Genomic DNA, 71,757 nt, shown 5'->3' with positions numbered 1-71,757 from the left:
ATGCAATGATATAAAAGGGCCACAACTTTTAAACGTTAACAAATGTTTATTAGATTCAAACCATTGTCAAGTGAGGTCAGCTGCACACAACTCTCTCTGTTTCTCAGGTATAGCACCTTTGCACAAAGGAAGGGATTAATTTGGTGTTAAAACAGACAAACGCAACAGCAACACTGCGCTAGTAAAGTGAGTCGACGGCAAACAGGTTGGAGTTTGACTGAAAATACAAGGACGTGCACAGGAAAAGTTCCAGTGAATTCTATGGCTCAAAAATAACACCTCTGTTTAGTAGGTTGATGGGGGGGGGGGAAGCTTCTTGTACTGCTGGTGTAACTGAGGGAATTAAACTGTGGGTAATTCCCTCAGTGAAAAGTCCTGCGGGTCAAACCTGAGCCATGAACGAACCTCAGAATCTGTGAGAGCCGACATTCAGACGGGATCTGGCACTTCTACGATCTAAGTCATACCTTCTATGTTTGGTGAGCCTCGTGAGCAGATTATCATTTGCTCACATGCTTGAGAAGCCGGTTCCATTCAGATTAGTATTCTGGTCATGCGTACTTTGTGTTTTCTACTTCCAATAAGTTTGGGGTACGCTGCTATTAGTCATTTCTATATGTGATAGAAAGTAGTTTTAGTCTAGTTTTAGTTAGAAGTATAGTCTTTTAACAAATGAATTTAGGTCAATAAGTATTGGAGATTGCTGTTGGGCAGAAGCCTTTTATCTCCATATTTCAACTTTTCAACTTTTTTTCCAACATATTTCAACAGTTTTTTTCCTGAATTGATGCCCGACTTCATCATACAAGTGTCACGATAACACATAAGTTGCGTTATCGTCATGGAAAAAAAGGGTTTTTCCTTCATCGTCATCCTCATCGTTGACGAAAACAACACTGGTCCGCAATTACATTTTAAAGTCTGAACCTTTCTCTCCAGAAGTTCGCCCTTATTTGTAGACTCAGGCTTGTGTGGGTACTGGCAGACATAACCTGACATAATCTCACTCAAGTGCCCATGTTTACCGTCTTCTTTGTTGTCTCTTGTGACCCAAACAAAAACGTGCCTCTAACTGGGCAGGAAAGTGTGCGCAGTTGGTGCAGGCAGTCCAATGTAGATTCAGCCTCATGATGAAGTTTACATCACAGTTGATCTCTGCAGACACGTGGATGTGGAAAGTACGACCTGGGCCTTACTGATATGGAGGTCGATTTGTGCTTCCTCTTGCTTCTCGTCAGTCTTTTGTTGTCCGTGTACTGAGAATACTCTCCTGTGACACCGTCTCTGAACAACACAAGCCAGTGGGCACTTTTAATCAGCACAGGAAACTTCACTTTCCTTCCAAATCCTGTGAACAGAGGAGCTGCTCACTGATCAGCACACTGAAAGATTAACCATCCGGCAGCGAGCAGAACTTTCCAAGAGCTACAGCAGCTGGACGGCGGTTACTACATATTTGAATGTTTTTGTAGAGCTCTGCGTGCGATGGTGACAGATATACGGATTACAGAAAACAGACGCGGCCTGAAAGGGGTTGAAAGACGGAGAACATTCAATGTCCTCGTTTACACTTTGGGGACATTTTAGCTCCCTGACATCTGTTTATAATGAGCTAAACCTACAAAAAACAGTGGGGATTTTCAAATTACTGGAATGAGGGTCTCCGTGGACCACAGGCCTCGGCTCCTCTGTTAGCACCTCTGCCATCATATCTGTTTCAGAGAAGCCTTCTCGCACCATCTGGCGTGCAATAAATGAGGAGCGAACCGGAGAGGAAAGTGGGAAGGAGTGAGAGACTACCGGACAGCAGACATGCTCGACGCTAAAACAGAAAGAACAAATTCTGAGAGCCTCCTTCTGTGTGTCTTTCTACACTCGTTTAATGCCTCGTGCCAGATGTTAAACAGCCAGAAGAAGTCATTTCAGTAGTTATGGCCCATTTTGAGACAAAACCTCTGGCATAATGACACGAACATGGCAACGTTTTGATGAAAGCAGCTGAAGATCAAGATGGGGGGAAAAAAAATGTTATTGACAGCGAAAGTCAATGTGGGAAACCTATAAATGTCCAGAAAAAAAGTTAACTCTACTCTTTATATAGGAATTCATAAATTGGACTTGGCTAATTGAAATACCTCTGTAGCAAATTCAACTGGAATTAGAAGCGTGTACATCTGTCTATATAAAATTACAGGGTTTATAGTGCGTATCAGAGCACAAGCCAAGGCATGACGTCCAACTAACCCTCCACGGAATCTGGAGAATAAAAACTGTTGAGAAACTGTATCAGAATCAATTAAGAGGCTCCATCAGTCAAAATGAAACTGTGTTGGATCAACAGGAACTATTTCATCATACTTACAGGCAACCTACCAAAATATAAAAGTGTCCACCTGTCAATGAAAAGCATTTAAACAAGAGTATTAATCTTGAATTCCTGCTGCACATCCCACCACAGCTACGGTATAAATGATACTGTTTGTCACACGGTGGTGCAGTGGTTAGTGTTAGTTCCTCACCACAAGAATGTCATCTTTTTGGATCCCGTTTGACCGAGGGCCAGTTTGTGTGGACCCTGTGTCAGGGGGGATTTGCTCCAGCAATCCCTGACCGACCCTCATGCGAAGGATAAAGTAGAAGAAAATGAATGAATGAGTGAATGGTCTGGTTTCATAATCTCAAATTGAGCCGGACAAAATAAGATGTCCAAGATTTAACGTCTGTGAAGACTTGTGGTTAAGCCTTTCCATGTTGGACGATGTCCTCTGGAGTGAAGAGCTATTTGAAATTTGAGAAACACAGATTTGGTTGATTTGATTTGGCAGTTTGTTTTCAAACCACACCACTGAGGCGTGGCCGTGGTCTCAGCAGCAAGTACTGAGTTAGCACTGAGACAACAGAGAGCAGTTCACTTCAAAGTCCAAATGCAAACCTCACAATAATGACATGTTCACATAAAAAAATGAAATGGAAACACAGAACATTTGAAAACTCTGAAAATGTTTATATAAAAGCAGGTGAAGAAGTTGTTGTACTGATAAAAGGTGAATGCAAATCAATGCAATCAACAGTAATTCAACTTTTAATCTCGTAAATATGCAATTTTTTTTGTAGATTTGCCACTTTTAATCTCATAAATCTGCTACTTTTTTCTCTTAGATTTGCCACTTTTAATCACATAAATCTGTGACTTTTTCTCGTAGATTTGCCACTTTTAATCTCATAAATCAGCGAAATTTTTCTCGTAGATTTGCCACTTTTAATGTCATAAATCTGCAACCTTATTTTCTTGTACATTTGCCACTTTTAATCTCATAAATCTGCGACTTCATTTTCTCGTACATTTGCCACTTTTAATCTCATAAATATGCGACTTTATTTTCTTATAGATATTCCACTTTTAATCTCATAAATATGCGACTTTTTTCTCGTAGATTTGTCACTTTTAATCTCATAAATCTGCGACTTTTTTCTCGTAGATTTGCCACTTTTAATCTCATAAATCTGCGACTTTTTTCTCGTAGATTTGCCACTTTTAATCTCATAAATCTGCAATTTTTTTCTCGTAGATTTGCCACTTTTAATCTCATAAATCTGCGACTTTTTTCTCGTAGATTTGCCACTTTTAATCTCATAAATCTGCAACTTTTTTCTCGTAGATTTGCCACTCTTAATTTTATAAATCAGCGATTTTTTTCTCTTATATTTGCCACTTTTAATCTCATAAATCTGCAACTTTATTTTCTCATAGATATTCCACTTTTAATCTCACAAATCTGCGACTTTTTTCTCGTAGATTTGCCACTTTTAATCTCATAAATCTGCAAAAATGTTCTCATAGATGTGCCACTTATTCTCATAAAAGCAACTTTATTTTCTCGTATATTTGCCACTTTTAATGTCATAAATCTACAACTTTTTTCTTAAAATATTACCTACCTCCCCCCCCTGGGTCCATATTTTATTTTATTTTTTTTACGATGTCATACGTACGTGACCAAAGCATTTTGTTTTTCAAATTCGTTCCAACAGCCAACATCCTTTGTTTACGTATTAACTTTCCACTTCTGGCTGGTTGGTCTGGTCTGCTGTAGAAACATGGCTGCCCAAGATGGCGGCCTCTGTAACGCAAGGCCCTTGCTTTGTAGAATTTGACATCATATCGGAAAGGATGTCATTCTTCTCTGTCTACGTACTAAGTTTCCGCTTCTGGCTGGTTTGTGTGTTTACGTTGCAAAGCTCTTCAGGTGATTTCACACTTACACAAACTCACTTATAGTTCTATATATTCCATTTCTGCCAGTGAAACACTCCTAAATGTGACGCGGGGGTAAGAGTTTAATGGAAACTCGATTACAGAAACACCAAAAATACAACCAACGCCAGTGTCAAGTATCAAACCACTGAAAATATCAATTTAACTACAGGAAGTGTGTAATAGTGGAACAGATATCCACAGCAAAGCTTTGCTTGCTTTACAGTAGTGAATAAAGGATCTGCATGCCACAGACATTCGATCACTGCTCCAGATGGATAGAATTTATACTTTAGATTAGTGTAAATTATGAAAGATAAATATCCCATTTTTTTCCCCTCCTCTTTCTTCCCCGCGTCTTCTCAGAGCAGTTAAGTCCAGCCTAAAGGGCCTCGACTGACCCGACCACTTCAATCACACACACCCATCCTCACACTGAGGCATGTGAGGGGGGGGCACATGGCGACAGAGTGAAGTTTAAACCCCCAGTGAAGATGTTTTTGGCCTTGATCACCGCGCCCATCGATCCCGGGCTGATTCCCACTCAGATACGTCTTATTTTATTAGTGGCTTCGGCCTTCTGCCGCCCCATTCCATGGTGATCAATACCATCATGGGGACGGCCCATATTTTTCTCACTTTTAGTGCCTTAACGCTGTTTAACCGTGTCACCTGATAAACGACAGGCCCTCCCCAAACACTGATTTCCTATTGATTTCTCCCTCATTCGGCCGTCCCTCCCTTCGTCACTCTCCCATTGTTTTTATCTCCAGTTATCTCCTCCCGCTGTACGTTCCACCCCCTCCCCCCACCTTAAAAGGAGGATCATTTCAACCACAAACACCCATTCTGGTACAGGTCGGCCGTAGTCGAGCTAAAGTGGATCAGGTTTTTAAATGAGGGGTTCGATGGCCTCACCTTATGATTAATAATACGAACACAAAATGACTATATTGAATTTTGGAAAAACACAATTGTATCATCTGGTATGATCCACAAACAGATTGTAAAAATGTGAGAATATGTTTTATATTAGAACATTATCTTTTGGTAAATGCATCAGCACAACTGTGTTGTTAACAATTTAGTTTAGAAGATTTAAAAATAACTTTATTGGCCTGGGGCCTCCTAGCAGTCAATGTCCGGCAGCTTTTGTATACATTGGCTGTTGTTGACAGGTTTTCCGTCGTTCTGCATATGTCATTTGGATCATTGGTCTGATTGGTTGTAGCTCTATCCAACCGCGTACAGGACCAGACATGTGGAGTTTAATCAAACTATTTCAGGGAGTAGATTCCAAGGATTTGGGATCTCACAGATTTAACGTGAAACAGACATGGAGGCACATACTTTTGGCGGCGTCAGTTAATAATAGCTGTTGTGTGCACAATGTTTTGTGCTGAGAAACGTACAAAAAGTGTGGATGAAGTCATCACTAAGAACTTGGCTTCTACAAGTTACGGTTTTAAACCAAAGGTTGGTCGTCCGATGTACGATGATGTTAAAATCACACCCGTTAACCCCCCACACTACAGAATTATTAGACCAGATAATCTGTTCAAATCGGTCCAAACTCACGACCGCAACCACGATTGTCGGAAGGACCAGATCGGGCTTGAAATCTGGTCAATTATCCTCGAGTGTTCAGCAGACTTACGATAAATTGAAGTCACTCAGAGCTCCCTCTGCTGGACCATGTGGTGATTACTTGGGATGGTCCAATGCACCTCTAGGCTGTAAATTGTGAAATGGAACAGGTTTAAATTTATTTTAACATTGTGTTTTTGAAATGACTGATAAGGCTCGGAGGCTTCTTTGTCTCTATCATTGTCTACAGCTTTATTCTCCACATGAGGGTCACTGCAGGGTTGCTGGAGCCAATCCCAGCTGATATAGAACACAAAGCAGGGTCACACCCTGGACAGGTCTTGTAAGTCCAAAGCGACTTACAAGAGAGGAACAGTGGACTGTTGGAGGGTGAGAGTGCCGAGGTGGATGCAAGTGCAGAAGGAGGGGGTAGGGGTAGGGTAAGTGCTAGGACAGAAGATGCTCTTGGAAGAGTTAGGTCTTCAAGAGCTTCGTGAAGACACACTGTTCTGGTCGCGCTCGGTAGGTCATTCCACCAGCGAGGAGCGACACACGTTGGCACCGCCAGACAACAATCCTTTGATGAACGGAGTAGTCGAGGGGTAACATAAGCCTCAGGAGAGCGGGAGTAGACCCATGAAGCACTTTGTAGGCTAGCATCAGTGATCTGAGGGTAGCCAATGGAGCTCCATGAACAGAGGGGTGACATGTGCCCTTTAAGGCTGATTGAAGACCAGGCGCACTGCCGCGTTCTGGACCATCTGTAGTGGTTTCACAGTTCGGTAGGCCTTGTTAGCAGGGCCTGTATTAGGAGCTGTGGAGCCTATTGAGTTAGGCACAGTCTGATTTTTCTTACATTGAATAGTGCAAAGCGACATGACCGGGCGACACAAGCAACACAATCCGTAAAGGTCAACTGGTCGTCCATCATGACACCCAAGTTTCTTGCTATCTTGATACAGAGATGAACAACCATTCACTCTCACATTCACACCTATGGGCGGGTGTGGCGTGCCCTATAGCCTTAGCATGCTTTTTGACTGTGGGAGAAGAACACATGGAGAACATGCATGGATCCAGCTTGTTTGTTAGGTTTAAAAATGGGCGATATCAGTATCGGTGGATGCTCAGAGTTGTAATACTGTGTCAGTAACATATCAGACAAGAAAAAGTCCAAATCCCAAACACTACCAAGTGTGCAATATCTCTACTCTCATTTGTTTTTTCCTTTTCTTTGATTTATATATTAATGCCTCTCTGATTCTTGGGAGAAGAGCAAAGTAAGAATTCCATAAAAAAAAAAAAAAAGGCATCAAGCCATCAAACCATAGAGGGACTGTGCATGAATGGCAGATTTATCTTTCTCCTTTTTCCGTCATTACACAACAAAAGCGAGCCATCTCCACACAAGCAGCAGCAACGACGACGTCAGTGTGCGTGTGTGAGCCTCCACAGAGCGGGATACTGCGACCACTGTGCAACAGATGCTACGACAACCTGGAGCGGGACAGCTCCATCCATCATCGGCTGACGTCCCGATGATTGAAGCAGGGTTTGGACTGTGGAGGAGGAGGAGGATGCGCGGCGAGTTCCAGCAGAGCCACATGCAATCCACTCACAGGGCTTCTGCTGGACTGTAAGTGTTTAAACAAATCTGTGCGATACGACAGCAGAGAACGCCAACATTTCAAATTATGAATGGAAAATGTGCTGGAGGTGAAATGAAATAAAGTGCATCGGAACAGAGGTGGTGTCTATAGCTGCTCTACCTCCATCCCCTTTCCTCCACTCACACTGTACATTATTTATGCAAAATTAAACCTGCTCCAATTCCTGCTTAGTCTGGCTCATCCACTCAGTTACCTCTTTATTGATCCCTCATCTAAGACACTCCTGTAAATCCAGTGCGCTCCTTCCCGCCTTGCTGCCATTAATGCTATTAAAGTGTGGGTCCCTTATCACCAGATACTTTCAAGAGCTCAGTCCGGACCCGTCTCTGCTCAATGATACCGGCTTTATTGTCGAATAATACAATTATCGCTTATCGCTGCCGAAGTTTATTTTCCATGTACTTGCAGTCGTCTGTGGTGACCTTTTTTTACGCATAGACGTTAAAAGTTTTAATCTGCGGTGAGAAAAAGAAGGTTGACGCTCGTTTTAAGGAGTCACAAGTCAAACAGTTGTGTTTGAAGAGAAAGGTTAAGGTTATGGGTATTTTAGAATTGGCGCCGTGGAAAGACTGGTGATCATACACATGTATATATATATATATATAACTATGGAACAGTGGACTGAAGACAGGTGGTATTTGATGGAAGAGCAGACCGCACTAAAACTACCTCCCTCTTCTTTAAAACTCTGTTGTGTCCCGCTGTTGTAATGTGACATTTATACAGAGTAAATCAGTCTAAAAGAGCCATTAACTCTTAACCCTTGGTGTTATGTTAACAATAAAGAAGTTACATTTAACATCAAATCCTAATTGTATCTTATCCTAAACAGAATTGGGATTAAAGTGTGCAGTCTGATAGAGAATAGACATAAACTATATCCTATATGGCCGGGCAATAAATTCATATTATATTGATATTGTAACATGAGACAAGATATTGTCTTAGATTCTGGATCTCGTCATATCATGATGTGACATCGGTGACGTCATTCCCTGGTTGTTGGTATTTTGGGGGATTTAAAAATAAATGTTCATAAATGACAATTTTACACCTTCACAGAATTTGATCATATTTAAAGCCAAATTCATAGTTTCACACTCATGTAAAATGCTCCTTTATTGAACACTGAACAAGCTAAGAAATTCAGCAGCTAGAATATAGAGATTATTTATATTTTATCTTATTCTAGAGTACAGTACAGTATTTAAAATGCATCGTCAGCGTTGGCAACACACAGAAATGAGCTCAGGGGAAACACAACTGTGTCCAGCTTTGTATCAAGATTAGAGCTGGGTCGATATGTAGATATTATATCTATATCATGACGTGAAACAAGATATAGGGTCTTTTGGATATCGTCACATCGTGTTAAAGTATCTCTGATGAATTGTCCTGCTTTTAAAGCCTGTTGCAATTTTTTGAAGTCACTTCATAACACTTCTTTAATTCTAAGACTAATTATTTGTGTTCTAGCCGAATTGGACCGTATTTATAGGCAATTTTGTTGTTTCTAACACACGTAAATATCCTTTATTTGACATTAGAAAGCCAAAGAACCAAAGCAGATATTATCTGAAACTAAAGGTAATAAGTGTATAAATATCCAGATATTATTTAGAAGCCAAATCACTCAGCTCTGCTACATCCCTTGAAAAGTTGATCCAAATCCAGCCTTTTACTTTTGTGCTGCTCACAAACAGACAAGGCAGAAAACAAGGAGAACGACGTCTTTCAAAGACAAATGGTTCACTCCTGGTGTAATTCCCGGTCTGAATAAGTAAAACGGCACCACAAGCGTGTGTTGAGAGACCCGCTAAGATGACCTGGCAACTTTTATTAGGCCTCTCACCCTCTTTAACGATGGGTTAAGTGTTAAATTGACATTTACAGCGCAGGCTGCCAAGTAGCACTGGGTACAGAGGATACCGAGAAACTGACCGTGAAGTAATAACGAGTGTGGTCAACAGCAGAGATTTTCTATTAACACAGGGGGGAAGAGGGAAAGATAAAAAAAAGAAAAAAGAAAAAAAAAAGGGGGTTGTGGGCTTTGATGAGAGCCACAGTTTCCTGAACAAAACTACAGTAACCGCCTGTGTGAAGTCACCACGCTGCACACGCGGAGGAGCTCGAGCACCAGCTAGTGGAGGCGGCGCTCCACTGCCGAGACGGCCTCACACCAAACACATTAATCATGACCAGGCGAGTGTAAAATTCAATCGGCTCCTTCCATCCATTTCATGTGAAGCAGACTGAAGGCCGGCCTTGTAGTGCCTGAGAAAGGAAGGATGGGGGGGGGGGGGGGGGAAGAAAGAGGAGCTCCCTACACTTCATCAGAACCCCTACTTCATAACAAATGGTGTGTCTCTCCGGCGGAGGAGTGCCATCAGAAACACGCGTTCTCTCTATCCATTTAATTCCGGCAGTGGAGGAAGGGTCAGGGAGGGAGCAGTGGGTGCGTGTTCTGCTCTCCGCTCGCCGCTTCCCCAGTCACACAGTAAACTACCTTTTAGGAATTGTTTCTCAATAAGAAATGATCAGTCCATTTATCTGCACCAGGCGGGCCTGTCTCCTCACCCAGACCTCCAATATTTTTCGTTTGACCTGATCAGGGCTATAAACTAGACCGAGACACTTTCAATTTGTCACCCGAGGAGGCCTCTGCGAGCGCCGCGTTACTGATTGCATTCTCCCTCCCAAATGTAAAAATTCCTTCCATGCTTGAAATCTCTTTTTTATATATATACTCATGCATATACGACTGTTTGAAGACACGGATTTTTATTTTTATTTTCTGTTGTTCCAGCAACAGAAAATGATTAAAAAAATATATATAAAAACAGAACCTAATGTTATCTCCTGTTAATGAATAAAGCAAGGAGACAATTTGTAATTGTAAAATAAATCATTCTTCACGATATAAAAGTAAACTTTTAAAGGATCCTCTTAAAGAAACTAGACCTGCAATCATTTTCTACGCTCCTTTATGTCAGTAAATATCTTTGATGCATGGACCTATAGATCAAACTAGTAATATATTCAAAATAATAATATAATAATATAAACACAATAAAGAAAGAAAGAAAGAAAGAAAGAAAATACTAGACAGAAAAGGAAGAACTACATAAAAAATAAAGACATAACTAGATAGATAGGTAGGTAGATAGATAGATAGATAGATAGATAGATAGATAGATGACTGAGCCAGAACTTCAATGAGCGGTTGGTCAGTGAGGGGGCGAAATATTAACCCCGCTGTTTTCTTTCCAAACATGTTGAAACTTTGAACAGGGGGTCATTACCATCCACACATGAGTTGTTTTCTTCCAAACAGTTAAACATTCCGTGAGTCGAGTGGAAAACATGTCAATGATCGTTTGCGATGGCGCCGAAATAGGCGAGAAACGCACGCGATTAATCACTAATACCTCCGGCTGTCGGCTGGCGTCCATGTCATTACACAACACTAATGGGCAACTGAGTGGAACTGAAAAACATATGTGGACACGGAGAGCGTCTCCTCTGACTGCTGCTGCTGTCAGGAGGTAGAGACGCCCGCTTCCTGTCAGATGACACGCTTCGGCGGCTTCACGCGCACCACAAATGTCTGCTAATCAGATCATTAACAAACATTGATTTGGTGTCTGATCAGGAACTCGAATCTTTCATCTTCATTTCATCTTAAATAGTCTTAATGACTATTTCACTGGTCTCACAATTCAATTTATCAACCTCTCAGTTCCGGTGCCAGTTCCTTCACTTCTGCTCAGTTGTCGATCGGAGGGGAGTCATCTTGTAGGTTCAATTCCCGCTAGACTACACGCCGACGTGTCCTTGGGCAAGGCACTTAACCCCACGTTGCTCCTGACAGCTGTGTGAATAGGTATTAAAGAGTGAGTGAATGGGTGAACGGAAAAACTGTAGCATCAAGCAGCTTTGCACGGTCATCAAAACGAGAAAAGCGCTAAATACAGAGCATTTACCTTATTTCTAGGGAAACTTGGACTTATTTAGGTAACATTAGCAAATAAAGTTTCCAATATTGATCAAAACGGTCGACTTTTAGAGGATTCAACATGTCCACGTTGACATTTTAACGGGTTTAGCGACCAATGATAAAACTTAGCGGAGGCTGTGCGCTATAATTTGTCCCTAAACACTCGCAGACACCGACTGACGTTTCTGCGTCGTTGGCCGGCGGCTTAGCGGAAGTTCTCAGGCTGGCTTCTTGAAAAGCAAGAAGAAATGAGTGAGTGAATATTAACTTAAACGTGACTTTAAAAGTCGGAACTTTCAAACAGGTTTCTGTTCGATTCAATCAGTGTCAAAAGAGTTCATGCAATGCTGACCAGAGGCAACAGGAATATTGCGCGAGTAAAGCAAGACGGCTGTGAGCAGGCTGGAGTATGAATGAAAGCACAAAGCAGCCCATGAAAAGTTTCCCTAAATCATTCAGATAAATGCTGCTCGTCTCCGCCCACCCCTGCTCTGCTGCTGTATACACACAAATGCTCCCTCAGTGACAGAGCCTGTTTTCAGATGAAGGACGCAGCGTACAAATAATGTTACATCGTTCCCGTTCATGAAGACCAGAATAACAACAGCAGCAATAAACTGCAACAAAAGTTACACACTGCAGCTTTATATGTATTATTTAAATATTTCATCGGCAAAAAAAAGTTACATCTTACGCTACGAAACCTCTTTCTGGTGGGCGGTCACTTCCCGAAGAATTAAATTGGCGACAGATTTGCCCGTGGACGTTCACTCTCTTCACTTTCTGAAAAATAAATGAACACAGAAGGAAAAACTTTCCTTTCCTGCCCAGATTACACACAGATTACACACACACACACACACACAGTAGACTACATACTTTATAGTTTTACATTTTATTTTGTCATCAGCTGTTCAATGAAGAAAAGAGTTTAATTAGGGTTTAATTAGTTTAACTAACGTTGTAAAAAATAGCTTTGTACTAGAGGTGGAGATCTTTGCCCTTTGCTTATTCCTCTTTTGTGAGTCACTTTGGATAAAAACATTTACATTTTAATGTATTTTCAGTGGAACTGCAAACCCAAGAGTTGGTCATTTTAATCAATTAGTAGATGAGAAAATGAATTTGTTAATTGAACGGTGCTTGGATTGCACTAACATTTCCGGAACTGCATTTCTTAGTAAATTAATTAATGTGGCTTTTTAGACAGTTGTTTGGATTGATTAATGATTAATGTTTTAAGTAACACACACAATCACCGAGATTGAAACAGTTTTAGTTTAATTTTAGTAGGTTTGGTTTATATATATATATATCAAATGAAGACATATACGTCTTCATTTGAAAGTCGTAAAACACCTGTAAACACACACACACACACACACTTATTTCAGCTGACCTGCAACTTCACCATCTACCATGAAGACCACGGTGGGACAGTACCTATACTGCCCTCCAGTGGACATCTACAGAACTCAACAACTCTAAAATAATCAGTCAATAATGTGAATTAGACGTCAAGTACAGCAGAGACTGTGCAACTCTGGACTGTTATTGCACATAGATATGGATTTATTTATGTTCCAAAACTCATAAAAAACATTTTTATTCCATGTCACATGACCTGAGGCAGCGGCGCTGACCAACGACTAAAATAAAATTCTTCAAACAATAAAAACAAAATTAAAGCCTCATAAAAAGTCTTATGTGCAAACAAATGAACAGTGATTTAATTGGTCTGTTTCATGGTGGACATGTTTTAAGTTCAGTCGGGACAGAGAGAGGCAGCATGCACCCTGAGACTCAGGCACTCTGTTCTTTTAATAGTCTGGATCCTCTAGATCAGAGGTGTCAAACTGACGGCCCGCGGGCCACATGTGGGCCCCATCATCGATTACATGCAACCCAACACTTAATATTATGTTATAATGAAAACATGTGGCTGAGGCACAGCTGACAGTGATATTATACAGTATACATAAATAATAGCAATCATTTTTATAATGGTAATAATAAGACATTCATTCCCTGCCAGAGAAAATATGACAAGCAGAGTCAGTAGCTTCCTTTAAATCAAAACTTTAAAAAATGAATAAATACACCTCAGCCAGTAGTTTAACAAAATACGTTACCAATTTTTAACAAAACCTAGGATTTAGTTTTATCATTTTATACCCGTGTCTCTACTCATTTGTGGTGCACTTTGTAACATTGTTTAGAGAAGTTCTATATAAATGAAGGTTATTATTATTATTGTTGTTATTGTTATTATTATTATTATTATTACTCTGACCCAAAATGACCATATCCTCTGTGCTTATGGATGGACAACAGTCACAGCCTCTAAAATAAATATAGACTCCTCAGCCACTTTATTAGGTACACCTGAGTCCTCAACAATACAAAACACATGTAAATATCCACATTGCTTTTGTCTTTTATTGAATCTTTACTCTTGCAGTCCATTATCTCTGGTTATGTCAGAACATGATGCAGGTCACAGCAAGTTTAGAGCTTGTGCCGCCCTCTAGTGGCGTCCTTTCACACTGCAGTCACTGGTTTTACTGTCATGGTGTTTCATTTATTTATATTATCTGATTATCTCACTCTGTTATGTGTTCCAATCGCACTTCCTGTGACAGCACCCGCGTCTGCTACACCAAAACAAAAAGACAGAGAGACTCGTGAGTGCATGACAATAAGGCTTTTATTTATTTGAGGGTGTGAGGAGGATGGGGATGGAGAGGTGAGGTGAACAATCACACAGTTTAATCTAGAGTTCACTGCAGTGGCTGCACAAGTTATCGGCACAAATGGGCGTCGACGAGTCTCCTCGCAGAAATAGCTTGGTATGCAATGAGTCGGTCAAGCGTAATACTGTATGTCTACATCAGTGTACTGGTTCACATGCAGAAGGTACTTGTGGTACATTTGTATATCCATCTAATTTGAGTTGGTTTATTTAATCTACGTGACGGCGCATGTCGGTGCGAGTGTGGATTACAGGTTCACGGAAATCTACACTGTGACCTCCACGAGTTCTACGGAAAAAGACCATGCAGGCAGAATCCAAAGGTCCGTCAATCAGTAGCAACTGGAGCCGTGGATTTCCTGAAGGTTTCACCTCAGGCTGGGAAATATGACGATATTATATCTACTCTATATCGTGACATGACAGAAAATACGGTCTTTTTGGATATCGTCATATTGTGATGAGATATCTGTGATTACCTTTCCTGGTTTTTAAAAGTTTGTTGCTAAAAAAAAAAAAAAAAAATCACTAAAACACTCATTATTTGTTATATTTAAACATATTTATAGGCAATTCCATTGTTTCTAACACATGAAAAACATCCTTCTTTAAAAATAAAAAGCCAAAGAAATGGAACTGTATTTTAAGCACAGATATTTTACAGTATCGACTCTGTTGAGAAGTGCAAACTGTGCAGGTTTTTATATCCCCATATATCTGGCCTAAAAATATTGAAATTATACAGTGCCACATCATTTTAACCAATTCCTTTTCAATTGAAGTAGTTTAACAAAGGAAAGCTGCTACAGTTACAATGACGCTCTCTCACTTTGACACACGAGCCCGATCACAGGCTTTGTAGCAAAAATACAACTTGTGGAATAAATCTTTGTAAACATCGAGTCGACAGATCGAGTATCTCGGAACGCAAATGAGTGACGTTCATGCAGTTTTAAATCCAGTATGTTTACGGATCGGACTGGGCCGTCCCGGATTAAGAACTTTTCCTAAACATTTACTTAAAGGAATACTTCACTGATTTGCATTTAGCTTTGTATGCGTCCTGTTAGCGTATCCTGTTAGCATAACTGTTAGCAAAGATGGTGGACACTGTTTACATTCTGGGAATGAGGTGCCGTCTAACAATTAGCGTTGCAGTTTCTAGCCTCGGACCAGGTGTCACTGGTGGGCACGTAACAAAGAAAAGAATGAAGATGATATTTTTCGACTCAGGGGAAACTGAAGCTAAATCGTTTCAAAAATACTACCCCTATTCTAGTAATACAAAGCTAAATGCAAATCTGGGAAGTATTCCTTTAATTTCAATCCTTTTATAGGCCCCTTTCTGAATACAAAACTTTCATGACCGGCACTGTTGCCTCGCAGGTTGCATGTTCTACCAGCATGTGTGTGTGTGTAGGTGGAGTGACCGTGGGTGTGAGTGGATGTTGTTTGTCTCTATATGTTGGCCCTATGATGGACTGGGGATTATGTCAGCTGGGATTGGCACCAGCAGCCCCGCGACCCTCATGTGGAGAATAAAGCAGTAGACGATGGATAGATAGATATAGATTGATGTCAAAAAGTAAACATTACGATAAGATTGTTTCCTCTCGAGAGGTGAAACGTCTTGAAGAATTCCACGAGACCAGCTGCTTCCTACTCTTTGGCTTTTGGATAATTATGACATGGATGAATGAGGATCTACACAGACGTCATGCAGGCAGAAGTACTACCGGGTGACAGTGTAACCCCTCACTGATTGTACCGTTAATACTGCTCTCTGATGCGTTCAGGGACAAACACCTCTGAAGACAAACAAAACAAAAAACGTGTAACGTACTCAACTAAACAACTGAAGACAAGTGTACGTGTGAGGAGTGAAGAGTGAAAACTGGCCATTTTTACCACAACACCAGCGTGAAGATGGCGTGGGTAAGAAGAAAAGTACAATATGGCTTTGCTCAGGACTGAGACCAACCTAAACTTTAAAAGGTAAAAAGGCAATTACTATGGCTGTATTTAGATAAATGCTACTGTTTCTTTGAGGCTCTGGACACGCTGAGCGCCTGAATGCACTTTTGTTGTCATCGCAGCTAGAAATGGCACTTTTTTTTCGTCTTTTTTTTGATTTCACAGCTTTTCACTTGTCGAATGCTCGGCTGTTATTTGCACATTCCATCCGGAAAAAAATGAAATGTGAAATATGCTGATTAAGCATTAACGGGCACAGAGTGGTGACAAGGCCACTACGTCTGAGCTTCACTGTAGATTTGTGTTTGATACAGACTGGAAAAATGAGGGTTGCAAAGTAAAAGCAGTCCTTACATATCATCATCATTATTAGTATTATTAGTATCGTTAAAGATCTGACTGGAAAAAATAAGAAAAAGCACTTCCTTTTGTCCATATCTGAAAATATATATACATTCTGCACAAATAAAGAGTTTAAAACTGAATAATCACAGTGAACTTATTCAAAACAAGAGCAAATTAAGGGACCGTTCACATGCAGCAACTGAGGGCGTATCCACATGGAAACTTTCCCTGTACGATTTTATTTTTCCCCTCTTAAGAAGTTTTCCAAATGAACCAAAATGAACCTTAACGGTGTAACAGCCCTTAAAAATGCTGGAAGAAGTTGTGAAAGAAGAAGTTGCTGCAACTCCACTAAATTAATGAATGTTGTATGTATTAAAACTTCAACTCAAAACAAAGATAAAAAAAAAAAAAAAAAAAAATGACCTGCACTAATTTTCCCAGAGTTTTATCTATTCTGGTGCAAATCGTCACAGTTTATTATGTAAAGTATTGAACTTTAAAAAGAAAAAAACATGTATCTACTGCCCTCTCTGGTCAAACACCAGCTACTGCATTCAAATTTTGCCATTGGCTTTCTTAGTCCACGCTCGCATCACTTGTACAACACTTTCGTCACCCCCTGAAGCTTGTTGTCCCAGACTCCTCCCCCTTTTATAAACACCTGAGGTGTGGCTTCTCTCCCTCTCCCTCTCCTCGTAGCGGGTGAGGTTTGTGGGTGATTGTGAGGGTCATCTCACTCGGGTGTCAGATTTCACTACCAGGCCACAGCCCCCTGCAGTCCAAAAATATCCCTAGCATCCCTAGTTTTAACAACATAATATTAGTTTTTCATTTCTTCAGATTTAGTCTAGACACTAAAGTTAGTGTAAAAGGAAAGATTTTATATCACGCTTTGTGCTACCGTGTCGATATCCTTGACATTCTATGACAAATTTGGCTGGGAACTGAGAGAGAGACGCGCCGTTTTGCTAACATGGGCACCGAAATGGAAACACAGCCATGACACTAGGGCCCTAATCACCTTCTCTGCCTGTGGCCCCCCCAGAGTCTAGGACTACCTCTGTCGTCACTCGTTATAAAAATAATGTATGTGTGTGCGCAAAACAACAAAAGAAAAAACCTAAATCATCATCATCAGACCCTCACTGGGGAACATCCTTTTTCCAACTTTCCACCACGGGAAAATTAAATCGGTAGTTTAAAAAAATAACGAAGCCTAGAAACCAAGTATGGCACAGGAGTGGCTCCCTGGACCTCAGGACACTCCGACTATGTACAAGAATGTTCATGAATGAACCCCATGACCATGCTCGAATGAAAAGCCTGGACTCAGCGCACAGTCGTCATCATTTACTCTCAAATAGAAACTACACATCTTTGCCAAAAAGAAACACTTTCAAAGGAAACATGTGTTAAGGTCAGTACTAAAAAATAGATCTGCGTGGTCCTATTCTAGCATGGCCACAAAGTGTGGGGGAGTGGGAGAGGGGGGGACGGACTTGTGCAGGTGAACGTTTATGGAAAATAAATATTTTACATCTTTATATACAGTGAGATGGAGACGGGCACACAGTGGCTATTTGAGAGAGATTTTCCCCGTTTAGTTCAATGAGTCTTGCTGTGGTGATGACATTTACAGGACCCGGGATCTCTTGCTGGCAAGTGAACCGTGCTGAAAATGAGAAGAGGCGACAGAGTTCAAAGTTCAAAGTTCACTCCAAGACGAAACACAGAGGATGTCATGAACGAATTATATATGCATATTATATCTGTGTCATGACATGAGACGTGTCGTGATCATCTGTGATGACTTTTCCCTGGCTGTGAAATACACACAATATTTTATACACACACATGTATGTGTACACACACATGTATGTATATATATATATATATATATATATATATATATATATACATATATATATATATATATATATACACATATATATATATATATATATACACACAGAGAGAGAGATTAAAAAATACATGGAATGGACAAAATATATATATTTTTTAAAAAGTCACTTAATAACTTCTTTAATTTTAAGCCTAATTATTTGTGTCATAGCTGAATTGACCATATTTATAGGCAATTTCCTTATTTCTAAACACACGCACATATTCTTATTTAACATTGTAAAGCCAAAGAAATAAAGCGGGTATTATCTGAAATGAAAGGTAATAAGTGGATTTTTTTAAGATCACATAAACATTCGATATTTACAGTATATTGTTACTCTCCTCAAATACCTCAAAAGAAAGCTTTTGGGATAGAGCCTAACAATATCAAGTTATTATTTAAAAACCATATTGTGACATTTATCGATATACAATTATATAAAAAAAAGGTGTAACGTGATAAGATTCTTTTCCCATACGGCCCAGCCCAGCACTATTAAGAATATGCTCACTGCTTTATCCAACTATCAGACAGATTATTTCATCATGAAACTGAAGGTTTTGTCACTTTGTAAACTGCTCCCTTCACCACAACAGATTCCATTGACAAAAACAGCAATTTCAGCTTACAGGACACAGGAGTCGCTGCCTCCACCACCGAGTTCCATCATGTGCTTTCATGACTTTGGTGTTTGGTGAGAGACTTTGTTCGGATACACTCAAGTTAAACTTAAACTTACCAATCGAGGCAGCGCTAGACAACTACCGCATTGCTGCGAGGTAAAAAAATCACGTTGTGTTTTTGTCAATGGACTTCAGTGCAAAGAAGTGAGCTAAGTTATGTGTACAGTCAATGTTTACGGCGTGTCAGAACCAGGGTTTAAGTTAGCCGGTATATGCCGGCTTTTGGTCGTTGTCATGTGAATTTCACCGGTAACAAACCCTTGATAAAGGTCAAAATGTCCAGTGGAAAAAATGCCAACTACTAAGTATTAAATATTCAGATACCTAAGAGATACGTTAACACGTGAACCTAACTATAAAAGAGTTTCTTTAAATTTTGTCTTGTCGAGGGTTTTCTGTTTTTGTGGTCATGTGACCGATTTCGTATCTCGGATGCCCAACTGATGACAGCTCTGTGTGGGTACGGAGGGCTGAATTTACAAACTGCTTGTGAAACAGTCATTAAGGGATTTTTGGGGAAATCTACCCTGACTGGGGCGAAGCTGGGGAAGATCGCCACCATAATTTACGTGTCCTGCGCGCCTGACGAACGCGGATTCTCGCTCCAAAGAAGCCGACTTCAATGAAACGCCGACAAAAACTGACATAAACGATGATCAATGACTTTACACTCCACGTTACAGAAGTTCATATTCGAGTCTGACACTGGAAATGTGTCGGTCACCCTGAATTTGTATAATCTGATCCCTGCATAAGTAAAAATAAATCCTCAACTCTCCCTTTAACAAAAGGGATATACAGTAACCGGGGTTTCAGCTTTGCTAACAGACCTTTTCAGCCAAATAATAACAGAAGTGGCGGGAGTTTCTTTGACCTACCTTCGCCTGCTTGTAAAAGTGAGGAGCCAACTCCACCAACCACGACGACTCAACAGCGGTCACATCACGCATGTAGTATTTTGATGTCTGCACCACTTCATTATAGACGACCCTGGACAGGAGACACAATCAGAATCACCTTCACAGGCCAAGTTTTTCTGTGTGTGTGTGTGTGTGTGTGTGCAAACACAGCGAAACAGGAGACTTTGGTTTTCCATACAGTGACAAATGGGTACAACAAAAGCTGAACAAATAAGATAAAGATTTGTACAGAACGGAGAGAAGAGGGAATACAATTTATGTAAACATAAAAATAATCTTCAGAATATCTCTGAAGATGAATAGCTGTACCAACACAGGAAGAAAGACTGGAAATTATGACTGAAATACATGATATGGAACAACTGACTCACAAAATAAGGATTCAAGAGGATCAGTTTCAAGAGAAAACGGACTTTGTTTACATGTTTATGACGGCAAAAATGACTGAAACACGATGCAAGAGAAACGTCTTTGAAGAGAAAACACAATCCAGATTGTTTGTTTTTTTTACTGTCGTCACTAAGAACAGTTAAAAGTTAGAAAGGGAATAAAAAATACCTGCATATATTCATTAGAATGAGATCACAGGTTCCACTCTTTGTGTACATATCGTGTTCATCTAAATAAAGTCTTATAAACGACGCAATTCAAGACAATGAATGTTCTTACTAATGTGATTTACAAAATACTAATTTATACATATCTATGGAGACTGGGAGCCTCTCCAGCTTCTACTCTGCTACTGCCCCTGTCAGTACCTGTTCTACATTTGTGCCGCTGTGACTCTCACAGCTTCATACGACCGCTTGTTTCTCAATAACATCATTGCCTTTCAGATTAATGCACAGCTGATCAATGGACCACATGCGTGTCCAAGTGAGAGGCATGATCCATATGGATCATGGATTAATTGTGGTCCATTGCACAACTAATTATAATAAATGTGCGAAAATAAAAGCTAAATCTAAAAAATAAATAAATAAATGTACAAAATCCCAGCAGCATCATGTGTAAGGATTTAACACTCACCATTTTGGAGGTTTCTCTCCAAAAAGCACCGAGTTGGGGTGGATGTGAAGCTCACGGTCGTCTCGTAAAGTCCTAGAAAAAGAAGATTGATGAGTTATTTGACCAAACAGGAAAATAATAAGAGAGGCTGTGTATCACAAAGTGCCGTTCTTCAACGCAGACAGAGTCCCGCGGTTTAATGTGTTGTTGCCGTAATGAGCTAATCCGAGCTAAAGGAGCTAGCGGTCTTCGGTGGTCTCCTTACTACGGTTCCGGGGTCTGTCAGCTTGGTTGGTAACACTGCATACATCAGTATGTGGATGTGGGGAGTGCGTCGAGAAATGATCCAGGCTGCGCTGGATACTGAGAGCCCGTTTGGAGACGGAGAAGCACACAGCGCTCGCCATCCACTCAAAACCTAACGTTAGCCCAAACAAGTGTGTGCAACGTAGGGGTGGGCGATATGACCTAAAATTAATATCACGGTATTTTTCATCTTTTGAACGGTGACGGTATTACTTTTTTTGGTAGGTTTTGGGAGGAGTACATATTTTTTAATAATATTCTAATCTGATATTTGTAGTTTTTTTTCCTTTCTGATCCGGTCCCCAGAGGAATCACGGCTAAACAATACTAACAACGAACAAAACAATACTAATGTGGTGGCCTTAAATTTGTTTTTGTTTTCTTTTTTTAATACAAACAGAAAAGGACTTGACAAATTTTCTGAATATGAAATGTTAGGTTTACATAGTGTAACTTACCAATAGCGTTGTGCAGTCTGTGTCAAAAACATGCGAGTCTCGTATATTTATTAATTTCCAGAGCGCGCACCATGTTTGCACCGCTGTCAGTTGTCATGCACATCAGACGCGCTTCATCCAAGCACCAGTCAGAAAGTGCATCCTTCAGGCCTAACGCAATTATTGCTCCGGTGTGGTCTTCGGGGAAGAAGGCGGTAGTAGTCCGGCTGGACCATAAATCAGTAGTGGCCGAGTAGGCGTCAAGGTGGCGAATTTCGTTCATTACTCTGTCCCGTACCTCCGTGTACAGCTCTGGCCAGTGCTCGTTACGCTAATTTAATGGCCACTCCCCTTTTACCACCGAATATGTTTTACTTTTTTATTTGCAACAAGATATACAGTATATAAGGACAGATATTCAGACCATTGAACGTTTGAAGAAAACGTAATGCATTATTATTTAGAATTAGGAGATTATTGGCGCTCAATTGATTTATCACGGTATTGACGGTATTGCAAAATCCATATCATGGCGCAATGTCACACCGGTGCCGACTATGACACCGGTATACCGCCCACCCCTAGTGCAACGTGCCTGTTGTTTTGTTTCTAGCTTGATCCGGTGTGGTGTTGTAGTTTTTGTAATGTTACTAGTTGTTGTAACAGCATGTGAAAAAAACTACAAAGTTTTCTACGCCAAAAAAACGTTAATCTCGCAATAAAAAAAAATTGACGCCGCTAAAATGGGGCCATTAATAACGTGTTTAACTGAAAGCGCTAGTAATTTTACTTGGGAAGGTTAAACGTCTCTCACCTGTAAGATCCAGAGTGGTGAATGCGAGCGGCATTGGCAAAAAACCCAGATACAATGCACTTCAGGATCACATCAGGGTCACCTGTAACACAGTTGAGTCAAGCCAGTGGAAACGTGCCATTATTGCATTTGAGTCTGGACATATTTGTAGAGTGTGAACTCATCGGCCGCGTGAGTCGTGTAAAAGGAAAAGCAAATCGTACTACTTTGAAAAGTCATATCATGTTGTGAACTTGAAACAAACACACATTATTGCACACAGTGAACACGTGCACTCACCTTCACTTGAAGTCCGCGGCACCTTAAACTTGTTCATGAGACGTCGGAGCTGCTCTCGTACAGTCACGGAGCGCAGCAGACCCTTGTAATTGAGAAAATGTTCCTGGCACCACTGGGAGCTCTTCTGGTGCTGCAGTGAGGGAAGAGAGACACACATTTGTGATTAGAATCAATATTATATCCCGACTTTTACACAGGCAGACAGACATTAAGACAGATATATTTTAACGGCTCTGCAACATTAGCACCCGTGTGTCTCTCATTCATTGCTCTTGTTTGGAGCACATGTGACATTAGTGCGCAGTTACAGTGATGTACGACACGGTGGCAACAGATGTCCAAGCATCACGTCATTTCTATGCTACCTTCTTTCACCCGTGAGGCCGTTTGGGTTTCGTTGTCGAGTGTCGCGGTCGCCATGTCAGTGAAATAGCGCCGCTGTTTCTCAGCTCCATGCTTCTTTGTTATGTGCTCCCCATAAAGTGTCGCGGTGACGGCCACGCCCACGTCTGAATCGCGATGCGTCTAAGAATCGGTGTTTTCCCCACCCCTTATGAATAATAAATACAATTCTGGGCAGTCATAATGAAATAACTAGTGGTTGAAATGACAGTAATTGTGGATTTTCAGGCTTAGTGCTGCACGGATGTGTGTCAAATCCACAGAGATCAGCCGCCATTAAGCCACATAACTCCACTTTACCTTAATAAATGCTTCATAGACGTTCAGCATGGTGAGGTGGTCTCCCTCAGCGACTGCAAACTTCCTGTGCTCTCTGGCCTGCAGGGTGTGATGGCGAAAAAATATGATGCAATTGTTCTGTCAAATATACACACATCACATGATTCGGTTTTTCCACTTACGGCAGCTTTCTTCTGATTGGCCGGCACAACAAATATATTCTGGATTTGCATCATCGCTGCTATGGTAACGATCTCCTTGGAGCAGCCGAAGTTTCCCGACTCCAGGAGCATCTTGGCAAACATGGGGCTGAGCGGGAACTCCGCCATGCGCATGCCCATCGGATCAGTCAAACGGCCGTAATGGTCCAGACCTGCCGACGGACACGGTTACGATTGTGTGAGGACAAATTAGCCAAAACACAGTTTTGGACAAATGACTGTTTTTCAGGTGTTTTGGTGTGATGGTATGAGTTACTGGCATATATTCAGCACTGACTGACACAAGGAAAAAGCAGGTTTACTCTCACTTAAATAAAAAAAAAAAGAATCTTTATCTTGCCGTTTGACAGCCTTTCCAACCTGGCAACTGAAGTTTGTGTCGCTTTGAAAAGCCACACCAAAATCTATAGAGAAAATCAGCAATTTTACAAAACGGCACACACGGGAGATGTTGATTTACCGCTGGCTCCATGATAAGTCCAACTGTATTATTCGATTGGTTAAAAGTGGTTCAAATCAGATTTCATTCAGATTTACCCAAGTGACACAAACTCGTCAAACAAGCCAGCATTCGACCAACAGCTCCTGAGTCCCCATCAGTTAAAAATGCTGATTTTTTTCTATGGAATTTGGTGTAAGAAGTGAGCATTTGCAGTCAGACAAGGCTGTCTAAAAGCACCAAATATACTTTTGGCATGGCATGTTTTCACTAAGAGTGAACCTGTCTATCTTGTGCAGTCATCTTGCACAATCACAATCCAAAAGAACCTTGGATTATCTCTTTAAAGGGAGCAATTAACGTCAACCAGAGTTTCTTACCTCCCAGAGCGTAAAGCAGCTCCAGAGCCTGAACCATAGTCTGAGCTGGAGGAGGCTGTTAAATTCAACAAAAACAATATTTATTTTTAAAGACAGAATGAAGAGAGACAAACAGACAATGTGTGCGTTCATGTTGTGGTTTTAAGAGGCCTTTCTGTGCAGTTCTCCTTCACAGTGGCCTGAACACAGCACAGCGACAGTGAGCGACTCACAGAGAGGAAGCAGAAGCGCAGCACGTTGTCGATGCCTAACGCTTTGAGCTGCAGGATAACAGGGGCCAAATTGGTGCGCTGCATCTCCGGCACGGTGGCGACAGGCAGTTTTTCAAAGTCCTCCTCTGAAGGAGAAGAAACAGAGGCAATAAGACATAACACAGCAAGGGAAAGATAAAGAGTGACAGGACGACAGGAACAAAACAACAAACTCACACTTACCTGTGTAAAGTCTGAAGCATTTCCCGGGACGGTTACGTCCGGCTCGTCCAGCCCTCTGACTGGCTGAAGCTTTAGAGATGGGGGTGACCACCAGGGATTCGATGGCAGTGGACGGATTGTATGCTCGCAGCTTTACAAATGCACAGTCGATGACAAATACAATTCCATTAATAGTGATGGAGGTCTCCGCTATGTTTGTAGCCACCACCACCTGGAAGAAAGAAAACAGGGATAAGGCATTAATGTTATTCATTCTCTTAAGAACAGTTTGTTAAGTCCTTGTTTATTTTATCCTTCAGAAATTATGGAACATTTATGATCAAAAATCTGAATTTCTCCTGTACAAAAGACGGACAGTGGGAATTTACCTTGCGAACAGAGTTCGGCACCCTCTCAAAGACCTTCATCTGCTCAGCATACGGTAGACCAGAATACATGGGCATAATTCTCAGATGTTTCTTCATGCCGTATCGTGACAGAGACCTTGCCTGTTCCTGCAGGAGTGACACCACCTTCTCCACCTCTTCCTTTGTGGGGAAATAGAAAATGCACAAGATTATTTATAAAAAAAAAAAAAAGAAGGAAGCTTTTGGAAGAATTTGGAAGGATTCTTTTGAGGCATTTTTAAGATTACGCATTCATCACAGACTGTTTATAAAAAGTGGAAGTTGTATTCTGGTTGCAAAATAAAACTATAAAAAAAGATTTGCAGTTTGCAAAAAAACACAATGTTAGTCAATTTGTCCATTTTCCTCTAAATGGGAACATAATTTACCAAATTGGCATTATATTCTTAATAAAAGAACTAACTGATTGAGACCAGTAACTCCTCAGGAAAATGTTAGGGATGAGTCCGATAAACCAGAAACATAAAGCCTCCAGACATAGCATTTGCTGGCAAGGAGGCATAAAAACCTCACTACATTAGAGTAAAGAAATAAAACATTGAATACGCCAATACAATTCATGTAAGTGGAAATTATTGCATAAAGTTCGATTTGTATTCAAGAGACATGTCCACTGGCCTGTCCTGTTAGAAATGCCAGGACATCACCGTCCTCCTCTGTCTCATGGATCTTCATCACGGTCTCCACTGTGGCCTTCACATAGTCTGGGACAGGGCTGAAGAAACAAAGAAAATTTTCACTTAACATACTTTTCTTCCTAAACAGAGAGTTTGGTGTGTGTCGAGCACCTGACAGTGTAGAAGATGTCCACTGGAAAGGTGCGTCCCTCCACCGTCAAAATACCACACGTGTCTTTGTTAGGATCCCCAGACTCATTCAGGTTGAAGAAGTCGTGGAATTTCTTCATAGCAAATAATTGAAAAAGAAAGCATTAAAAAGAATTTTATTACATTTTTTTTGGCCATTAAAACTGAATCATTTTGGGTTGTGGACAGTTCAGTTCTGGATTAGGACTAGGTTGTACAATCCCTTAGTGATTTGGATTGTACAACAATCAGACATCGGAGAACATCATCATTTTCAGGTTTGAATCAGTATCATTCAACATTTTATGGACCAAACAAGTATTCGATTAAGTGAGAAAATAATCAACAGATGAATCGATCAGAGGGGAATGGAGGAGGGGGCTTCAGGGGTGAGATTTTACAATGAGGATAAAGCTGTAGACAATGGATGGGTGTTTACGGTGGTGGTCGTGAAAATGTTCTGTAGTGGGAGTTCCCCAGAGAAAAAGACCAAAATGCAACAAGACTTGCAAAGTTCCGCTTTAACAAAAGACATTTTGCCCTCAAGTTAAAAAAAGGAAAAAGAGCATAACAGCTGTCCGATAGGGTATTTTAATTGTGCCTTTCTTTCCCTAATGTCTTGCAAATGTCAGTGCAATGTCATCAGACCTGAAAATCAATCAGTTTTCTTGCCACTCTAGCATATCTTTTCATCTTAACAATGCACTCACCTTGGCTTCCAGGGTAGCAGAGGCCACAATCAGCCGGAGGTCACGTCTCTTCTTTTGAATCTGTTGAACAAAGTGAGGAAAAATAATGACACGTGTTACATTTATGGCTAAAGCATAGCTGACATAGCACGACTAAAAAAATGGCACTGGCGTCAGCAGATGTTACCTTCTTCAGGAGACCAATCGCTATATCTGTATACAGGGTTCGCTCATGAGCTTCGTCCAGTATCAACACACTAAAGATATAAAAAACACAACAAAGAACAGTTAGCAATAGGGAATCCAGCAAAGTCTTTAATGCAATGAGTTTGCATGTCCAAAAGCAAGAGGACATGTTGATATTCAGAGAGGCTTCATTTGAAAATGCACACGCCCAGAAGAGTCAACTTTTCCCGTCAGCTCCTGAGTCAAATTTACAGATAATGTCTGAGTGAGCCCATGTGAGAGTGCAGCACATTAATGGACTAATGCTCTGCTCTAATCTGTAGTCAAGGGAAATGATTTGGGGATCATAAGCTTTCTAGTTTCTGTTTCTAATTTGATGTGGGTTGATAGCTGCGGTTGCTCGCTAAATGGTCTATGTGGGGAGCAAAAGTGGACAGAAAAGCCTCTTTTTTTTTTGTAAAAGTTCTCTCTTAAGTGCAACACCATCCTTATATGTCATGTTCACTAAAAAGCAAACACAAAACGTGACCTTGATACCCATAGTTTTGCAGAGGAAGCCCCAAAATACTGGTCTTGGTCCCCAGAGACTAAATCATCTGGCAACAATGGGTTCTGAGATTGGCGTCCCGCCTCCCACATGCACAAGCCAGGTAACTAAAACCTTGATGTTCAGGACGTTATCCTGCATTATCTTGCGTTATCCTGAGTGATCATCATCATCATCATCACATGTAAAAATGCGGAAGCTACCAACACTCAGATATCCATGTCAGAAGGGCTTTAAAGACACATTTTCAGACTCAATTTTCATGTCTGAAAACAGCTCAAAAGCAAAAGGTGTCAAAATATCTGCTGTGAGAATTGCCTCCAAACTGAATTAAGAGACGCAACGCTACCTGTATTTCTTCAGGAGAGGATCAGCCATCATCTCTCGCACCAGTATTCCATCTGTAATGAACTGATTGACACAAAGACAGTTACACGCTGCAAGGAACCAATCAAAGCAAAAAAAAAAGCACACACACGTGGATGTAATACCTTGATCCTTGTGGCGTGAGGGTCAGAGCAGTCATCAAATCGGATAGTGTAGCCCACTTCATGACCCAGCAGGGCTCCGCGCTCCTCTGCGACACGGTTAGCAACCTATCAGCAGGAAAGAGGGGAGAATATGGCATCTGAATCTAACGCAGGAATAATTGTGGGTTTGCCGTAACACAATGGTAGCAGGAGAAGCTCTTACAGAGATAGCAGCCACACGTCGGGGCTGTGTGACTCCGATCACCTTCCCCTCAGCTGCCCAGCCGGCTTCCAGAAGGTACTGAAAGAAGTCGATAAGAGGAGGGAGGTGAATCCAAAAAAGAAAGTGTTGGTCTAGGAGCTCAGGCACATAAAGACAGTCCACGGTGGCTGTTTGTTTCACATCACTGAGAATAATTAAAGGTATTCCCGTGTGGGTGAATGCAGCAGAGTATGCAAGCAATTTCATTTCACTCTGCAGCCACGTCTGGCAAGGATGCTGTTTTGGCCAACTTGCTGTCTGGCATTAGTCCAGCTAAAGGTGTTCCAGAGCAGAGCACATACATGTTTAATGTTGCAAAGATTAGTTCTGTTTACCTGAGGTATCTGTGTTGTCTTCCCACATCCTGTCTCACCGACTATGATGACAGTCTGGAAGCTCTCCACCAAGTACAAGATGTTGTTTCTGTGCTGGAAGGAAAACAATTAAAAAAAAATAAAAATCAATTTCACTCATTAAAACAATATACTGTGTATTTTGTAAATCACAGAACAAAGTTAAATATAAAGTTACCGCATTATGGAAACACAGGGGCGATTTCCTTCAATTTTCTCAAATGTCCTACAGTACAATTACTTGAAACCGAACCTGAGGGCAGCATTTGTGTGTTTTTTGGCATAAAAACTGACCTTGACAGGACTAGTATGGTTTACGACTAAGATTTGAATTGTGGTTAGGTTAAGGTTAGGCATTAACTGGTTAAGGTTAAGTTTAGGGATAACACTTTGTTTAAGCTGTCCAAATGAATGGTGCATAAACCTGTGTGTGCATCCATTTCAGTTCATTGATTAACTGAAAATGTCAGTGACACCTCAAATAAACACACATTTTGTAACAATTAGGCTCCTATCGGACAACTGTGAATCACACTGGTGTTCACCCCTATGTGCTGTACTTTATCGTCAACTTTCCTCTAAATGGGAACATCATTTACAAAGCTAGCTGGAAACTAGTGATTGAGAGCACTGACTCCTCAGGAAAATGTTTACTGACCCCCCCTAGTGGCTATTCAATATATTCATACTTCCTGGTTGGTCTCAAACAGCAGCAAACAGGAAGACTAGACCACTTTTTATGTATAGTTTTATATAAGTCTCTGATGACTGCAATGGAATTTATACTCATTACATACACTATTATCCTAATAATCTTACAGGATATTGATGCCACTGTCACAGTTATAGAATCAGACATATTACACAGAGAGTTAAATGTGGAAAAACCTTGAACACTGGCAGTTTCTGTCGCTGCTTCTCTATAGACAGCGCTGTGTGCGGGTTGAAGAAGATGGGAGAGCCGGTAGTCTCTGTGTTGAGCTCCCGCTCCTCTGAAATCCCCGGAGCTTCAGCCCCTGAAGGTGAACAAGATGAGGAGGTGTTTTAGTGACAGCCGGCTGACGTGATGAAGAGAGGGTACAAACACCCCGCTATAAGCTCACATAGCTCTCCACTAGAGCCACTGTACCCCTCGGCTATGTTGCTGATACTTTCTGCCTCATTAAATGTTGGCTGAATGTTTTTATTTTCGCAGTTTACACAGTAATTCTGCAGCCCAGACCTGAATCACGCTGCTGCTGCTGCTACTGCTGCTGTTGTGACGGAGGCTGCAGTCAAAGCGAAGCTGACTCACTGTTAGCATGTTGGCACATTAGCTTCTGTGCGCTAACTAGTAGAAGTTTTAAACTAAATAAATAAATAAAAAATGACCACATTTAATGCGTTAAGTCTTCTATCTTTTTCTTTCTCTACTTACCCGGCTTCCAGAATTTCATCGTGGCGAGGGGAGCCGCCATCTTGCCCTCTACGTCACATGGTTTTCAGCGAGTGACGTCATTGTCTGTGGTTTCCACAGTAATGATGTGACTACGGCAAGCCGTTTCAACATTCATCGCGAGACAGGATTTTAAATTGGCAAAATATTTTTTATGCATAAATGCAAATATGGCAAAGAAAACCTATTTTATTTGTTTTTGTAAAAGACATTGAACAGTACATATCAAAATCTAACAATCAAAAGGCTGCGAAGACAGTTGATGTCTTCTGTTATTTTAATATTTTAATATAACACTGCATTTGTTTTTTTAATTATTTAAATTTTTTGTTATTGTTTGTATGCGCTATATGTTCTACGATACCTCTGGTTTCTATATGTCGTATGTGCCTACTTTTTCAATTAAAAAGGTGGGCAACATTTGCGCCCTTTGCATATTTATTTATTTATTTATATGTATATTTGTTATTTGCACATGTATAGACAGATGTGTGCATGTATGTTGTGTTACTTTCTCATATATGTTGATCAGACTTTGTATACTTGAATAAACGTTGACTAAAGTTTACTTAAAAAAAAAAAAATCAATACCTTGAGGCTCATCTGTAACTCTGGATTAAGGTTATTAAAGTCTGTTGACGTCACTTTCTATTGGCTCAGCTCGCTTGGAACCACAACAGAGTAGGTACTACAATAAAAAAAAGTAGTAGTGTATCGTGGAAAAGCACCAATAGCCTCACAATTAAGTGGTTACTCATGATTAATAGAAAAGTAAAATAATGTTGTCATAAAATCTGTATCTTAGCAACACCAGCATACAGTTCAGTGCAAAGCCACAAACCGTGTAAGACAGCATCTCTTTCAAAATCAATGTTTTAATGATTCCCAAAAGATTTGATCAGAAAATACAATCCTTTCAAACACCAGCTGTGTATCTAAGAGAACTGTCAGTATCATTACAACTCTTATTTTTTAAGTTATTCACTATAAAATACTGAGAAATGTTACATCAAACAAGATATAACATGAGTACAAATAAATCTAAGTCAATTTGTGGACAAAAAAGGGCATTAATTAAGAATTTACAGACAACTTTTAAATAATCCCAAAAACAACAGGTTAGACTTTGATCTTGAAGCTACGTGTGAGGAAAACAATACATTTTAAATTAGTTCTAGCCACCTAACTAGTTCCATTCACCCATGACATGTGAGATTTTTTGAAGTAAATCACGGCAGTGCACAAACAAGATTTTTGCTTAAGTCTGTGAGTTTGCATCCTGATGTGTCATGCACACACGCGCAATAAATTTATTTGGATGTAAAGATGTTATAAGCTCTTGAATGACATTACAGTGCAGCAATACGGTTAGCAGATACTGGCATTGGGACTGGATATCGAGCATCTGTCATGTGCATCTGAACAACCAGCATTTGTGTTATTAAAAAAAAACAAAGTGTGATCTGAGAGAGAACTGGACTTCTGCACCTGCTCTGGACTCGGTTTACAAGCCTTTACAAGGCATTTGACCACGTCTGAATAGGTTAAAAAAAAAACAACAACAAGCAAATAAGCATATTGTTGGAGTAAAAGTGTGAAGCCTCAGAATGAATCCGTTACCGGTGGTTAATCACAGCAGACATGGTGCACGTTGTCTCTAGATGAGGATAACACTTTGGATTGTAAGACTCTTATTGTTATTGCCCAGTTCCTGTAATTAAAGGGACCAGTTCATGAGCAGTAAGTTGGAATAAAATGCACATACAAGTTGTGGTGTTCACTTTTCACAAAGCATCTGACCTGCCACAAATCTGAGCTGAACCACTTCCTGCATTTCACCGCTTTGTCAGAGATTGATTTGTCCGAGACTGTAATGAGGAAATAAAATATAACAGACAGGAAGTGTACTGGTGATGAAAGAACACTCAAATTAGAGGATGTAGAGGATCTGAACATGATCGTCACGCTTGGTCTTGCAGTATCTCGCTATCAATGTAGGATTCCCGTGACACACTTGCACACTGAGAAGTCATACTGTAATGGAGGAGTGTTGACGCCCCTCTCAGTTCATGGAGTTCCTGTGTCTTGACAACTGGCTTTAACAGAAATGTTCGTATTTTAAGTGTCCTAATGGAGTCTTCTCATTCAAAATGTAGTGCTGTGTAAAAGATTATCCACACCACCTGGTAAAGACAAAAAAAAAAAAGAGATGTGGCATTAATAATTTAATCACACAAAGGGAAAGTTCATGTACCTGCTAGCAGAGGGAAACATGTCAACGTGGAGAAGAGAGACAGAGAGAGAATGGTAGCTGCAGCAACACCGGAGAACTCCTAGAAAAAGAGGCCGTCCAACGGGAAATTTGGAACATTTTAGGCTTCCAAGCAAATACAAAGGGGGGAACCTGAAAAACAGTGAATCATCCGTCTGTACTTGGTGCCTCAAAACTTGTCTAGTCAAGGGTGACAATACGTAAAACTTGGTGGAGGAAGGACAAGCATCCAGACCTGTTTAAAGAGTTTAAAGACCATGGCTAAATAAAATAATAAAGTTAATGAATAATATACTCTCTTATTCTCAAACAAAGCAGTTTTAATAACTGGATGCTGAAATATTGACAATGTATATTGTCATTTGTACATGTCATTTCAAATTTTATAAATAAACCATATTTTTTGTAGCCTGTAGGTCCATGTTTTGTAAAAATAAAGAACAATAATGACTTTTTGCATTTTACCATTATTTTTGAAAAGTATTGAAAAGTATCAAGAGTCAAATTGGTACCAGTATTGAAAGCAAAATTTTGGTATCGGGACAACACTATTGTACACTCAATATTAGGTCTGAAAAATGCTACAAGTTTCATTGAAAAAAATCAAAATCCCCACCAGAAACAGAGCAAAAGACGTCATGAAGCCTTCTTTGGTGAGTTCCCATGTGCCACCGTACTCTTCTTCGTCAATCTGCTGAAAGCTGCTGAAGTATACATAAAGGACGCCAGCGTTGATGATGCAGAATCTAAAAGGGCAAAAACATGACCTGTTAGAAAAATGTTACATTTCCAGTGTTTCATGTGGGTGCGTCAGATAAGAGGAGAGGCTCACAGTGAAAGTCATATGGTTTCAGAGTGTCCAGGAAAACTTACATGGCTATTCCCAGAAATCCTTTCAACGGTGCAACGCCCCATATCACACCAAGGATTATTGCAATAATTTGTCGGAGCCAGTAAATCACATCTAGAAACTCATCCTGTAAAAAGAAACACAGAAAAACCGTGAGCTTTAACCTAGTAAAAGGTCATTATCATTCTAGATTTCTTTTCCATCATATTGAGTAATAAGTTAATGTTTGGCATTTGATTAGATGAAAAAGCATATCCACATCCAGCCCGGATGCATGTCATCAAGGCTAGAGGAATGCATGATCTAAGGTTTTGAATCTGTCACCAAAGTGTTGACTTTACGCGCCGACTGCTGTAGTTTGTGTTAATCCAGGTTCATTTGAGCTATGATTGGATGCTTTTGCCAAGGTTACTGCAAGAGAACAATGCAATGGGCGTGAACACAACAAGTATATATAAGTCTGGCTAGGTCACTTTGACTTGTGATTAACAATCAACAGAAAATAGTCACTATTGTGACTCCCAAGGAGACCTCAGGAGACCGTCTAAGGTCTCCTTGGGCTCTGGGAATCCGATTTTTCATACATGTTGGGCACTTCACTGATTGTGCAGGAAATCCAGTTAAATAATATAGATTATTAGACAATCAAATTAATTGTGGACCGGACATAGTGATTCAGTGAGTGAAATGATGTACTGTTGCAAAGGTAAAAACACTGATTTATACAGCTGAATTGTTATTTGGACATTTTTTTAATATTTAAATGGAGTTTTAATTTTTGAAAATTATGTATGTTTTAGATTGTTTGAGTCGCTATAAATTGGGGCTGAATAATTGGACAAAAACATCCCACTGGAGCTGCAACTAACCAACTTATTTTCATAATCGATTAATCTGACAATCATTTCTCAAATAATCAAGTAATCGCTTGGTCCATAATCCTCAGAAAATGTTGATCCCGGTTCTCAAATGTCTTGTTTTGTGCACAAACCAAAATTGTTCAGTTTTAATGATTGCAACAAAGAATGATGTCTTTGTTGCAAAGAAACCAGAAAATATTCACATTTAAGACGCTGAAAAATCAGACACTTATTACTATTAAAAAAAACAACATTCAAACCCATTTATCGATTTAAAAAAAATTAAGTCAAACTTAATCAAATGCATGAACACAAACACCATCAAAACATTAACTCTGTGATAAAGGGATGAAAACTTTAAGATATAAGCTGTTGCCAACACAAGTCGTGAAGAAGATGAAATAAAATTACATCTGTTACCTTTGTTATTAATAGGGAGAAACATTTCCAGCAAAAATGCTATACAAATATTGGTGGTATAATTTGTCAGTGTTCTCCAGCACATTAAAGATAGTTAAAGTAATGCAGGGTTTGCTGCACGTTGAGCTAAAAAGAGTAGCTTGCGCAACGCAAAGACCCTGGTAAATGTCATCACTTCTGCAGGATCCACAGCATGTTGAGCTTAGAGGAGCAGCTTTAAGATGCATTCAAGAAACCTTGTAAATTGTATCTTCAAATACACATGAACAATACATTTTTCAGCCTTAATATGAATGGAACTGTGAAAAAATAAAATAAAGTATAATTTCATATTAGGGCTGCAACGATTATACGATTAATGATAATTAGTCGATTAGTAAACAATTTGTTTTTAATAAATAAAACAAGGTTCCTGATTTTTCAGCTTCTTCTTCTGGTTTCATTGCTCCACACAACAAAGAAACCATTAAAACAAAACAAGACGTTTAAGAACATAATCATTTCGAGGTTTGGATATCCTCATCGAGTTCATAGCTCTCTGAAATTTTATGGACCAAATACTCGATTAATCAAGATAATAATTGACAAATTATGAAAATGATCGTTAGTTGCAGCTCAATTTCATATTAACCACTTTGAATCATATGGTAGATTTATATTGGCAACTATTAAAGTCCAAAAGATGAATATAGTATTGTGGTTAAGCTGTCAACTAATACCCTGACTAAATACCTGTAACCTGGGCCTAGCATGGTTAATAGTAATATAACCTGTTGTAGGAGATCATATTGGGACATTACACGCGTATAATCAATTTAAATGAATGCACACGGAGTCACCAATCACAGAAAAGTCGTTAATTTGTCTGTTTTTTGACAAACGTTTAGTTTCTTTCTTTCTTTGGCTTTGACAGATTAATCCTTAGCATGGCAGCTAGCTCCACGTAGCTGCCTTACGAAACAGTTTTAAGTGTGAATTGTGTGTACTTAAAACGCAAATACAACAGTAAAAAAGACGAAAGTAAAAAGGAAAAGGGTCAAGTGTCTGACCTTCTCTTCCCAAACAGCGTTACTGTTGAAGGCTTTGCTCCATGTGGACTGTTTCACTCCCCCATTCAGCAGATGACTTTCTTCTTTCCGCTTTGAACTGCTCGTCATTCTTTGTTGTTTTCCTTCGGCTACACACGATGAAAAGTTCCAGTCCGGATGTGAGGACACCTCGTGTTTGAGTTACGTCTGTCGCGCTGGGTAGAAGAAGAAAGCAGAGTGGAATATTTACGCGTATTAGATGAACGTTCGCTCCGCTGAGCTGACAGATTTCAATCGCCAACCGTATATGGTCCTCTGCGCATGCGCAATACCGTTTGACCCCAGCCAACGGTAGCCAATGAGAGATTGCGACGTTTATGCGCTGCTGTCATTAACATAGGGGACAAATACTACAGCGACCTCGAGTGGTAGGGACCAGCTAGCACATGAATACGTGGTTAGACTGCAAGAAACCTTCTCAAAATATCAACTTTTGTTGATCCAAATAATAATAATTAAAGAAATAAATCTGTTTTGAGATCAATAAAGTACATCCATCCAAAAGAAAATTGTATCTAACCAGATAAACAAATTGAATAATTCATTGATGTTGATTTGTTTTTTGTTTTTATCCGGTTAGATTATTTTTTATTGAAAGTCCTTCCTTATACGGCTGTGAAAATATTTTATATTTTACTGTTATATTTTCAACCTTGTAGCTACAGCTTTCTGTATCTTCTCTGTCCATCGTCTATTAAAGGGGCTGTATGTTAGATTTTTATGTATTAATAATTTACTTAAAGTGGAACTTTGCAAGTCTAGTTGCCTTTTTCTCTATGGAGCGCCCTCTACAGTTTTGGACTACATATTTTTACGACACCAATGTAAACATCCTTCCATCCATTCAGCGGAGTGGGTGAACACAAGTCGTGGAGCCATGTCCATGCTGGTCGGCATCCATTTTGCATCTCGCCATCCGAAATAAGCCAGTCTAATGTTTACTCGCGTATGGCCCCTCACTTAGTCAGACAGTTGATCCCTCTTCTTCGCTTTCTCCGACAACAGTTTTCTCTGCTTATTTTTCACCTACTCTGCCATGATGAATGTTAGGGTACATACCTGCATAGTTCTGCTTTAATACCAATCAATGAACTCATCATATGACTTATGACCTTCTGCAATTATCTTGATTAACTACGATGGCCTGATGACTGACTCCGATGAGCTGCAGTCGGGTCAGATATTATTCCAAGAAAGTCTGAAAGATGTGACATTCTGTCCCATAATGCCACGGGGTGAACACCAAAGGCTGCTACTACCACCCATTGTTCCAAGAGCAGGCGGAGGAGGAAAAATGGAGTCTGCTGATGTCAACAAATGACCGGCTCCCAGCACAACACAGACTCCGACAGAAAAGCATAGACATTTTTATGAAGAGCAGCAGGAGCCAAGATGTTTTGGCCAGAGCCCAGGGTGGAACTGTTTTTGAAACTTACGTTAAGCCCCTTTAATAATTGTAGTAGCTTGTTATTTTATATTTTAATCAATAATAAAAGTTGCCGTGCATAACGTCTGGTGGGTTTTGATGATGTTATTCTTATTCTGCCTTTGCCTATAGAGCAGCAGCTCTTATCCCATGCTCCGTGCTGAAAAAGTGTTTTTTTTTATCCGTATAATTCACTTACTATGGTTTTCGTGGGTGCATCGTTATGTTTTTAGCGAGTTACAGATACGAGCGAAACATTGCCGTTGCCTCCGTCTGTCTTGAAATAAAACAAATCACTTCCAGGCAATTTCCTGCTATTCCTGCCATGTTGTACTGCCCCTGCCCCATTAAACTAATCACAGCTCATCCGTTTTAAACCAACCAGGAGTTTACCTTTGTCTTTGATGGGTGCATCGTCTACCACCTTTGACCTTCCCCATCAATAAATTTCCCGCGAGAGAAAAATAGCAGGAAAAGTTAAATATTCCAAAAAGTATAAAAAAAATTAGAAGAAAAGTTCAACAACATTTTCTTCAACGAGCTATGATGCATCATTTGTTTTAATGAGCTTCAAACTGTGGAGGGCGACACTGCACCTTACTGGAAGAAGAAGAAGAAGAAGAAGAAGAAGAAATGCAGCAGAGGATAAGTCTGCATTCCAATTATATCGGAACACAGAAGTCGAGTTCACAGCATTCCAGGTGAGAAGTTGGAAATGCACAAGCGTCTTGGGCTAGCCGTTGCTAACTGTACCAGTCAATAACAACACTCTATGTGAAATTTTGCAAACAAAAACAGCTTCAAAATAAATACGACAAGTGCTATTAAAGTAAAAGTTGGAAATTGGAGTTTAGGGGGACCTTGGAAATTCCAACAGGAGCAAAGAGGCTGTCACTAATGGTTATTTTCTTAATTAATCCATCATTTGTTTGGGTCCATAAAATGCCACAAATGTTGAAGGGTGTTTCCCATACCTCAAAATGATCATTCTTAAATGTCTTGTTTTGTCCACAAACCAAAAAAAATCCAGTTTTAATTAATTATTTATTTAAGAAAATATTCACATTTAAGAAGCTGAAAAAACACTGGAATTGATTAATTGATTGTCAAAAATAGTAGCTGATTAATTTAGAAATCAAATAATAATCTATTATTAGTTGCAGCCGTGTTTTGTTAGGTTCATTAATCACAGCTGCAAAAATGCTCATTAGCATCATGGTTTTCGACATTATGGAGCCTCTGTCTGTCATTCCGTGCACTGTCCAGCAGAGGGCCTCGTTTATTTAAACAACTCAATCCTATTTTCTTGATATGAATGGATATTGAATGGATACATCAAATAAGTTGGCATAATGAAGTGATGGAGGCCGGTGATTTTCAAATCATTAGCCTCCACAGGACTAAAAACAAATATGTGATGAATTTCTGCGATACACTTTTGAATAATTATACATAGGTAAGAAAATAAGATCGCATGCAAAATAAAACTGCAATCAAATCAGTCTAGTATGTTGCAAAAAAACGTGTATACTAAAACATTAACTGACTTATATATTTACATAATAAATACGTATATTTACATAATACATGTAAAGCATATAAAGCCTCTAAACACCTTAAAGCCTTTTTTTCTGAAAGAATTGACCCTCTGACTCATTCGGGAAGATGTGGGGGGGCGGGGGGATGTGTAACTGGGTTTAATTGGAGTCTGATTACATGCATAATGTGCTCAGCTTAATGAAAAATCCGTTTTGTGTTTGCAGTGAGACATGGCATCTGCTTGCTTTAAGATAAGATGAGATGCAAAAAAAATGTTCAGGTGCAAACACGGTATTTACTTGGAAATGGATGTCTAATGATGAGAAAATGTGGCCAAATGTATACATAATATATTATTTGACCTAATCAGGCTTAGATTTAATGGGTTGAGCCTTTTGTTAAGTGGGTAAAATCAGCTTTCTGTCCCCGATGGCAGCCATGTTTTCAGTGAGGGCTTGGTTGGTTCACAGAGAGTACTGGAGGCGGAAACGGTGACGTCAGCGCTGACTAAGTGTCAGATCCTGTATACGACCACGCTTCAAAGAACCCGAAAGAATTTATTTTTATTACTATGTGTAAACATGATGATATCACAGGATTGTTTTCAAAATTGAATTGTTTGTTTTTAAATCCCTAAATGGAGGTGTCGGACAACCGGCTGTTGCTGGAAGTCCCTAATTGTACTTTTAGCACTACTCAGCTCTACTCGGTTTAATTACTTCAACGTAACCGAAACTGCTGTGTTGTCGTTTTAAAAACGTGACACAAACACACAAACTAGTAATGGGCAAAGCGGTTGTTTGTGGTGTAAGTGAATCATTAGAATCAGTTCATTGAAATGTTTTCATCGCGTACTTCCTGCATGAATGGAGCACAGACTTTCAGCAGGGCTGTCGCTAAATACACCAGATTTTAGAAATTTCCTTGAGAGTAACACATTTAAATGATCTACGCTCGGCATTGTGTGGTTAGATTCTCAGACACCCTCTGACCAATCAGTGGCCGGCAGCCTGTTGACATCACATAGTATTTAGTATTGGCTGAACTAGTTGGAAAAGCAAAAAACAAGTAGTATAATGGAACAGCACCATAAGGTCAGACTGAAGACCGGAGCCTTTGCGGTGGCAGCCCCCCAAATTTTGCTCTTTGGCCTTCAATTCAGGTTGAGCTCCACTGTTTTCTTTACGCAATTATGTATAGCACTTGGTTGTGTTAGATTTTGACTTGACAAGACAATTTGTTTTGGATACTCTTCTGTACCCATGAAGCGCTCTCAGAGAGTACTCCCAACACCTAACATACAGTATGCGCACGCAGTCACCGAGCATTAGTGCTTGCACATACATGGCTGTGGTTACGTTCATACTAAAATTAGGGTCCACATCACTCTGGCCTTCCACCCTGCGCGTACTCAAGCTCACATTCCATTCCAATAGGTAATGGTGCTACATGGCGCGTGTAAAGTCCACCCAGTCCGATGTCACACAGACCACGGCGGACTCGCGGAAAGTATTAATTGGGCCTTAGGCTTCAACAACTTCAGTCGAGCTGCTTGAGATTATATGAGGAATTCCACTGATACACACACATAAACAACTGACTATATGCACAAACTCTTCCTGGTTTTCAATAAGCCAGCCCAACTATTTCGGGTAAGCTGTGAGGCAACAATGCAGAGATGTTCCACAGTCGATGTCTGCAGACGTTACCAAGAGTGTTTAACATCAAAGTATAGCCGAGGCGTCGTTTACATTTTAACACATTTTTCATTTTAGGCCATTTTGAATCCATCAGGGCTAACTACTAAAACAACTGCATTGAATATTTGAATACCCCTAAATGACAACTGACCAGAAGTTAAGGAGCAGGCTTACAACTCCAAAAAACATACAAGGACATACGTATGTCACTAAAATAAAATATTTAAGATTGAGTAGACATGCATGTAGGACCACACGGTTGGTGTAGTAGTTAGCACACGAACCGTGGTTTGAGAGGCGGGCCTTTCTGCATGGAGTTTGCATGTTCTCCCCGCTATATGGGGATTAGGTAAATTGACCATAGGTGTGAGGCAGTACCCCGCCTATCGCCCTACAGTATGTCAGCTGAGCTTGGCACAGCACCCACCGCGACCCTCATGTGGAGGATAAAGTGGTAGAAGATGGATGGATGGATGGATAGACATGCATGAAACACTAGACCAGTGGTTCCCAAACTGTTTTCCTTGAAGCCCCCCTTGCTTGTGTCCAGGACAAACCAGACCCCCCCCCCCGACCCAAACCCCTGTCCAGAGCATGCAAGTACAAAGTTCATATGCAAAAATAAACAGCAGTTGTAGGTTTTTGTTCCTATTCTCATAGTGTATATAGATAAAAACTGTCCTGTGCTTCCATTAAATCTTTTTTTGATCCCGGTGAGTAGTTTTATGTTTCTCACAGGAACGCGATGAGGTGTTGGTGTTGAAAGGTTGACCAAAAAAATTATAGTTTTCATTTGGGGTTTTACTGACTTCTAATTATCCAGTAGAGTGTCTGATTGGGATGCACAAATATAATTATATTAACCTCACCCTCCGCCCCCCCCTCCCCGTCACTTTACCTAGGGCCCCTAGAGTTTCTTGAAACGCCACTGTTGACTGGAAACAGAGCTGTTCAGTTATGATACTGAATGTGGTTCTAATGTTTATATAACCTGTAGTTGAATTGTTTGACTTTAATGCAGTAGATCTTTTGACATGTCTGCACTGTCTCTTTAAGAAATGTTGCCCAGGCGAGGGGGGACAGGTGTGCGTCGCTCGATCAGCACCTTTAACCGGGACACTTAACACGTTATGTCCCTCACGGTAAACTTGGCCCGGTGTCCTCCTCGTGTCTTGGTTAAAAGCCGGGTGCCGGGGATGTGTGACTCGCTCGCGCTCTCTGATCGCCGGAGCTGAGCTCGAGCCTCTCACGCCAACTCCACCGTCAGTGACGTCTGCGTCACGTGTCCCGCCTCTTCCCTCAGCACGTCCGTCGTATTTTCCTCCCCTCCACTGCCTGAAAAGCCCGAGCTCTGAGAGCCACACAAAATAAACAGGCGCTAAAAACAAGGGGGGAGGTCAGTGTTGGGACTGGTCTGGCACCGGTGTCACGGTTCTAACCCGGCGGGAGACAGAGGGGGGCTCACACCTATAACTTCCCATCAGTGAAGCCCGAACCTCGGGCAGGTCTTGGCTCCACTGAGCTCCTGCTATTATTGTAAACTTTTTGCTGAGCTCCTACACGGAGAGGTGAGTGGCTTTTGTTTTTTTGTACCGTTACACGTGAACACGAGTGTTTCACCTTTCACAAACTTGAGTGCGGTGTCGTTGGAGCCTCTCCTCCTCCTCACCTCTGCGGGCAGCGCTGCGCCTCAGCCTGGCCAGCTGCTGCATGTCGCCTGCTTAAAATGGCGACAGCCAGCGGGAGGGGGAGAGTGAGCGAGAGAGAGAGAGTAGTTCTATGACGGGCTCGTCTCCTTCCTGCGCTCTGAATCGGCGTCAGTGTTTGAAACGTTTAACGTCGACAAAGCCTTCAAGTTGCTCTCATTCCGCCCGAGTTGAGCGGAAGATGAACACGCATCGTTTTTGTAAAATCCGTGACGCCGCTGCGCTAACGTAGACACACACACACACTCGCCACTGTGTGGGTGTTCCGTCACTGCAAATGTTAACATTTTTTTTAATAAACTTATTTCACTGTAGTTAAATTCTAATGTTAGCTGTTTATCTTAAAGTCAAAATGCGTGAGAGTTTCGCGTTAGCATTGTTTTTGTTGTTGTTGTTGTTGTTGATGATGAATTAAAGTTAGAAATGTCTGATTTAAATCAGTTAAAACTAACAATAGTTTTACATTATTTCCTAATGAGAAGTTAGTACAATTAAGTTGTTATTTTTAATCCGTTTTTTAAAACCGCTATTCTCATCGACCACGATTACAAGGATACTGGTAATCCGACTGAGACAGAAGCAGAACCTATAGTCGGATTACGGCACCAGTGATCTGGCTATTAGCCTTGTTCTGAATAAAACAGATCATGATAATCAGATTAATATTGTTCATGTTGCATTCCCTTTATATGTTGCAAAACCTAGTCGGATTATGGCACCAATGGTCGTGCTATTAGCTTTATTCGGACTAGTGGGATTATGACTGCTGGGGAAACCCCAAATAGCATGTAATCAGATTAGCATGCATCCATGTCCTTTAACTGACTAATACTTGAATAGTCTGCATGTCTCAATCCGATTATTTCTTATTTTGAATATGAAGTTATTCAGTAAACATTATTCAGGGTATGTTTACTTCAGGTTCTATTATAAATTCCACTTTGAAATTTCATTTTCATTATGTCCACTGCTTTAAAAGCTCCATGAGGCTTGTATAATCAGATTAAGACAGTAAGAGCATGACCATATTTTGGATACGGTCATCAAATAATTCTGTCTACATGGCAGTGTCTGATTAAAACATCTGATTAAAACATCTGATTAAAAGCAGGACGTTGCTGTCCAGACAGGTGTCATTGTCACTCATACCCAAGTACTATCCACACTATTTTTCTACGTGAAATAAGAAAACATTTAAAATCAAGGCTTGTACACCTTTTTTTTTTTTTTTTTTTACACCATTTTGTTAAACTGGTAATCCTGAGTTTGCAGGCAGTTGTAGGTTATATGTGTGAATTAAGGGATTGGAGCAAAACTATTCCAGACTGCTAATTTGTCTGATGCCCATGTGAGTGAGTGAGTGAGTGAGTGTCAGGCATGCACCTGAATCCATTTATTTATTTATTTGCACTCCTCACCTTTTACAGAGTAACTCTGTGTTTAAGGTCATCTTAAATTGATATCATTGGAGTGTGTTGTGTGACTGTATTGAGAGATTGAATTCACCGACTGCCCATTTCATTCAATAGTCTCACTCACTCTTTCATACTCACCCCCCCAACACCTCCCATCCCCCCTTTCTCTTCCTCTCCCCGTCCTTCCTTCAGTTTTAGCATTGAATTAAAGGATCCATATGTACATTTTTTCATTTAACATGAACGTAGGTTTGACTGTTTGTCACATTAAGCCTATTTTCCCATGACGCATCGTGATCAATGATCAGATGACTTACTGGTTAAAGTGATTGATCTTCTATGTTGTCAGTCGTTCATTAATGATTTTTGTGTCTTTTTGACCCGTCGCTCCGTCTGGGATGTAAGCGTTGCGATCTTCTCGCATGTCGTCCAGAGCGAGCAGGTCTGGGTCGTCAGCAGCAGCAGCAGCAGCAGCAGCAGCAGCAGCAGCAGCAGCAGCAGCCTCTTGCTCTGCTTGGCTGCTTAACAGCTTGTGATGTCAGCCATTTTAGGTTGGACAGCACAAAGCGTGGTGTTCCGCCATTTCTCTCTCTCTCTCTCTCTCTCCCGCCCCTCTCAGCCAACCCAGTTTTAACACATGCACTGGCAGTGGCCACGGCAGTGCAGCCGTTTGCAAACCCACGCTGTGATCCACTCCCTGACCTGAGAGCACTGCAGATATGGGAGTGTGGGAGCACATGGGTGTCGCACTGTTAGGAACATTGTCACCGAGGTGTTACTGAATGTTTCCAGTTTTGAGCAAAATACAGGAAGTGCAGTTTGAAAGAATTTCCGAGACCTAAAGCCATGTCACCATGTTCAGAGTGAGCAAAATCGTGTTGATTGACAGGATGAGGTTTGCAGACGAGCGATGCCTGAGGTAACGAAGAGAATAAATTAGTGTGTGTGTGATTGTTTTGAGATAACGGGCAAGAAAGTGCAAAGTTTGTGGTTTCAATTTCACTCATAGATGGCGAAGGAGGGTTTGTCCTGGTGCAGACTCAATAGTTATCCCGAACCCACTGGGGGGGGGGGGGGCCCACAGAAGTGGTAGAGATGACATCTGCGAGGGTTTCAGGGCCTGTTTACTGTATCTGTCCACGCCTAGCGATGCCTCCCAGTGAATACACAGACCTCACATACATGCTTCAGGCCACTACAGGCTAAACACTGCAGCCACAGTCGTGGAGTGGGGGAGTGGGGGGGGGCAGTGGCAGCAGTGGCCCAAGGAGATGTCTCGACAGGGACTTGGTTACTAGGAAGAGACGGCATCAGCCCTGACCAATGGCATGCCTTGACGACGGTGACCACACCTAACTGAGAGACATCAACACTGCGTGAGTGAGGCATTGAAACAGGAGCAGGGTAGAGACTTTCCCAACAACACTCACTAGGGTGTGTGGAACAAACGGGCTCCTTTGGACCCACGGTGACTGGATGGCAATAGGGGTTTGTGTGTGAAGGTGTATGTGTAGCTGTGTGTGCATGGTTACCCACACTCATGTGCTGTAGAGAAACGATCTGGTGGGAGAGAGGGAAGGAGGGAGGAAGGGGGTGGGAGGTGGTTGCCATGGGGACAGTAACACACCAGTGGCGCTGCCGACCTGTCTCCCTGGGCCAAACTTGCTCGGAGAGGGAGGAAAGAAGGAACAGTTGGAGGGAGAAGCAGAGGGTGAAGGGGGGGAGGATTGAGGGGGAAAATAGGGAGGGAAAAAAAACAGACTTGAGTAGAAACAAGTCATTTAGCTAACAAGGGAAGGACCTCATATTTTGTACACCTATAGTAAAGAGAACACACAGATCGGGATGATTGAGTTTGCTCACAGCTTCAGAATGCGATGTGATGTGACTGAGGAGTAGGATTTAGTGTGTGTGTGTGACTAGAAGGCTATTATTGGCCTGTGCTCAGGAAGTGGCTCAGACCATGACAAGAATCAGGATCATGGATGAAAGGCGGTCACACTTGATACCTTTTTTACGTTTAGAAAAATCAAATTATTACATTGGCCAGGACTAAAAACAGACTTAAAACTTTAAAATACATGTAAAAATGTTATCCTACCTGAGGCCTTTCTCAAAGTGGGATTAACACACCCAGATAATTTGGCTCGGAGTCGTTTTACCATTGCATGTCTACTGGCCTAGGCACTCCTATGAATGTTCTACTGCTCCCACCCCTACTATTTGACCTGGAAATAATAGAAGAAGCCAATTCACAGAAGCAGAGGACAACAGCAGGAAAACATGGAGACGAGACAGAATTTAAGCTTTGTCCACTGGGATTTTGAAGTTGATGAATGGTCAAAATACACTAAATTGGGCTAAATTAAACTAAGCTAAACTAAACTAAAGGACACACTTCATTCGATAAATCGATTCTTCGCTAGTGTTAAAATACTGGGACAATGAGATGGTGAAGTGTAGAGCTACTCTGCATGGAAACGTACAGAGTGTGCCGAGCCACTGAGCAGGCATGGATAACACAGGTTATGACCCGGGAGGATAAAAACATTGTGTTTGCGGTTTGTGTGTCACTGGGAAATTTTTGACTCTACACACACACACACACACACACACACACACAGGACAAAATGGCAGCCCACCTCAGTAAACAAGTCTTACACACAGGCATGCAGGCAGCCACCCCCACACACCACATACACACAAACACACACGCACCCCCGTCCACACCCCACCCTACCTCTCTCTCTCATCTCTCAATCTGACAGGAAACCGACACATGCAAATGCTAACACAAATAACAGCCCCGAGCCCACTGTCACCACATGGTCACTGCTGCATTCAAATTACAGTTATTGGTCAACACACTCGTAAGGTCTGAGTCAACAGGACCAAGCGTCGGTGAGAAACGAGCTGCCCGTTTCCTCGCACCACCAGCAGGAACAGCTTGGCTGCTGCGTTGCACATTGTTTCTCAGCCCTCACCTGAATGAGACCTGTGGACCTATGTCATCACCAGCATGTGGCACAGGCTTGTATTGTAGTCTTGACAGTTGTGAGCATGTGCATGAATGATGGAATTTTTCTGCCCTTGTGTTTATTTCTTGAGGCAGATATTTTTGCATTAGAGCCCTGAACCTGCTGGTTATGTCCAGTGGCTGAAGAGCTCGGGTTGGAACATTCCAGGCTCTGCAGCACAGCAAATAGGGAGGGAGGGAGGGAGGAAAGGAGGGAAGGACTGTGTGATTGTAGTTTGGAGCAAGAAGGGGGCGTTTGGGAGCGGGGGTTGGCAGGGTGGGGTGGGATGGTGTGGTGTCGGCTGGTTGGCGGAGGGTATCGGGGAGGAAAATTCCTCACCGAAACACCTCAGTGGTTCCTCCACAACAGCCGCCCGCCCCTCCTGCCCTCGCCTCCTCACCCCGAACCGACTGCCCATCCCCCACCAGCCTCTTTCCATTTCCCCTCGTCTCGCTTGCCCACCCAGAACCACGTGATGGATGACTGGGGCTGCCCACCCATGAGCTTTTGTGATGGTCATGTGACCAGTCTGCCTGCCTGCCTGCTGGCCTTGGCAGAGCAGTGCCCCCCTGATGCAGTATTGAATGGGGCAAGAGTAGGAGGAGTGTGCAGAACAGCCCCAGCCAAGGCCAGTTACTCACTCTGGGGGGGGGGATACACAGGGGAAAAAGGGGCATCACGTTCCCCTCCTCAGTATTTGGCCTTTAACCCTTTAACCTCCAAAGAGAGGGGTTTATTTTGGTTATTCGTGGTGTTGGTTCAGAACTGTAGAGTGATGATTCATTTACTGTTGACTTTTGTAAACTGCTCACTCTCCCACACCAAAGTCCAGAGAAAAAAAATCCAAATGTTTAGCTTTAGTGGCTATACAGGTGCTGCGGGGTCTACTGCTGCCTGCTTTGGAAAGTTTGTGTTACTTGAGTAAATTACATCACACAAAATCACTGCTTTTCCTAGTAGACCATGTAGCAGGAAGTGAGGGGTGTACTGAAACGTTTTCTGTGTAACGATGAGATAAGGCTATCAACATATTCTCAAGATGGCATAAACCTAAGCAGACATACATGTTGTTCTGTGAGCCTTTTGTTAGCTGGCTAAAATCTGTTTTATAAGTGAGCTCAACGACTATCGCTCTGTTTAGATGTTCTATTACCATCTGATCACAGATAGACAGGTGCATGTTAACTGAGGCACACAAACTTCCTCTGGTGGTACTTGGAGGACAATCAGAAATACTGTATATATATCTGGGTATATGATCAGGGTGGAGCTGCGTTTCCCATCTTGGAAGTGGAATCTTTCCACACACTGCTGTCGCATGAAACACCAAAGATTTGACCATGAGAAAATAAATCATGTGTTGATCCATTTGAATATCGTGATGTTGGCTACAAATAAATGAACATGTTGAGCTGTAAGAAGTGTTACAAACACTGTGAAACTGCCAAAGGTCAGAGGGGGTCAGTGGAGGAGGTGGTCTCTAATGAGAAGATGGATGGATTGTGTTTGTGCATGCTCAGGAACGTGGTTTTGTGAGTTGATCTGAGAGACGTCCTCTGGCCCGCTGCAGTTTCACAGTATTTTCACACTTATCAGCACATATGTTGGTTTATTTGTAGCCACCACCACCACAATATTAACATATCAACCCATGTTTTTTTCTCCCCTCCTTCTCGCTCTGCCTGTCACATCTAAAACTGTTTTTTCTTCTTCTCATGAACAGACCTTTTGCTGGCCGTATATTTAAACACAGCACATGTGAAGCCACATCATACAATTACACTTCAATAAACCTGAACTATCCCTTTAACTGGAACTGAAACATGAACTGTGTGCACGTTGGTCACACCTCAGTCCTGTGAGGGTTCACTGGGCCTTAAGCTGTGACTTTCTGTGTCAAAGCATGGCTGCGCGGGCGGTGGCTACATGGATTAAACAACCTACGCTTTATCCGAGACTTTATCGCATGATGACACTGACTTGGCATCTCCTGCTCACCTGAGATGTTTATAGTGTGCAAAGAGAGGTTACGCTCAGTCTGAAAGTAGTCTCAGACCAGTTCAATGTTTGCATGGAGTGGTTATGTTTGTCTGCGGGAAGGGAAAGACAATTTTAGATTTGAGCCGTTTACCCAAAAAAAGCTTAATTTGGTTTGGATTTGCTTGTAAAATGTTTTTGCGTAAGGTGGTACTGGACTTTTCTTTTTAAGTGTATTATATTTTAGATGTTGATGTCTCACAATCCTTTTGAACTTCTTTTGTGAGCTGCTGCTGCTGCTGCTCTGTGCGAGAGGTGTCATGTCTGTGCAAAGTGATTGGTGGAGTAATTGCCCTAGAGCTCTCCTCTGATCCTACATCACTACCCTTTTCAATGGTTGGAGGAAGGAGGGCGAAAGTTACTCCACAGGAAACTTTTCCACTTTTGAGATGCAGGATCTTGAGGTGACGTGAAAACGTTACGATGCATATTTGTGGGGCAGGTTGGTGTCGTGCGCTGTGTGCCATTGTTTAGCGAGGAATGGCATCTTCCCATGGAACATCTGTGGAACCACCCACTTGCACACAGTTGTCAAGCATCAAAAGCAACACATTCATTTAAGTGTGTGTGTGTGTGTGTTTCTGAAATTTTTGTTTGAAAAAGGTGTCCAGTTAAACTACAATTAAAAGAAATGCTGAATGTGCTCTCTGTGTGGGGGTGTGTCTGAAGGAGGGGAAGTGAGACGGAGTTGCGTGGGGGAGGGGAAAGCGGAGGAAGGACAGGAGCTCTCCTAAAATGCCTTTAGTAAGGAAGCAGACTGAGCTTGTTTTAATGCCCCCCATAAAAGACACAGCCGCAACAGTGTGGGGAATACTTACATTTTTTCCCCCTTTTTTAATTAAATATTTACAGCTCCAGGATTTTAAGCGTCGTCTGAATCTGTGAACAGCTAATATTATTAACTGTTGATATTTTACTTGAAAACATCCAGCTGTGCATACGTTTTGTCGAGCTGAGAGTAAAGCAGTGTGAGATATCCCATCTTATTTCCCCTCCTCGCGCCTGCTTTTGCATCTCTTTCCGTACTTCACTATACATCATTTGTCATTTCAGGTGTGTATCGTATTGTAATCTTGACAGAAAACAATGAACTGACACATGTTCTCCTTCCTCTCTCTCTCTCTCTCTCTCTCATTTCCAGGTTTTTTAATCAAAAGAGCAGTGAGAACTTCAAGTGGACCTATGGACAACAAGTACTGCGGTCCTCCTTCCCCCGCGTCTGGTCTATAGTCGGCTTGCATTCTCGCTCGCACCCCGCCCACTCTCATTTGTCCAAGCCTTCTCACCCTGCGGTCTCACCATGGCTAGCAAAAGGAAATCTACTGTTCCCTGTATGATACCGAGCAAGGTTATACGTCCTTTAGAGGAGGTTGATCAGGACTCGGTTCTTCTCCGTCAGACCAAGATTTCTGCAGTGGAGAAACACGTCCACATAGACCCCGGGGAGTCCTCTAAACCAGAGGTGGTGAACATTGACAAGGAAGGTGCTGGCACCTACACCTGTAAGCCTTGTAACTTTGAAACCCATGATCTTAATTTGTTCCTGGATCACGTCTACAGTGGGCACCCAGACTTCCGCGCAGACCCCAGTTTCTTATGTTTGAGCTGCGGGATTTCGGCACCCAAGTTTGAGGGTCTGGCCCTGCACAATGCCAGAGTTCACCCCAGCACGTGGAACACCACGTTACAACTGAGGAAGAAGGACAAAGGGGTCGTGGTGGAGCAGAATCTGATCATTGAGGCAGATTCGGGCAAGGATGCAGAGATTACAATAAGCAAAACCCCCATTATGAGGATGCTGAAGGGCAAGTCGGAGCCCAAGCGGATTATGGTGTCTCACTCGGTCTGCAGCGATTCCTCCCCAGACCCTCACTCTGTCGCTTCGTCCAGAGATGTGGAGAGAAAAGAGACTGCTGCAGTGAAGGTCGCCCACGTTCCCACAATAGTTCAAAATGGAATCACCAAGGTCACGCTACCCTCGGCAATTCAGATAGTTAACGGCTCTGGAGCGTTACCTGTGCTCAAAACCCCGATCTCACAGGTGTGTGGTGTTTCTGTTTCTTTTATACACAAGTTATTATTTACATTATTTTTAATAAGATAACTTAAAATCATCTGTTTGCCACAGGTGGTTTCAGTGGTTCAGAACAGAAGCACAATCACAACCTCCTCTGCCTCTCCTTCCTCCTCTGAAAACCTTCCCAAAGTAATTTTTTTGTTTTTTTTTTACATATTTTATATTTCCCTATATTGAATTAAGCAGTTAATATAATCATAATCATCTCCTCTCTCCTTCAAGGTGATGATTCCGTTAAGCAGCATCCCTACATACAGTGCCTCCATGGACTCCTCCTCCTTCTTGAAGACCTCCTTCAATAAGTTCCCGTACCCCACCAAGGCTGAGCTGTGCTACCTAACTGTGGTCACAAGGTTCCCCGAAGAGCAGATAAAGATCTGGTTCACAGCCCAGAGACTTAAACAGGGCATCAGCTGGTCTCCTGAGGAGATCGAGGAGGCCAGGAGAAAGATGTTCAACACCATCATCCAGACGGCACCATCCAGCATGCAGCATCAGACCCACAGCCAACACAGTCAGCACACCATCACAGTCCTGCCCGCGTCACTGGGGGCCGCTGGGATCCCTCAGCATCCTGCAAGGGTCTCTCGTCAGCCAGGGCGGTAATCGTCACGCAGCCTGTGATGACCAACGGTATCCAGGTCAACAGTGCTCCTGTAGCTCTGGCCGTCACACCTAAACCCCAGGCCGCAGCTCGTCCCATGATGCAGGCGCGGCCTGCCGCAGCCCTGGTGGCAGACAAAGGTGTCAGCATGTTTGTGGGGACAGTAGGCAGCAGCAGCAGCGGGAGCACGGTTATTAGCATGAGCAAGGCGGTGGTCGGAGTGGGGGAGGGGTTTTGAATAGCATTGTTAGTAGCAGTCAAGCCAGTGTCATCAACCTCAGTCTTGGAGGCAGTGGTCACAGTAAGGTGAGCGGGTGTCAACGGTAAACACAGCGTAGCTAATGCAGACTGCAGTAACAAGAGTAGAATTAATGCTCGCGGCCATGTAAATGATAAGAACAGCGACGTCAGCGTTGTGCAGAGTGTAACCACGGACGGTAAAAGCACCACAGACAGCAAAAAAGGCAACAAAAACAACACAACTAGCACAAGCACAGATGATGCTGACCCCACCGGTACGGACCCTCTGTCCTTCAAAATGGAGGATGTTCCTTCCCCTGGCTCCAAATCTTCCTCCCCGTCCCCTTCAGCTCCCATCAGCAGCGCGTTTGGCTCGCGGACACCCGTGAACGCATTCCTGGACCCAAGCTTTTTCAAGAGCAAGAAGTCTCAAGAGCAGCTCAATGCTCTGAAGGACAGTTTCCAGGTCACTCAGTTTCCCGGCCAGGAGGAGGTGGAGCGCCTCACTGCACTGACTGGGCTCGCCGTGCGAGAAGTCCGCAAGTGGTTCAGCGATCGGCGCTACCACTTCCGCAACCACAAAGGCCCGCGCACAAGCACAGGTGCACAGAACAATAGATCTGGCACTACTGTGGGAACAGGGAGTGGAACAAGTACACCAGGGAGTGGCACGGCTGGCAGTACCAACCCTGGTGACTTGTCAGAAAGCGGCAGCAGCAACAGCAATTCTGGTGCTAAAACACCGCAGCACAGCTCTGCAGCTCACAGTCCAACTGCAACACAGACTCCCACTTCACCCTCCACACCATTCGCGTAGACACCACAGACCACCTTCTCCTGATTTCACAGCGATCCGCTACAAGGAGAGGGAACCCCATCAGGTGAGAACCTCGAGTAGCACAAACGAGGCAGGTTGACAAAATGTGTGAATGGCCCCTCTAATGATTAGTTTCATAATCCATCAGGTGTTGAACATTGATGAACATGCATGTTTTAAGAGTTCAGACTTTTAGAGTTGGACAAGTCGCACTGGTAGATCACATGAAATTCCAGTGTAACGGCATATTCTATTCTTCCACGGTCCATGCTCCAGAAAATGTTGAAATAATGATCTCAAATGGGTTTGTTTTGTCCTTAAACCAAAATGAATTTATTTTAATGATTTCTTTATTATATTGAGCAAAAAATCAGAAAAATCTGAAATGTGTTTAATTATTAACAACAAACTCTCAAACGATTATCTAAATAGTTGATTCATTGATTCTTTGTTGCACCCCTAGTCCTGAATGGTCGGTTTACAAATATTCACCTTTTAAGTAATGCATCTAAATCCCAACAGGAGGCATTAAAGACCACCTCCACAGCTGATGTCCTCTCACCCACTGCAGTTTCACAATTAATCAAAAGTATTTTTACACTACTAAGCAATACATTGACAACTATACAGTCTTTAATTTGGTCTGCGCCAACAAAATGACTCCCATCCCGTGTATATAAGTTATAGTGCGTAACAATGAACAAAAGTCTAAAAGTTTACATTCAAACCAGCATCACACAATGTTTCTCAATAAATATTGTGGGTTAGGGTTAACACAGGTTGCAATGTTGCGAGACGACTGCAAACGGCACAGAAATAAGAATTATTGGTGTAATGTTGCATCCAACACAGGAGAGACGACCAGGACACATGAATTATTATCTAACTTACTTCTGTGATAAATTAATCAATATATGCTTTGGGTGCCAAGAGAATGGAATGAGGAAGTGGGGAGTGGCAGAAAAGTATGTGAGGGTGGTGCAGGAGGATGTATTAGAACAGTGAGACAGTGGTGAGGTGTGCACTTGGAGTGATTTTGGGATACATCAGGGATCAGATCTGGGCCCCTTGTTTGAAATGGCGATGGACAGGTTGACAGACGAGGTCAGGCAGGGTCTCTGTGGGACCATGTTTTTTGCAGATGATTTTGAAGTCTAGTGAGAGTAGGGGACACGTGGAGAGAGAGAGAGAGAGAGAGAGAGAGAGAGAGAGAGAGAGAGAGAGAGAGAGAGAAGAGAGAGAGAGAGGAGAGAGAGGAGAGAGAGAGAGAGAGAGAGAGAGAGAGAGAGAGAGAGAGAGAGAGAGAGAGAGAGAGAGAGAGAGAGAGAGAGAGAGAGAGAGAGAGAGAGAGAGAGAGAGAGAAGAGAGAGAGAGAGAGAGAGAGAGAGAGAGAGAGAGAGAGAGAGAGAGAGAGAGAGAGAGAGAGAGAGAGAGAGAGAGAGAGAGAGAGATTAAATCCCGGGGTCAAGAGTGGTGAAGAAGAGAACGCAGGGTACGGTGGAGTGGGTGGAGACGAGTGTTGGGGCTGATGGCAGCAAAAGTCAAAGGGATGCTCTACAAGACGGTAGCGACACCTGCTATAATGTATGGTTTGGAGACAGTGGCGCTTTCTAAAAGACAAAGAGGCGGAGCTGGAGGTGGCAGAGCTGAAGATGCTGAGGTTTTTGTTGGGAGTGACCAGGATGGACAGGGCTAGAAATGAGCATATTCTGTTGGTTCAGTTGAGATGGTTTGGTCATGTGCAGTGGAGGGAGAGTGATTATATTGGACAAAGGGTGTTGAAGATGGAGCAGGAGGAATAGAGTAAGACCACAGAAGGTTCATGGATGTTGTGAATGAGGACAGTTTGCTTCCCGAACCTCAAATCCTCCTCCAATGTTTTGTTTTGTTTTGTACAAGAACATTCAGTTCACTGCGTTAGAGCAGCAAAGAAACCAGGACCTATTGTCACCAAACTTGTTTTAATAAAAACATTACTTGATTTTTCTAAAGAGTTGGAATGTGGCAGTTATTACAGTAATTGATTAATAATGGATTCATTGATCAGTTGTGAACTAGGGCTGCGATGGTGTGATTTTGTAGTCGGGAGAAAAACAAAACCTGAATAAATTGGATAAATTAGTGTGACTTCACTCGGCTGAAGATGAAAATATAAACACTGGGGGAAAAATGGTTAGGAAGAATAGGAAGAAGCAATCTTATCTCTGCAACCGCCTTCATTTCTGCAGGAAGTTAGTGGTTTGAGGCGTCATTAGCCGCTAACCATAGCACACCTGAATCACGGAAATTAAAACCCAAAGATATTTAGTTCAAAAGTGACAGAAAGTAACTAACTCTGAGATTGAAAAAGCATTTTTGAAGTTTTCTTCAGGTACTGACCTTGTCCACACCTGTGTCCTGTTTAGGTGAAAGCACTAGAATCCAGTTTCGCCCAGGACCCTGATCCAGCCGAGGAAGAAGTGGACAGACTGCGAACCGAGACCAAGATGACCAGAAGGGAAATCCACAGCTGGTTCTCAGAGAGGAGGAAGAGAGCAGCAGCAGAGAAGAAGAAGGAAGAGGAGGCAGATCGTATGAGAGTGGGGGAGGAGGGGGAGGACGACGATGAGAGACAGAGAGACGACGGCTCTGGAGAACTGAAAGTGAACCCTATCAAAATCAATCTGAAGATGCTGAAGGTGACAGAGGCCAGTGGCAAAGCGGACGCAGAGGGGTTGGACACCTCAGTTTCACCACCTGCATCCTCCCCAGGCTCCGCCCCTTCATCTAACCCCAAATCCTCCCAGTCCTCCATCTTAGCACACAAACCCTCCCTGTCCTCCACGTCTGCTCCCAAACTATCGCACTCCCCCAAACCCTCAACTGGCCGAGGTAAGAAGACGGCAGAGCAGCTTCACATGCTCAAGCAAGTGTACGCTCGCACCCAGTGGCCCACTGCGGCCCAGTACGACGACCTCATCTCCACGTCGGGACTGACCAGACCTGAAGTGGTGCGCTGGTTTGGAGACTGTCGCTACGTGCAGAAGAACGGTCAACTGAAGTGGCTGGAGGAGTATCAGAAGACGGCTCTGGAGGACGATCTGCTGAGGGAGAAAACGCAGATCCTGCAGACTCACCTGGAGAACCACGGCATGCTGGACGAGACGCAGGTACTGACCGCGAGTAGTTCACTCGTTCTGTGTCTAGATGACGGATCGGACTCTCTTTACTCTCTTTAATAGTCAGTCGTCTTGTTCACTATAACCGTGTTTCCGTCGAGTGGAGCGGTTCAGTTTGGTACAGGATGGTACGTCACTCACGCTTGTATTCTATTTTCAATATTTAAAACGAGCTGCTGGATGTCTGAGGACAGCAGCACCAGCCAATGGGCACAGCCCGGGCCCGCCTACCAAAGTAAAGGTACCGTTCTCAGTCAAAATGCAAGCCTGACTCAGGGCCGTACCATTCCAAACTGCACCGTACCATGATCGAAACACAGCACATGAGCCGTGTATTGACATCAGTCCTGAGTGATTCAATCACGAGCAGATCTGACAGAATTCAGGTCTGGGATGTGGAGGTGGTTTTGAAAGATGTGTTTGAACACAGTCTGTCATCGGGACACATCAGAGACCACCGTGTCAGCGGACGTTACCTGAATGTGTAGCCATCACCATTATATGGAAACCCATCACTCTATTTCCTTATTTCTTTTTTAATCAGATTACAGTAGCCCCACCTCACTTTTCTTTTTACAGTTCTACCTGTCACTTTCAAGGACACAGAGACGTAAAACCAGTCCCTAACCCCGAACCTTAACCATGGCAGTTTAGGGTCTAACCCTTAACCTGAATTCTAACCCTAAAACTTAAAAGGACATAATGCATCCTCTACTCCCTTACTCTGACCTTAATCATAACAATTGAATGCTTAACCTTTAACCTAACCTAAACCCCATTCTAACCCTAAAATAAAGGTTTTTTTGTGCCTAAATGTCCAGTAGTGGAAAAAGTTTAGAAAAATCAAATTAGAATATGAATATAAACTATTTTAACAAGATTTATCTTGTTAAAAAAAAACATGTGTTTTGTTATTTGCACTTCCTCACACGTCAGGTGAAGTGAAGACATTAAACCAGGAGATTATTTCCAATTCATCTGTATAATCTAACGCAGTCACTATTAACATTATCATCAAATTTGGTGTTTTATACAAGTGCACTGCCCATTTCTTAGAGGTATTTTAAATGTTTTGCCCTCTTGCTAATATTATAATAATCATCATAATAATTTGACGTGTAAATCTCATGAATCCATTCAATTCTGATTCTTTGGGTCATTTTTCAAGATGAGGTAGTTTGTATATCTGGACAAAAATCCATTTATTTAAGCTAAACTTATCCTGAAAATGTGATGTTATGTGAATCTATTCAGAAGAAAGTTCCAAGTGTAATGTTTTAATAATTGATAAACAGAAATGTAAAAGATTGATTGTTTGTTTTCTTCCCAGTTGCAGGATCTGGTTGAGCAGAGCGGCTTAACTGCAGACCTGGTCAAACACTGGTTCACCACCAAGGCCACTTTACTCCAGACGGAGCCAAAAAACCACGTCACCGCCTGCGCTGCAGAACTGGAACCTGTGGTACCGGGCATGGCCGCCCAGCCGCAACCGACAGGCTCCTCCCCTCTGGAGTCCCAGCCGGGAGGAGGAAGTGAGGAGAAGATGGAGCAGTCCGTGTGTGGCGGTGTTGCGGCGGACGCAGAGGAAGTCGACGCCGACAAGACCTTGGATCCCACTGAAGGTAGTCACCAAGACTTTAAGTTAGATAGTGTCGCACAATATTGGCTAAAACAATCACATCTGATGCAAATAGAGTTAAATATCAATGCTATTCCTCAACCACAGGCACAGAGCACACTACTTACTGCAGGGCTGTTGAGGCCACGCCCCCTACATGCAGGGTCACATGTCCTCACAGATGATTTCTACAAACCTAAACTTATTAAAGTTCTTTAGTATCAACGGTACTATGAGGTAAACAACGGTCTACGATGTTAAGGCAAATATGCTAAATGTAACCTTAGCGAGCCCCATTTCATTTAAGAGGCGCTCTTATAAGAAGCTACCTTTATAATTAATAATTTAATTTAATAATTAATAATATATATACTGATGTCACACACATGTTATTCCCTCTATCATCAGGCAGGGGGCGACGCTGTTAAACACAACTTCATTACTGTTTTAACTTAATACTTACACAGTATTCTATAATTATTCTCTCTCTGCTTTTAAGCGCCGCTAACGTACCCACAGTGTTGCGTTTCTTTGCGACGCGTCGCAGGTGGAAATGAGGATTCATCCATTTATTTATTTTGGCCATAAAATGGTGGGATATATGGATCAAAACTCAACAAGTATTGATTAATCAAAAGTAATTGTCAGTAAATCATAAATCAGTTTCTGCCAATTTTGTTTGGGGACCTCAAAAAGATTCCTGCGACCCATACGGAGGTCATGACCCAGTGTTTGGGGAAAACATGGACATTTCTCATTGTTTTTCTGTTTTGTTTTGTTTTTTTTTCCCTTTTTCACAGGTGACTGAAGACAATTTTAGTCTGAAGATGGCGCTCACGGGCAGGTGATTGGACTTTTTGTGTTGAGGAAAAGATGGCACACGCTGTTACTGGATCACTGGATAGAAAACACAGACATCCTTCCTTCCTTCCTTCATTCATTCATTCATTCATTCACTCACACCCCCCCTCACTGTCTCAGTCACACCCTCAGAGGAAGCGATGACCTCTACGTGAGATGACCGTTAAAACCACCAACCCCCCTCATCACCAGTGTCCTCTCTCACGTCCACCATTTTACCTTGAGAGTGCAGAGGAGGAGGGGGGAGGAGGAGGGGGAGGAGAGACTGAGGCGTTTCTCTGCAGCGTCACGCGTCACCTACTGGATTCAGACAAAAGCAAAAACACAACAACATGGGGAAGAAGAACAAACAAAATCACAGACTTAGTCATCAGCAGACATGTCGGTGTTCAGGTTTAGAAGCCGGTTATCCATCGAGTCGACCCTCGACAAAGAGCCGCAGGGTGTTTTTCTAACGGCCATAAGCTGCTCACCCGACGCTGATCCTTTACTTTTTTAATTTCTGACAAACAAAACGATAGAAAGGCAGGAGGACGCGGTAGATGAAGACTTTGTGGAATCATGGTTTGTGTTGTAGCATCGACTGCTGCTGCTGCTTCTTCTTCTTTAACGTCACTGACGTGTACTAAAGTACGTACGTTTGTCATCATGGAACTTTCTTACGGAATAAATTTGACTGTAAAAGAACTGTGAAACCTTTAGCAGAGTTCCATAACTTAGGCTTGATGTATAATTTTTACAGACTGTATTTGCAGAATAAATAAGAATGTAATAAATGTGTGGCCTCTGTGTGTCATTGGACCGTCACATAGTGTTAAAGTTGTTCAAAATTGACAAACGATTATTTTCTTAATGAATCATCATTAGGTCAATTAAGTGTCAGAAAATGTCAAAAATGACGTTCTCAAATTGTTGTCCTTGTTTTGTTAGCAAAAAAAAATCCCATTCTAAAAGCTGAAAAATCAGATTACCCTGTTTAAATAAGTTCCTAGGGACATTTCCTGCCATTCTGTTTTAATTGTTAAGCCATTTTTGCTGTTAAATGAATATAGCTCAACTTTTCCAGAGGATATTTATTTTTAACGTTAGAACTGTCATCTCAGTTTCTTAAATTAGCCTAAAATGGCTAAGCTACACACAAAACTTACTAATTTGTTCCTGAAACGGTTGTAAAAACATTATATATTGATTTTTTTTTTTAATCTTTTAAAGCTACTCAACCCTGAAATATACATATCAAATGTGAAGAATATTTGCAGGGGAAAAATATCAATATATTTTACAGCAGTTTTTGGGAAGATGTTTTTTGCCATTGGGAACAAATTAGAGTTGTTTTTTTTTTTTAAATCTGACATTGCAAAAAAAAAATAACAATGCATCAAAATCAGTGTTCCTGCTAATCACTGACCCATCCCAGGGCCAAATAATTATCAAATTCTCCTTGAAATGTATTTTATGGAAATTATTGTAGTTTTGCCGATAGAAAACAGCAGAGTTGTGTAAACAATGGCCTTTAAAAGTTTAAAATTTCAAAAATATTATTTGATATGTACTGTACATTTCAGGCTTAAGTAGCTTTAAAAGACAGACTAATTTAAAGTGGAAAAAAAATATTTAAAGTGGAAAAAAAATATTAATAAGGAATGTGGAACAAATAAAGAAGTTTTTTTATAGGAACTCTTTAAGTGGATTATTAATTCGGTAGCTATTTTTCATCACCATGATAAAACGTACAGTAAATGCAGATATAAACACTACATAAAATTAGATTGAATTTGTGAAATTTGGAAATAATGTCGAAGTTCAGTCTGTTTTGTGACACAATTATTGCTATTTTATTTCATTACTAAAAATGAGATATAAAATCAATCATAACGGAAAAAAAAAAAACCTACCATGGGTGCAGGTCCACATGAGCACTAAGGAGTTAATTTATATTAATGGCAAAAACTTGGCAATGATTAAAATAACAAACAGGAATATTTACTGTATCTGGCACTTTAAACCAACAAAATTCCAAATTACCGACTTCCTGTTGAGTTGAGGCCATGGTTACGATCGACTTTTTTGTTCGTCCTAATCTATAACATCTTCCCACCAAGTTTGGGGAAATTCAGCGGGACTCAATTTTGCTGCTATAGAGCCCTTGAGCAACGCACGGATCTGGGAACTATGGTAATATCGCAGTTTAGCCAGACCTGACCTCCATGCAAAATTTCAAGGGTGTTAATGCACGTTAATGCCCTCAAAAATTACCGCAAAGCCACGGATAGAACAATAATCTGAAGGATTAACTATAGGGACAGAGCCACGAATGACTGTTTCAGCCCCTGCCATTCATGGCTCCGGCCCTGATAATGAAAAAAGTGAGTGAATTGTAAAGCAGAGAAGAACAACGTGGTGTTAAGTAGCATTTTATTTTTTCAGGCTTGAATATGTTTCATATGAAAGGCAAAAAAATTTTAATGAATACTTTTTCCTCTCCTTAGTTGAGGCACATGACAGAGAGATCGACTGTAAATGAGACTGGTTGTCAGTAAGAAAACAGACAAAAAATTATAAAAAAACAAAAAGAAAAAGGACACGCCCAGGCCCCACCCACCTGCTCTCCATCATTGTTTGATTTCAAACCGATAGTCGGGAAAAACAAACCAAACACAGCAGAGTCAGTGATGTCGTTGATCCGCTGCGTCTGTGCAGGCGCTTTAAGTCCAGCAGGGGGCGTGTGTGACTTACGACGTGTACAAAGATGGAGGCACATGGACGTCAGCAAAGAAGGTGAGAATACGCTTCGACTTTGGGATTAAAAATTGGCACAAAAAAAAAAAATGAAGAAAAAATAAAAAAAAGAGTTTTTTTTAAAGACCTTAAATCATTCACTTGTGTCCCTGCTTTGACCTCATGAATCACACCACCATATGGCTTCGGCTGTTTCTCAGTGTTCACACTTTACACTGAGCGACAATACTGAGTCCCATTACAAAACCTGCGAGAACACGAACAGCGGGGATTAAAACGAACGCACACGTCCGGCAGAATTATCAACATCTATCATCTACGACCACGTTTACGCCCCAAACGCGCTCTCGCAGGAGCTGAAGACACACACACACACATTAGAATGTTAGAAGTTAGAGGACGTGACTACCGCGCAGTGGTTGATTTAAAGCTGCGGTCCGCGAGTTCAAACCGCCGTTAAAGGTCCAGTGTGTAAGCAGCAGATTACGCTCGTCCCCTCTCTTTATACCAGACAAGCTTTCGCTTCATTCAAAAACACACACACACACACACGCTTTGGTTGCTGTAGAAACAGGGGCCTCAGACTCAAAATGAACTTCTAGTCTGGTCAGGGAGGGAGTGAAAAAAGTCTCAACAATTCGGGGGGAAAATTAAGAAATTAAGATTATACCTCGATAATCCATCATGATGTTGCAAATACAAATATTTAGCATGACACTGCACAGCATTTTCAAAGTAAAGGTGTTTTGATGTATACAGGAGTTCATTTAGGACGCAAAGTGAATCTGTAAATAAGAAAAACTTAAAAACATTAAATCAAAATATACATTGTAATTAAAACTCCAGAAGACCTTGTATATAATCAAATGTTGAATTTAAATCATTTTAAAAATAAGGTGTAGGGCCGCAGGACACCTGGTCCACATGTATATTTTGATTTAATGTTTTAATTCTATACAGATTCACTTTGCTTCCTAAGTCAACTACTGTATATATCAAAATAAAACACTTTTACTTTGAAAATGCTGTGCAGTGTCATGCTAAATATTGGTATTATTAACATCAGGATGGATTGTTGAGGTATAATTTTAATTTCTAAATCACTAAACTGTTAATTTACTTCCCGAATTGTTGGACTTTTTTTTTTTTTCCACTTGACCCCGGCCCCTACTTCTAGGACTTCTATGTCATTTTAACCGATAAATGTTACACACTGGAGCTTTAAATCTCTGTGGGTCTCCTTTAAAACCGTGGGAGGTGTTCAGAGACGCACTGTGAACTCAAGTATAAACGTAATGAGTCTCCGCTCCGAGCAGAAACACGCTGACAGCTAACGTGACGCGGGCGGAACATCCTCCGCGTCACTGACAGCAGCTTTAACACAATCTCACGGCAAAAGGATCGAGACAGCAGCAGTAGCACAAACGCAGTATTCTGCCACTGTGAGGCGCTGCAGGACAAAATATGGTTAATTTGGACATGAAATAAAACAATTGAGGAGACGTTTTCTTGGTGCTTACTTTAGTGCCAGATTAAAATGTTGCTAAATGTCTATTTTGAAAAGCGATGAATTGGTTTACGGCTTTTTTCTTCCTGATTGTTTCAGCGTCTTAAATGTGAATATATTCCTCGTTTCTTTGTGACAAAGAAATCATTCAAACTCAATCATTTTGATTTGTGGACAAAAACAAAGACGTTCGAGAACATTTGATCAACATTTTTTAACGTTTTCTGACATTTCATGGACCAAACGATTACGCGATTAAACGCGAAAATAATCAACAGATTAATAGATTATGACAATAATCTCTAATCCACATGATGAAACCTTCACTTATAAAGCCTGTCAATTTAGAGATGCACAGTACAATAATCTACAGCATCACAAATGAGAATGTTGAAATGAGCGCATAGAACTTTGTTATTCCAGTATTTGAACATCATGTTTAGAATGATCCAATTCTCTGAACGCAACCTTGTTCTAGGGTCAAATTTAGAGCTGCAACTAGCGATTATGTCCATAAAATATCAGAAAACGATAAACAAAGTTCTCAGATGTCTTTGTTTTTGTCCACAAACCAAAAATAATTGAGTTTTTAAAGATTTCTTTGTTATGTGGAGCAAAGAAACCAGAACATATTCACATCTAAGACGCTGAAAACAATCAGGAATCTTGTTTTAAAAGTGAGAAAAAGCTTCAAAACTTCATTTAGTAATCGATGATTAATCGATTAATCATCAAGCCGTTGTTTCAGCTCTAGTCTCATTTTTAGTCCTGGTGCTGCTCTGCTCTGCGACGCAGTAAAACCGTGAAGGAGACGAACGTATGAACGCGTCACACTGAACATGGAACGATGGGAATGTTGATTAGAAATGACAAGAGATAAAAACTCATAAAACATGAACCACGTCCTTCTCTCGCTCCGCTTACAAAACCAGGGTCACCACTTCCTCCTGATGCCATTTCAATGAAAACAAAAAATAAAAAATAAAGATTTAAATAAAGGATCAGGGAGCAAAGAGGAGGGAGAGAGAGAGAGAGAGAGAGAGAGGGGGAGAGAGATGTTGAAAACAGCCATAGAGAGCCCTCATGTTTGACACATATACATAAAAAAGAAGTCACATTATGAATGTTTTAAAGGTTTAAATAATTAGAATAATTAAAAACATGGATACAGGAACTCTTTGAGCTGCTTCTGCTGCTGCTGCTGCTTTTCTCTGGCCAACAGCGGAGCAGGAATAAATATATAAATGTTCAGAGGATGCTGAATCGAGGAGAGCAACAGGAAATGGAACTGGAAACAGTTTCAAACCGAGACCTTTTTTTAAAAGCTCTCTCTCTCTCTCTCTCTCCCTCTCTTCTTCTCTCCTCTTCACCTCCTGACTGAGCTGCTGCTGTTGTTCACACCTGACCGCCTGCTTTATATGACCACTCCAACACTTCCTGTCCGCAGCAGTCAGAGACCCCCCCACAGCCTCTCCTCTCCTCGGGCGAGCGCTGAGTGAGCGGCGGGGTGGTCGGGAGAGTGAAGGGAGGGAGGGAGAGCTGCCTGAAATGTAGGCCAAAAGCGGTGGCGGGCGTTTCCATGGAAACAGTGTTCACAGCAGCGAGTGACATCATCGGTACGAGGAGAGGCGGCTGGGTGAAGAGGGGTAAGGTTGGGGAGGGGGGGGGGGCAGAGGGCTGATTGGCTTGGACTTAGACGCGGTTCTCTCCGCCCACTCTGGTCCTCTGCAACATCCTGAGGTAAAGACAAAGACAGGGGGGGTGGAGGGGGCGTGTCGAGAAGCTTCTCCCATTTAAATGATAATAAACAAAAACAGCACAGTCAGGAACTGGAACTCACCGACTGTTCTGAGGGTCCATGTGGTCCAGCAGCGTCTCCTGGGAGACCCTGAAGTCGTCCAGAGGAGACTGATAGCGAGACTCGAAGGAGGCGTCCATCCCTCTGAAGGCCAGAGCCTGAGCCGGAGACTGAGGGAGAGTGGACAAGCTGGAGGAGGACGGCGAGGACACCAAGCTCAGATCCCCGAGGCGCTCGCGTCCCCCGGCCTGCGCCGCTGCCGTCACCGTAGCGGCCCCGGCGGCGAGATAGGGACTCAGGGTGGTTTCTCCGTTCTCCTCCTGAGACAACGAGGACGAGCAGAGATGAAAATGATGTGAAGCTCATTCTGAGAGTCAGTGAATGTTATAACAGCAGGTGGAGCTAAAGTTCACACACATCTTTACCAACTTATTTTCACAACATTGTTCCAAAGTTCCATGTCTTTAATTCAAGTAGTTTAACAAAGGTCGACCCCGACAGTGACCAAAGCCTCTTACTTTGATATTACAGGCTTGGAATGTCTTATGACGCTTTTCCACCAGCTCGACTCGCCTCGACTCGCCATGCCGCGGTTAAGTAGCGTTTCCGGTGTGTTTATTGACAGCACTGCTGATCAGCATCTGATCACGAGCACAAGCGGCATCACAAACCCTGTGCTCCAGTCATTGGGGGGGGGGGGGGGGGGAAGTACTGACCAAATCTTTTTTAATGAACTGATTCTAATGATTCAGTTACACTGAAAACAACTGCTTTACAAGTCACTCGTGTGTGTGTAAAACAAAATTTCATGCAATGATGACTCCACCCATGTTAAGTAGGTACTTTCTTTGTAGTGGAGATGCAACCTAAACCGTGGCGAGGCGAGGCTGGACCATAGTGGAAAAGGGCAACATCCACAGTCCACTCTGTCTCTCTTTTGTCGTTTAAAAGCTACTAATCTATCACTCATCGCTCATCATGTGACACAAGTCTTACATCAGAAACATTAAAAACTATTCTTAACGTTCACATCCATCGATAAATTGCAGGAACTTCTGTCTGTCTGTCTGTCTGTGTCTGTGTCTGTGTGTGTGTGTGTGTGTGTGTTCCGACACAAACAGAATCAAATGGAAACAGCACAAGTTGTAGAGTCGGGACAGGATTCAATAATCTTATGATTCCTTCTACTCCTTTTCTGACTTTTGTTGTTGTTGTTTTTGGTGTATTATGTTTACATGTTTGAAAAGAAGCCTTCATTAATTAATTCATTTATTCATTCATTGAGGTCGGACTTGTCAAACCACGGCTCACCCTGCCTCTGATGACGTCCATCTGGACCAACAGAGAAGCCAACTCCAGATCCTCATTGTAGCTGTTCTTCAGAGGCACTGAGCGGTAACCTGGAGAGGAAACAGAAAACTTTTACAAGAACATCTTCAGTCGACTGTAGGGCTAATAATCCATCTTCCATTTAATAATCTGATAATGGATTCATAGAATCCATAATCGATCATTTGATACAAAGCTTTGACTGCGGCGTGAAGCCTTTACTCTCATTAATCTCGTGAGACTAAACGACGAGGTTTGGCAGCGTGAAGAAGACGTTTGTGGAACGAGCGCTTGAAGCGGAAACCTATCTTCAGACTCATTCATGTGCGGTAAATTTGATCACTTCTCCGTGTGAGAAATGTCACGTGTGGTGTGTGTGAACTTGCAGCTTTGCACTTTGTTAATGTCCAGAATTTGAATGTATTTTCAAAATTGTTCTTTCAATAATCTAAAAGCAGATTTCTTACAGTTTTCCATGTGAAATAGTCACAGCTGCTGGGAAAAAAATGGAATTCCAGGGTGTATTACGTACCGTAAATGTATGTGCTGGTTAATATGTCATTTATTTATATTTTCAGACTGGACAGCTGTTCAGATTTATTTAGTTACATGTATTTTGTTAAATACAGGTCATTTACAGGCATTGAAGATGCTTTCTACCTTGGTGCTAAATGTAGCACTTGAATGTCACATGACCAGTGTGCTGGTCATGTTAAATAAAAAGTACATTAATGTAACCGCTTTGGATTCTGTTGTTAATGCAAACACAAATATTCTCCATGTGCCAGTGGTGAGGAATCTTTGTATAATTAAAAGCATTAATTCTGTAAAAATGGTTTCAAAACCAAATAAGAGAGCTATTGTAACGGATTAAATTGGAATTGAATCAGACCGATTCAGGAAATTGGTGACAGCTGTTGCTGCATTACCTGTCTTCAGACCATGAATGGGGAACGTGGCCTGGGCCAAGAAGTTTTGGTCGTTGAACATGTCGATCTCGTACACCACAAAGCGCAGGAAGGCAAAGGCGGAGTTGCACACGGTGAAACGGAACGGCTTTGGAGGCCACGTCGGGTTCAGACCGTTATCAGCTGCAGAAGAAAAACAAAACAAAAAACATGTAACCGCCAATCGAGAGAGAAACGAAGACACGAAAATCCTGGAAAGTGCCCTAACACATTATAATTATTTAAATCACCATGTGTGTAGGTGTGTATGCAGGTATGTATGGTACGAGCACTTTCATCATCAATTAATCTGACCTTTATTTTCTTGATTCATTTTTTTGGTCCATAAAATGTCAGAAAAGAAAAGAAAAGATTGAAAAATGCCAATCGGTGTTTCCCAAACGTCAAAAATAATAATGTTCTCAAACGTTTTATTTTGTCTGCAAACAACTTGTTTCAATTATTAACCCTTAAGAGTAAATTTTTCCTGCCATTCTGTTTTTAATTGTTGAATGAATATAGCTCAAATTTACCAGAGGATATTATTTTCGGTAAACTTTAAATCTGTCATCTCAGTTTTTTAAATTAGCCTCAAATGGCTAAGCTACGCAAGAAACTTACTAATTTGTTCCTAGCGGCAGAAAACGTCACCTTCCCAGAAACTGCTGTAAAACATTACATATTAATATTTTTTTCCCACTTTAAACGATTCAATCTTTTAAAGCTACTTCAGCCTGAAATATACATATCTAATATGAATAATAATTTTGAAATTTTAACTGTTTAAAGGCCAGTTTGTTTTCACAACTCCACTGTTTTTCTATCTAATTATATATATACTGTATTAATATATAATCTAATGAAGTCATGTCAAAGTCAAATACACAGGGGGCCAAAATAAAAAAAATGGTACAAGTGGAGGGCCGAGCTGGTTCAATGTTTATTAAAACTCGCAATTATTGCACATATTGAACCAATAACACAGCCTATATTGCACTTAACATTAATCATTAAATTAAGCAAAACATAAATAAAATCAGTTGCAATATTTTCTCAAGGCTCTTTCAGTAACAAATTGAAAACGTTTTTTCTTCTTTTTTTTTAACAGGTAAACAGCAAAATGTAATTTTCCTTCAAAGCTCAAAGATTTCTTTTTAACTCTTCTACCTTCTGTAGCCTTTGTTCTGTGTTCATATTCTTGTTTGTGTCTTTCTGTTTCGTTGTTTCATAGTGCCTTCTTAAGTTATATTCTTTCATAACAGACACGCTGTCTCCACACACAAGACACACACGCTTTCCTTTTACTTCGGTAAACATGTATTCTGCCTCCCACCTGTCTTGAAACCCCCTGTGTTCAGCGTCTACCTTTCTTTTTGCCATTTTGGGGGAGAGGTAGATGAAAATTGATGGCGATGTTTAGTCCTCCACTGTAACTGTGCTGCTGCTCATGAAGAGAAGACGCGGGATCGCGCTCGCTTGCGGGCACTCGGTACGCGGCAATGCACTCGCAGTGCATCTTGGGATTTGTAGTATTATGGTGCTGCGGGCACATAATACTGCGGGCCGGTTTTAATAGTAATTAAATATCATTCCGCGGGCCAGAGATAAGTCATCCGCGGGCCGGATCCGGCCCGCGGGCCTTGACTCTGACATATGTGATCTAATGGAAGTTTTTAGGGTTAAAAAACAAACATGTGTACATGTATGTATGCATACCTGCATTTATTTATTTACACATTTGTTTTTATATCATTCCTACAGGTTTGCAGCCATGTCCAGAATGTTTACATTGTGTGTGTTTGTTTTTTTTGCTATTGCTATTTGAGCCCTTGAATGATTCCACTTTTATTTTTTAAAATGAACACTGAGTGGATTCCGGCTTATGACGAGTCAACATCTCAGAGCTACAGCAGCAAGAATGTCTTGATTAGCCCAGTTATGGTAGCTGTGAAGATCTAAAGAGACTAGTGTGAATTTAAAGTAAAGTATCTCATACGTGTGCACAATAGAAAAATATCTTGTGTTTAAAAGATTAAAGGGCTACATAGTTTACTTATCTCTGCCTGAAATGTTTAAGGAGCAAAACTCAAAAAGAAAAGGACAGATTTGGAAGAAAACTTCTGGGGATGTAGGTATGTGTCGATCTGGACATGGATAAAGGTTTAGATTTTAATAAAAAAGGACAAAAAACCTGTTGCTGCGTTGCAATACTCTTATTTACCACTGATTCAGTTATGGATTAAATACCCCAGTAACTCTTCAAATCACTGACGTGATAAAACTCTGTGTTACACCTGCATGTTACACCTCTGCCAAAAATCAAGCAAATAAGATAAATAAAGATTTTGAGTTTCTCAGAGGAAAACTAAGAACCGTAATGTCTGTTACAAAGACAAACCAGAACCGTGAACGTGGAAGTGCTGGACTGGAACTCCACCCACGCACCACAGCAGTGTTTTCCCTTTTTGTTTCCCCCGCACATGGCTGTGTTGTTTGTACCACTTCCTGTTTTTCTACGACTCGATAGGAAATGACACTGGAGGACACTGAATCCAGTAAACAGTAAACATTTCTAATTCTTTACTGGCACAGAAACCTCTATGGAAACATAGAACTGCTCCTCTCACCTTCTGAGTCAGTCTTTTGTTTGGCGCTGTCGTACTCGGCTCCGCACACCTCGATCTCGATCAGGGGACACACGATGCCGCGTCCGTGTTTGGGCAAGTGCCGTGCGCCCAAAACCTTCAGAGGACAAATAACACAGGTTAATGATACAGATTTTAGTGAGGAGAGTATTTTTACTCTATGATCTCTAAGTTATTTGGTGGAGATTCAATCTCTATGGACATCAGGGATAAAAAGAATATCCTTAGGAAGTCCAAAAAAGACCTAAGTCACACTCTCCATTGTTTTTGGCTTGGGCCCCGTTTACACCTGGTATTAACATGCGCCTCCAGTGTCCACATCAACATCTGATTGATATCAGCTCACGGTCACTGCCGCTGCACATCAGACAGACCTCTTCCCTGCCTGTTTTTAAATCTATTCTGAAAACGCACCCCTTTTCATTAGCTTTTGACACTATTTAAGTTGTTGATGTTTCCATTTGATTCTGTTTTTGGTTTTACTTATTTTATGTAATCTGTTTTTATTCTGGTTTTTAGCCCACGTTTTATTATGTCTTTTAATTTATTTTAGTTGTTTTAGATGCATGTTATCACCTCTTGTGCGCTATTATGCCTTTTATTTATTCTGTGTTTTATTTATTATTCTGTACAACACTTTGGTTCACTGTGGTCGTTTTCCCGCTCACATAGCACCAGAGAGTTTTTTGCATTTACGATTCTGTTCAATGCGTCTCCGGTCAGATCAGAAAATGTTTCCGTCCTCGTGTATTTACACCTGTACTACACCTGAAAATAAATTTTAATGCCAGGTGTATTTTGGTTTTATTTCTATTTTGGTTGTTTTTATATTCCCTAAAAAGGAATACTTCATTGCACGTAACAAAGAAAAGAATGAAGATATTTCTCGACTCAGGGGAAACTGAGGTTGGGAAGCACCATTTTTAAAAAATACTACTAATACAAAGCTAAATGCAAATCGGTGAAGTATTCTTTTAATGTATAATCATCATTATTATTATTGTTCTTTCTTTTTAGAGTATAAACACTGTAATATTGTTATAAATGAATGCAAATACTGTAAATGTAAAATTATAAAGTATAGATTTTAAAAAAGAAAAAAGAAAAAAAGAGACAAATGGAGAATTCTGGGGACATTCCTCTACATGCAGTCACTCCTTCTCATACCTCGATCACTAGAGTGACTTCTTCAAGGCCTCGTAACGTTTGTCTGTCAAACGGGTCAAAGTTCTCGTCCCTCATGATGGGTGGCTGAAGGACGTAGCCACTCCTTCCATTCAACATGAACAGAGCCTGGTTCATCTGCATGGGTTTGTCTGCAGTTGAGAGAGAGTCAAAAAGCATTTTCATCAAACGATGCTGCTGATCTGCTCTGAAAAAGAACAAAGATTCAGTACCTGCTGTCTGGAAGTTGAGTGCTACCAGCTGTGACCCGCACAGCCACATGGGCAGTGGGTCATAGTTGGAGGAGTCCAATCTCTGGCTTCTGGGGTAAATCCTGGACAGCTGGAGTCGATTGTACTGCAGGAACTTCTTTCCCTTAATCTTGTTGACGTACTTCTCCGCCTTGGTCTCGGGGAATGAGGACATGTCCCGGAAACAGGCTCGCTCTGTGCCAATTTCTGACAGGGCGACAGGGGAGAAGAGACAGAGCTGAGCTGACCTGCACTGGTGCTGCTGTGTTTATCCACCTCTACTGAGAGTGAGTGTAATTCACTTACTGTCTTCATCAAAAGGCACAGGCCTACAGTAGATGACCAGATCGGATAATTCCAGTGCAATCTTCTTCCTCCTCTCCATCATCTTCCCCTCTTCCAGCTGTGCAGAGAAACAACTTATAATTCAGCTACAACTAGTGATGGAACGACAAAATATTGCCCGATTTGATGCATTAATACCCTGGAAATTTTTATAAGTAAACTTAAAACATATTTAATATTCAGTAGCACAGTAAAATTTTCCCTCTGCTCTTCATTATAGATTATTTTATTGTATTTTTTTCTATTCTATTTTATTGCAAGTTTTTCCTTGTGCATTTTGATATGAAGCACTTTGATTAGCTTATAGGTTTTGTAAAGTGCAGCATAAATAAACATTGACTGATTGATTGATTGATTGAATAATGGAAAAAGTAAAACCCAATAGCATCTGAAACCCCTAAATATGGCATAAATGCTTCGCTTCACACAGGCAACATTTTGTAAAGAGTGATGTCCATCACCGTCATGTGAGTGTGCCACATGGTTAGCGCAGTGTATTGTTGAAATGGCTGGTTATAAATATTGTGATAATATCCTATCGTGACTTTAAATATTGTGTTATCGTATTGCAACTTTAAATATCGTGATAATATCATATCCTGACTTTAAATATCGTGATGATATCACATCATGACTTTAAATATCGTGATAATATAGTACCGTTCCTTTGAATATCGCCACGTTCCAGTGAGAAGTTAAATAAACTGACATGAACTCACAACTCAATTCTCATTTCTGTCATTTTGTACAGTGTTAGTTCACCTTGGCCTCGGACGTCATGGCGACATCGCGGATCTTGGCCACCCATTCCTTGAGCTCCTCGTGGCTGCTGGCGGCGACGTCCAGCACCGGGCCCGTCCTCATGGACATGGTGGGCACCAGGGAGAAGACATGCGGTCTGCTGCCTTTTCCTTCAGTGCGCACAACTGCAAAGAATTAGAATTCGGATTAGAAAAGCAATAAAATAATTCAGCATTCAGAGAGCACAAACATCCACCAAAGACCCCTCAGTTTACCCCAGAGTCAACCAATTGAATGAATGGAAAATATGAAAGAAAAAGACAATTAAACAATGTGTCAT

General features: G+C 41.5%; 4 protein-coding genes across 6 annotated transcripts in view; 1 reads left to right on the top strand and 3 right to left on the bottom strand.

Annotated features, from left to right (window-relative positions):
• Positions 1 to 17,918: 17,918 nt before the first annotated feature.
• Positions 17,919 to 30,321, bottom strand: dhx35 (DEAH-box helicase 35). The gene is made up of 21 exons (XM_058643347.1): positions 30,229 to 30,321; positions 29,700 to 29,827; positions 28,794 to 28,886; positions 28,420 to 28,497; positions 28,218 to 28,322; positions 28,076 to 28,137; positions 27,181 to 27,250; positions 27,015 to 27,074; positions 26,287 to 26,399; positions 26,117 to 26,213; positions 25,460 to 25,618; positions 25,092 to 25,302; positions 24,870 to 24,994; positions 24,658 to 24,712; positions 23,800 to 23,990; positions 23,639 to 23,716; positions 22,937 to 23,066; positions 22,658 to 22,739; positions 21,122 to 21,193; positions 20,051 to 20,162; positions 17,919 to 18,255 (listed from the first exon to the last, which is right to left on the bottom strand). The coding sequence occupies exons 1-21, from the start codon at positions 30,266 to 30,268 to the stop codon at positions 18,217 to 18,219; spliced, it is 2,100 nt and encodes a 699-aa protein (XP_058499330.1). The 5' UTR covers positions 30,269 to 30,321; the 3' UTR covers positions 17,919 to 18,216.
• A 780-nt stretch (positions 30,322 to 31,101) lies between these two features.
• rab5if (RAB5 interacting factor) lies at positions 31,102 to 36,007 on the bottom strand. 2 transcript variants are annotated; one of them, XM_058641828.1, is made up of 4 exons: positions 35,698 to 36,002; positions 33,392 to 33,495; positions 33,135 to 33,264; positions 31,102 to 32,429 (listed from the first exon to the last, which is right to left on the bottom strand). In XM_058641828.1, exons 1-4 carry the CDS (start codon positions 35,803 to 35,805, stop codon positions 32,388 to 32,390), a joined length of 384 nt encoding a protein of 127 aa, XP_058497811.1. In that variant the 5' UTR covers positions 35,806 to 36,002; the 3' UTR covers positions 31,102 to 32,387. The 2 variants fall into 2 exon arrangements, with proteins under 2 accessions (XP_058497811.1, XP_058497810.1); XM_058641827.1 differs by lacking the exon at positions 31,102 to 32,429 and adding an exon at positions 32,471 to 32,650 and having other exon boundaries at positions 35,698 to 36,007.
• A 5,569-nt stretch (positions 36,008 to 41,576) lies between these two features.
• Positions 41,577 to 58,727, top strand: zhx3b (zinc fingers and homeoboxes 3b). The gene is given in 12 exon segments (XM_058643326.1): positions 41,577 to 41,969; positions 49,718 to 50,617; positions 50,705 to 50,782; positions 50,876 to 51,223; positions 51,225 to 51,256; positions 51,258 to 51,471; positions 51,474 to 51,571; positions 51,573 to 52,305; positions 52,307 to 52,378; positions 54,720 to 55,463; positions 56,803 to 57,094; positions 57,891 to 58,727. Coding segments are annotated over 11 exon segments (3,360 nt in total). The 5' UTR covers positions 41,577 to 41,969; positions 49,718 to 49,876; the 3' UTR covers positions 57,899 to 58,727.
• Positions 58,728 to 62,920: 4,193 nt separating this feature from the next.
• Positions 62,921 to 71,757, bottom strand: part of plcg1 (phospholipase C, gamma 1) — a 37,502-nt gene continuing 28,665 nt past the window's right edge. For both annotated transcript variants that reach the window (XM_058642763.1, XM_058642764.1), the window contains exons 25-33: positions 71,439 to 71,602; positions 70,638 to 70,734; positions 70,314 to 70,538; positions 70,084 to 70,232; positions 68,899 to 69,013; positions 66,254 to 66,415; positions 65,307 to 65,395; positions 64,038 to 64,315; positions 62,921 to 63,932 (exon numbers count right to left, since the gene is read on the bottom strand). In XM_058642763.1, the coding sequence (XP_058498746.1) occupies positions 63,890 to 63,932; positions 64,038 to 64,315; positions 65,307 to 65,395; positions 66,254 to 66,415; positions 68,899 to 69,013; positions 70,084 to 70,232; positions 70,314 to 70,538; positions 70,638 to 70,734; positions 71,439 to 71,602 (1,322 nt within the window). In that variant the 3' untranslated portion in view covers positions 62,921 to 63,889. The remainder of the gene's footprint in view (positions 63,933 to 64,037; positions 64,316 to 65,306; positions 65,396 to 66,253; positions 66,416 to 68,898; positions 69,014 to 70,083; positions 70,233 to 70,313; positions 70,539 to 70,637; positions 70,735 to 71,438; positions 71,603 to 71,757) is intronic.

The sequence above is a fragment of the Solea solea genome, chromosome 11, assembly GCF_958295425.1.
Source record: "Solea solea chromosome 11, fSolSol10.1, whole genome shotgun sequence".
NCBI lineage: Eukaryota > Metazoa > Chordata > Actinopteri > Pleuronectiformes > Soleidae > Solea > Solea solea.
This window is presented reverse-complemented; position numbering and strand designations above follow the sequence as displayed.

Excerpts from the sequence above, each read along its gene's own strand:
- dhx35 (XM_058643347.1), bottom strand. The coding sequence starts at position 30,268 with ATGGCGGCTCCCCTCGCCACGATGAAATTCTGGAAGCCGG. Across the intron at positions 26,214-26,286 it reads GACATCTTCTACACTGTCAG|CCCTGTCCCAGACTATGTGA; the intron begins GTGCTCGACACA and ends TTGTTTCTTCAG. Across the intron at positions 24,713-24,869 it reads TGCGCTTCTGCTTCCTCTCT|CCTCCTCCAGCTCAGACTAT; the intron begins GTGAGTCGCTCA and ends TGAATTTAACAG.
- rab5if (XM_058641827.1), bottom strand. The coding sequence starts at position 35,805 with ATGACGAGCAGTTCAAAGCGGAAAGAAGAAAGTCATCTGCTGAATGGG. Across the intron at positions 33,496-35,697 it reads ACGCTGTTTGGGAAGAGAAG|GATGAGTTTCTAGATGTGAT; the intron begins GTCAGACACTTG and ends TTCTTTTTACAG. Across the intron at positions 32,651-33,134 it reads CGTCTTTTGCTCTGTTTCTG|GTTCCCCCCTTTGTATTTGC; the intron begins GTGGGGATTTTG and ends ACTGTTTTTCAG.